The sequence below is a fragment of the Curcuma longa genome, chromosome 19 (genome assembly GCF_044706935.1).
Source record: "Curcuma longa cultivar G26 ecotype Majalengka, Jawa Barat chromosome 19, ITB_CL_G26_1.1, whole genome shotgun sequence".
NCBI classification, from domain to species: Eukaryota; Viridiplantae; Streptophyta; class Magnoliopsida; order Zingiberales; family Zingiberaceae; genus Curcuma; species Curcuma longa.
In genome coordinates this window covers 6,746,876-6,811,875 of record NC_133879.1, presented here as the reverse complement: position 1 = coordinate 6,811,875, position 65,000 = coordinate 6,746,876, and the positions used below count along the sequence as shown (strand labels likewise).

Below are 65,000 nucleotides of genomic sequence, written 5' to 3'. Positions count from 1 at the left end.
TGGCCCTGCCAGCAGTCGACTGCTCATAAATCAGACGCACACAGAAAAATCAGTCGAGCCAGAGGAAGACAGGAGTCGACTGGGCAGTCGACTGGAGTATTGGAGTCGACTGATGCCAGTCGACTGGTCTTGGATCAGTCGACTGATATTTGAACGTTGGAGAAAGCTGGCAAGCATTTAATGCGCTTTAATGCAAGATTTTGTTGCCGATTGAAGGCATCAGTCGACTGGCCCTGCCAGCAGTCGACTGATGTTGCAGAATTATAAAAGAAGCCTGCTCGAGATCTGATCAAGAATTCTGCCATTCTTTTGTCTCTTTGCGCTTCTTTTGAGAACTTGTTGTTCTCTGATTCTTTGCTTTCTTCCTCTCCTCCTAAACATTATTTCATATCATTTTTGAGGAGAACGAAAAGGTTGTAAAGGTTTCTCCGCCTTCGAGGTTTTCGAGAAGGAGACGATTCATAGTGCAGCGGGTGTGTGCGTGCGTGTGGATCCTTGGATTAGTCACCTCTGCGGAGGTGGATACCAAGTAAACGAACCGGGTTAGCGTTGATCTATTGTTTTCTCTATTATATTTTGCTTCCGCTAACACTCTTGCAGAGAAACAATCGAAGAAGATTCGAAAAATGCTATTCACCCCCCTCTAGCGAACCAACCGATCCTAACAAGTGGTATCAGAGCACGGTACGTTTCGGAGGATCTAACAATCAACCGAAGCAACATATGGCGTTCCAAGAGGGTTATAGCACCGCACGACCACCGTACTTCGACGGAAACGACTTCGCCTATTGGAAAGGTAGGATGGAGTATTATCTTATGAATGATATTGACAACTGGTTTAGCATTGTAGATGGGTTCGAGACACCCAAAGACGCAGAGGGAAAATCTCTCCCTACAAGAGACTGGTCAAAAGATGTGTGCAAGAAGGCACAGGCCAATGCTAAAGCAACAACGACCTTACAATGTGGATTATCAAAGGAACAACTAAGCAAGGTCGGACCTTTCAATTCGGCCAAAGAACTCTGGGAAAAACTCATCGAACTGAACGAAGGATCAAGCGAATCTAGAAGAGCCAAGAAGGATCTCTTGGTAAGCCAACTACAGTCCTTCTCGATGAGATCTACTGAAACTGTGAGCCAGATGCATGGAAGATTTAAAGAAATAGTCAATGGCCTCCATGTCATCGGTGAAAAGATCGAGAATCGCGATCTTGTGAGGTACGTTCTACAAGCCTTCCCGAGAACTACTTTATGGGCATCGATGGTAGATGCGTATAAAGTATCAAGGGATCTATCTATTGTTAAATTAGACGAATTATTTGAAATCGCTGAATAATATATCTCTAGCTGTGGAGCTGCTGGCAACACATATAACTGATGTATCACTAATAGATAATGCGGTGGAGGATTCTGCGTCTCTGAATTAGTGGTGTACTGAATACTGTCGATATAGCTGCATGGTCTCTCCACTGAAGTAGATATATATGTGGCTATTTCAGACATAGTAGACAAGTACTAAAAAAAATCTTGACATTCTTCTCATATATGGCACAGGATTTTCAAACCCTCCAGATTTATTGATCAATTTGTGTAGCTTCATAACTTCAAGTTTTAGCAATGTAGCTTCGGTTTAAGAAACCAGCTTCCAGGAATTTTCAGGAATCAGGAATTAGTTCAAAAAAAAAAACAAGTTTTTTACAGTTGTTGCAAGCTGTTATGCAGTTGAATTCATAGGCCCTTCTTCCCTTCCCAATTCTCTCCTTCAACTTAAATCTTTCTCATTCTCTATAAGATCTAGTCCCTTATAAGACATGCCAACTCCCTGATTTCAGCACTGAAATGAGGTAAAAAAAAAAAGTTTAGATTTTATATCCATCATAGTTATCTGCTCAGATCATGATCAGATGTTGAAGAGGTTGAAACATCAAATGGTAATGGGAAATCAAGCGCTCCACTTAGAATCTTACTTATCAGAAGTTCATAAAAGAAACCTGGCATACAACTTAAGAGAGCTAATACATCTAGTGCATATTCCTATTCTGCAAATTCCTTTACACTCCAAGATTCAGATCAAGTGTCCTGCATTCCCAGCATTTGTAGTCTTTTTTTTTCAGAGTTTGATTTCTTTCATTTTAAACAACCTCTTCCTCCAAAGCTTTTGAGTCAATTGAGAATAAGTTCTATGGAGAAAATGGAACATCAAATGACTAATAAAATAGCAAAGAGCTGCACTCGGAACACCCACTGATCAGAAAATGTAAGGAAAACTTGGCACACAGTTCCTGAGTTCTAGAAATCAGATTTGTAAACCAAAATTAGGAAACAACGTACACTCTTACATTTTCTGAACAATTTCCTCTCCCTTAGGTTTAGTATTATGCAATTCAAGAAATCTCAGATTTCCATTTATGAGAGAATTTAAAAGAAAGCAACACCAATTGACAATTAAAGAATAGGGACTTCTCTTGCAGCTGTCATCGGACAGGGATTGCAATAAACTTAACACATAAAATTTTGATTCGTATTACAGTTCCACTTCTTAACAGCAGCAAGTATCAGCTTTCAGCATTAACTGGGAAGCTTCAAGATGGAGTCAACTTTGTGTCATGATAATTTGTGTGTCATTCCAAACTACAGGGTATCCATCTTCTGAACAACTTGAGAATTCATTCCCCATTTTATTGATCAAATACTTGTAACCAAATCTGGTACACAGCAATCTAATATACTTCATCAAAACTAGGTTTCAAAATCGTAGAAATTAGGCAAAGAAATCAAATTCCAAAGAAATCCAAGCTAAAGAGATTCCTGCATTTCTGATTTGGCTCCATGCATTCTGTTTTTCTTATCAAGTTCTTGTAAATTTCAGAATTTACCAAAGCTTCAACCCATTTAGATGTGACAATTCATAACAATTCCAAACTAAACTCCAAATCTTATCTGGTTTGCAATCAGGTTGCTGCAGATTACAGCATCTTCCCATAATCTGCTTCATTTCCAACTAATCCTTACACTATTCTGTATCATCCTTCCTCCTGCATGGCATATCCCTCATGAACATTTACTTCCAGTAGTTATAGCACCAGAGGTTGAAGCAATCAAAATTTCATAGTATTAATAATATTCTGGTACTTGTAGATTTGCAGATATATCAGAGGATTAAAACAATCAGTTTCCTAGCAACCCTTTTACCATTCTGAACTACTTTCTGAGTTCAGATTTACAAGTTGAGGAACTTTGACAATGCAAAAACTAAAACATTATGTCCATAAACTCTGCCCAAGAAGTCCAGAAATGATCTAAGTCCTCAACCTTTGTTGCCTAAATTTCATTTTCAGCAGTTTCAGTTCAAAGACAGTTCAGGCCTAAAGAACAAGGATTCTAATATGGGATGTAGTGTCATTTAGTACTGTGATAATCAGAGCCTCTCTTTTCTGACCAGAACTCTGTGGCTTCAGATTTTTTTTTTAACTTCTCTGCCTCCATACAAGAACTATACTGGAATGTATCCGTAATGTTCTCTAACCACGATCGAGCCATCCACGGTTCAAATTCCCCGTGAAATAAGGTGAAACAATCTTTGGCTAACTTAGCCAAAACCATAATTCGACTTTTGTCTGTCGAAGCAGTTGTGGGTATACTCAGAGGAATCCTCGAGTCTGAGAATTCTGCTCTCCGGTATCGTCTTCAAAGTCTTCCACCCTGTGACAACCTGATCACAAAGGTGGTACACCGCTAACCCAACCATGCACAACATGTTCGGAAATCTCCGGCTCTACTGGAGTAACAGGTCGTCTAGATAATCGACCTTGTCCGGACCATATAATAAAATGATACCTGATATAACTAATATAAATTTTCTAACCAATACATAAATATACCAGAAATACTTACAGATTATTACCAGGAGATCTTTTGCCGTGTCAGCTCCATCTCACAACCAGGATCGAGTAAATCGAAATCCGATAAACTCGATACGATAACAAATTCAGAAAACTATGGATCGTAAAACTATCAGATAGACCAAAAATATGACAAACACTAAACGTACTAACCTACTCTGATACCAATTAAATTGGTATCAGATAGACTAAAACTATAATGCTTAGTCTAATATGAACCCTAAAACCTAATGTTATGATAAATCCTGATACGATGACAAATCCTAAGTAAACCAGAGTCAAAATGGAACCAAAGATCTGACAAATACAAATTCTAATTATGACTCAAAAATAACCTAAATTTACCAAATAAATTAGTCACGACCCGAGCGAATCAAACTGCTTTGAGACGGCCGTCCGAAAAATTTCGACAGCATCTCCCCTGTAACTATGACAATTCCCTGGATACATACACATATAAAAGGCCCACACGGCCAATCCATAACATGCTATGGATTTATACAAGTAAATAAAAGTAAATGTGACCCACACGGCCACTCAACACATCCTACTATATATGAAATGCATCCGTAACATTATTAACGAATAAAACTCGTCAATTCTTCGCAAAAGAGATAATAAGCAGCGGAAAGCACAGTATACTAAAGTCTCGAACAGAGAATAAACTCCGTAAACACATATACGATGAAAGCAATGCAATAAAGTCCAAAGTAACAATACGATGTATAAACTCGAACTATAAGAAAACAAAACCACTACACAGACACATATGCAATCACAAATCCACGAATACAAAACAATCATAATCTGCTGTGAGGTAGCATGACTGGCAGAATCTCCTCGGCATCAGCTGTAGTCTCCTACCTGATATCTGGGAAGACAGAAAAATCCCAGAGTCCAAAATGGTGAGTACAAATATACTCAGTGGATAATCAGAAAGAAATGCATGCTCAATAAGGTAAATCATAACAGAGCAGATATGAAAGAAGCATAACGGTAAGTAACAGGAGAACAATGTAAGGTATTGTAACTCCTACAGGTATCATATAAGCAATGCTATATCTCAGGTACACGTAGTAATCCATATGCATGATCATATTATGCAATGTGTCAACCAAGTATCAATACAAGTACACAATCACTTCATAATGTAATGCACACACATACGGTCCAATGCATGTATATAAATCTCATCATGCAAATATGTGCATGTAATGCATCAGTCTACACTGGCTCCAGCGCCTCATGTCTAATGAGTCGGAGGTGTACGACAATAGCGGGTCGGAGGTATGAATCCAGCACTACAATAAAGTAGCCTGGTAGCACCCTCAGTAGGTAGCCCCGTAGCCTGGTAGCACCCTCAGAGCTACGTACAATACCTATGGCCAGTGCTGTCCTCAATACTCGTCCAGAGAATCACTCTCGGCTGCAGTACAGGCCATACAGCCGGGCTACGTACAGGCCATATAGCCAGACTGAGTACCACCCCATCGCGGTGTCGAGATCAAGCCACTGACTCGGCTGCGTACAGGCCATACAGCCGGACTGCGTACAGGCCATACAGTCCCCATCACCATGATGGAAGGGTAATAACCACCTATATCACTATAGGCCAACTACCGGCAAGATACACCCACATCTTTGGGATTTACAATCAAGCTCATGCGTAATGATGACATGATCAAGTCAGAATAATCATCCTCTACCATGTTAATTAACACCGTGTTAATTAACATGTGTAGGTACTAATGAAAAGTCCTACTGATCACAGGTATCAACATGATGATAACATAACTGAAATAGAGACAGTAATCATAAACATGGATAACAATGATCTCAAGCATCAGAGGTATAAACAGAACTGATAATAAGGTCAAAGAAATACGATCAAGCATGTGATAAACATGAGTATCGAAAGCATCTAATCTATAACAAGTATAAGAGCATGATAAGTAACCTAATCACTAGAAATGAAAGGAAGCATGCACTGTAAATAGGAAGAGAACTGTATTGACTAAATACAGTAGACTATCCACCTGTAACCGCACGTCGAATAGAACCTCCAGAAAATACTCTCGTATCGTATCGAAGTTCTATAATCGCTCAGGGTCCTGCAAAAGAGTAATAACAACTCTAAATGCAATGATACATCAAAGAAATCCTAATCCAACCAAGGAAACTCTAAGGGTTACTTTAACCCTCTTTAACTAACCTTAACTCGGTTTAGACTAATCTAATCCTTAGGTCGATATTAACAAAGGTTTAACTAATCAATCAATTAGTTGTATTAATCGAATCGATCAATACAACTAACCTCATGTTTAATCAAACCTAAGCTAATCAATCAACCTTAGGTTAGACTAATCCAATCTTTAGGTTGATACTAACAGGGATTAACTAATTAATTAATTAATATCATTAATCAATTAATATAGTTAATTCCTATTTAATCAATCCTAAGTTAACCCACGTTAGATTTAATAGGCATAACCTAATCAAACTAATTGTGGTTAATTAGATCCGAGTTTAGGTTATCCATAACCTAATCTAAGGGATAAGCTCAACCTTAGTTAACCAATCAACTTAATTGTTTATCTGATCCCTTCTTAATCAGATCTAACAACAATCATTAATTCTAACCATAAACTTCAATTCATGGTAATCCCTAACTCAATAAGGTTTAACTAATCCAAAGATCAGTAGCCACCCAACCAAAGTTAGGTTAATCTAACAGTGGTTATTAGGATAGTAATTATTCGTGGCAATTTACCCATCAAGAACAGAGATTTTTAACCCATACTATACAAACTCATTATTAAACCAGATTAACCAGATGTAAGCAAAGGAGCTTACCTCAGATTTAAATCTCATCATGCAAATGTGTGTATGTAATGCATCAGTCTACACTGGCTCCCGCGCCTCATGTCTAATGAGTCGGAGGTGTACGACAATAGCGGGGCTATGAATCTACCACTACAATAAAGTAGCCTGGTAGCACCCTCAGTAGGTAGCCCCATCAAGAGCTACGTACAATACCTATGGCCAGTGTTGTCCTCAATACTCATCCAGAGAATCACTCTCGGCTGCGTACAGGTCATACAGTCAGGCTACGTACAGGTCATATAGCCAGACTGAGTACCACCCCATCACAGTGTCGAGATCAAGCGACTGACTCGGCTGCGTACAGGCCATGCAAACGGACTGCGTACAGACCATACAGTCCCATCACCGTGATGGAAGGGTAATAACCACCTATAACACTATAGGCCTACTACCGGCAAGATACACTCACATCTTTGGAATTTACAATCAAGCTCATGTGTAATGATGACATGATCAAGTCAGAATAATCATCCTCTACCATGTTAATTAACACCGTGTTAATTAACATGTGTAGGTACTAATGAAAAGTCCTACTGATCACCGGTATCAACATGATGATAACATAACTGAAATAGAGACAGTAATCATAAACATGGATAACAATGATCTCAATCATCAGAGGTATAAACAGAACTGATAATAAGGTCAAAGAAATATGATCAAGCATGTGATAAACATGAGTATCGAAAGCATCTAATCTATAACAAGTATAAGAGCATGATAAGTAACCTAATCACTAGAAATGAAAGGAAGTATGCACTGTAAATAGGAAGAGAACTGTATTGACTAAATACAGTAGACTATCCACCTGTAACCGCATGTTGAATAGAACCTCCAAAAAATACTCTCGTATCGTATCGAAGTTCTATAATTGCTCAGGGTCCTGCAAAAGAGTAATAACAACTCTAAATGCAATGATACATCAAAGAAATCCTGATCCAAACTAAGAAAACTCTAAGGGTTACTTTAACCCTCTTTAACTAACCTTAACTCAAGTTAGACTAATCTAATCCTTAGGTCGATATTAACAAAGACTTAACTAATCAATCAATTAGTTGTATTAATCGAATCGATCAATACAACTAACCTCATGTTTAATCAAACCTAAACTAATCAATCAACTTTAGGTTAGACTAATCCAATCTTTAGGTTGATACTAACAGGGATTAACTAATTAATTAATTAATATCATTAATCAATTAATATAGTTAATTCCTATTTAATCAACCCTAAGTTAACCCACGTTAGATTTAATAGGCATAACCTAATCAAACTAATTGTGGTTAATTAGATCCAAGTTTAGGTTATCCATAACCTAATCTAAGGGATAAGCTCAACCTTAGTTAACCAATCAACTTAATTGTTTATCTGATCCCTTCTTAATCAGATCTAACAACAATCATTAATTCTAACCATAAATTTCAATTCATGATAATCCCTAACCTTACCAAAGTTAGGTTAATCTAACAGTGGTTATTAGGATAGTAATTATTCATGGCAATTTACCCATCAAGAACAGAGATTTTTAACCCATACTATACAAACTCATTATTAAACCAGATTAACCAGATGTAAGCAAAGGAGCTTAGCTCAGATTTGAAACCTTAATTAGCTCTAATCCACGCTCGGTTGAACTCCCACGATCATTTCAGACAGAGAACTCCCACCGATCTGATCAACTTTTATTATGAATAAAGATTAAATCCAGATCTAAGACACCTACCTCAAATTTATGCCCTAGAACTCCTTGCTCTTCTTCTTGCTTGCTGCCGAATAAAAACCACAATCTGATTCCTTCAATAACACGATCGAATCCAAGATTCAATCAATCAGACTTCAAACCAAACGGTTGATCGGCTCCCATAAGCCCGTTCAGCTTAAGATTCCGCAGCAACTCTCCGAGATTCAAAATCTGATCGAAATCTAAGCTCGCCGATCGTCGTTTGCTAGCGTCGCCCGTCCACCAGCCACTTGCCGGTGTGACCCAAGCTACCCGAAATCGCCGGAGACCCTCCAAACTCTCGGACAGCCGAATCTCTCGCCTCTTGACATCGCCCTCCGCTTGCGATCGGGACAAAGACGAAGAACCGAGGAGGTGAAGATGAAGCAGAGGAGAAAAAATTCGTTCCGTTGAGAAGCTACAGTTGCCGCACCTTTAAGCTTCTTAAGGGGTTAGGTTTCAAGGGTTTTGAACCGGACCAAATAACTCTTTAAACCCATTAACCTATTAATAGTTTTAATTGGGCTATTCTTGGGCTCAATTAATTGGCCTATAATGAGGTTAATTAATCCTTTAATTAGGCTAAGGAATTAATTTTTATTAGGTTATAAATTAACCTCCAAATCCCTTGTTAACCTCTAAAACTAGGGATATTTACCAATAAATCGCTAGAAGTTCCGGTATTTTACAGGTCAGTTGTTGGAATTTGTGCAATATGTCCTGTTTGACCCCTCAGTTCACTACCAGAGGAGTGACTGGGGAGTAGAGTGCGGACAGTGACAGATATTTTGATTGCATTGATTGATGCATATTACATGCATTTGTTGGTAGGATTATTACATAGTTTACTTTATTCATATGATTGTGACTGTTGCACTTGGTTGCTATGATTGTTGCACTGCGTGACATTACATACATGATTACATGCTATGATTCCTATACCTGTTGCACAGTATGGTTCTTCCTTTGTTATATCAATTCATATACCATATTCTATTACCTTAATACATGATACTTTATTGATACCTGCTACCATGTACATGTTATTCACTTCTTCTATACATGTTTATTTTGGCTTGTACTCTTTTATTATTCCTGTGGTTTACCTTTACATACACTTCATTTCTGTACCCACTGAGTATCTAATGCTCACTACCCAGACCCTGGGGTTGCTTTGTTTTCTCCCCAGGTAGCAGATATGTTTATTTGGAGCTTGGAGATTCAGTCGGCTGGTTCCATCTCACTTCAGGAGGTTTATATAGTGGTTTGTATGGTTTATAGTTGTTTTCGGTTATGGTTTTGTATTCCATGGACATGTAGTTGTGATTGGGACTGTAGTTGTGGTTTGGATTGGTATTTGTGATTTTTCGTGGATTTGTTATGTTTTTGTGGCGAGGTTTTGCTATTTTGAGTATATGCATGTACCTGTTTTATTGTGTGGCCGTGTAGGCCTTATCTTGCATTGGTTTGTGTATATGTGATGTTCATTGGATGTGTAGTCCTAATTTTAGCCGCTTGTGACTGTGTATCATTGTATGTATTTAGGGAAAGTCATTGTTATAGGAGAGATGCTACTGAAATTTTTCGGACGACCTCTCGGGACGTAACATAGAACCGGTTCATTAAGTGTTGTTGGATCTTGATAAGAATGAATTTAATTTAATACATATTGATTCGAATTAGGTTGGTTAGGTTAGATTAAATACGATCATAACAAATGGAATTATGAATTTCCATTAGATTGATTTCAGTTAAAATACTAAGTTGTGTTTAACCTTGTAATTAGGTTAAATTAGATGGATGGGATTAATCTAATTGTTGGATTAGAATTTACGTTATGGTAAATTTAATACGATGGTATATTTAGTGTTGCATTGTTATTATTGCAGGACCTTGACTTGATTGGTCCTATTATTCTCGGAGCTTATTTTCTAGGGTTCTGTTATCTATGCTTGCCTGATCAGGTGGGTACCCTGTCAATACAAGCTTAGTTTTCTAGTGCATGACTTGTTATTATTGTTCTATCTATTCTATTGCTATTCTTACTGCTTGAGATAGTTGTCTAGTCGATATTTTTGTTGATCATTGCTTGATACCTGTTGTTTGAGCTTATTATGATCTATTATTGTCATGTTGATGCTCTAATAATCTATATCCTTTATCTTGATGATACTTGTAAGATTCATTGCCTGATACCTGTCTTATGACCTTCGATGGATCTATCTACTGTAGAACAGTTTAACTGTATATTATTAACCATGTTGACTCCTCTTTATATCTGTTGAACATGCTAATTAACTGTAGTTATTACATGTTGGGATGATCATCATACATTCATACCTAGTTGTAGATGTTGTGGACAGCATTGTTGGTTGTTCTTGTTGGCTCTTGCCCGGCACCGTGTTCTGGTAAGATATAGGGGTGAGAGCATATGTTGTACTATTATTGGGTACAACCAAGACTGGCTATATTGCCCTCCTGCTACACTGCCTGCTCCCTACCAGATTAGTGGTGGTTTGTTGTTGGAGCCTTGTAGTATATCCTGTCGTGCACCCCACTTCACTGTCCTTGGGAAGTGACTGGGGATGACAAGTGCAGACGGTGACTTGTATTTGGTTGTGATGTTTGCTGCGTATTTACATGCATTCGTTGGTAGGATTATTACATAGTTTACTTTACTCATATGTTTACGACTGTTGCACTTGTTGTTATGATTGTTGCACTTGTATGACATTACATATATGATTACATGTACCTGTTACTTATACCTGTTGAACAGTATCATTCTTTCTTTGTTGTCTCAGTTGATATACCATGTTCGATTACCATAATTCATGCTATCTGTTGATTAGTGTTTACCTCTTCTGTACTTATTCATTCTAGATATTACATTCTTGTTATTTCTGCTGGTTTATCTTACATGCACTTATATTCTGTACCCACTGAGTATCTAATACTTACTACCCAGACCCTGGGGTTATTTTATTTTCTCCCCTAGTAGTAGATAGGTTATTTGGAGCTTGAAGATTCAGTCGACTGGTTCTATCTCACTTCAGGGGTTTATGTAGTGGTTGGTATGGTTTGTAGTTATATTTGAATATGGATTTTGTATTTCGTGGGCATGGACTGTAGTTATGTTGGATTTGCATTTGTGGTTTGTTTTGTCGGATGTTGATTCGGATTTTCGATGTTTCTATTTCATATGTGTTTCTATTGTTGCATATATGTTATTTCATGCATATAATAGTTGTTGTGTGGCCGTGTAGGCCTTATCTTACATTTTGTAGGTGTATCTGTGATGTTTATTGGACGTGTAGTCCTATTTCTGGCCGCATGTGGTTGTGTATCTTTGTATGTATTTAGGGAAGGTCATTGTTACAGGGAAGATGCTGTTGAAATTTTTCGGACGGCCTCCCGGGACGTGACAGATATAGTTTTGATATTTTTAAATATAAATATATTAATTATTTTTTAAAAAATCTATACAATGGGATAATTTTATTAAGTTTTAATTAAACTTATTTAAATTATTTCAATCATACTAGTTGGGAGTTGATTGAAATTATTAATTTAATTAACTTAAGTTCAATGTTCTTTTGTATGATTGCATCCTCGCATATGCTCGACGTCGGAGGTGTCGCGTAAGCCCAACGATGCCTCCGGAGGGGCCGCATGAGCTCGATGAAGCCTTTAGAGGGGTAGCAAAAGCTAGGCGACGCCTCCAAAGGTATCGCGCGAGGCGACGCATCAAGAAGCGTCGCGCTGCGACGGGGAACTATCAGGACAAGCCGTGAGAGCTCGGTAGGGCCTCGAGGGTGTGCCGCCGCCAGAAGCTTGACTGTGCTGGTTTTGGTCCATGGGTGGAATGCAATTATTCGTCCGTGTCAGACGAAACAACTTGAGATTTCATTCCTTCCGTCTAATTATCTTGAATAGTTTCCATCTTACATAAAATAGGATCTCTTATCTTGTACATTGAAACCCTTTTCATTTAGTGCCTTGTAGATCTTAGAAGCTTCTTTGTTTATTTTAGAATTTCATAGTTTATGATTCAATCGATGAAAGTATTATGATAGAAGATGCCTTTGAGATTACAACACTATTACGAAACCATAAGCTACAAATCGTTAAAAGTGTCAACCATTATTGAACCAAACATTGGGAAGAGTTATCTAAAGTTGGAATTCATTAGCATCCATTTAAGTAATAAATTAAATCATAGGGAAGATAATTCTAAATGTTTTGGATTGACAATTTCCATTGCAACAAAGGGAAATTTTTGTAGCACAACATTCTAAGCATGAATAATATCATAGCAAAATAACATGTCCTTATGTCCATAGATCAAATTTTAATTTTACACAATCCATCTCCTAATCCTAATAGTGTAGAATGGTTTTATTTCAACCCTTAGCTTAGGATCCCGCATTGGCAGGAGTCCATAGTGCATCAGACTTTTTTTTTAAATTACCTTTTGTAAGTTTACTTTTAAAACACACGTGCACAAACACATACATGCATGAACGCTTATATTTTGAAATTGTATACACAAATTCAACATTTATGTAAAATATTATGGAATTACTTGAGATATTACAAGCCATGGGTCCCTATTTATACATGAGTATAGGGACTTATTCTAGATAAAAATTATTCTATAAAGAAATAATAATATTTATCCTAAATATTCTAACACTCCCCCTCAAGCTGGAGAATATAAATCATATGTTCCCAGCTTGTTACATATGTAGTCAATCCGAGAACCTCTTAGTGACTTGGTGAATATATCTGCTAGTTGATCCTGTAAGTTAACAAAATTTGTAGATATTTCACCAGATATGACTTTTTCTCTGACAAAGTGACAGTCAACTTTAATATGCTTTGTCCTCTCATGAAAAACTGGATTCGAGGCGATATGCATGGTCGCTTGATTATCACATATAAGTGACATTTGTGTAACCTCTCCAAATCTTAGCTCTTGAAGCAACTGTTTGAGCCATATAAGCTCCTGACTGGCTAAGGCCATAGCTCGATATTCTGCCTCCGCACTGGATCTTGCCACAACATTTTGCTTTTTGCTTTTCCAAGAAATAAGGTTATCTCCGACAAATATACAAAAACCAGAAGTAGATTTCCTATCAATGGGAGATCCTGCCCAATCTGCATCAGAATACCCTACGACTCGAGTATGTCCTTTGTCTTCATACAAAAGACCCTTCCCTGGAGCACCTTTGATATATCGAATAATGCGAGTCACAGCATCCCAATGTTTCTTGCATGGAGAGTTGAGAAACTGACTTACTACACTTACTGCAAATGAGATATCCGGACGAGTAACAGTAAGATAGTTTAGTCTCCCTACTAATCGCCTGTATCGTTCAGGATCTGGAAGAGGCTCCCCCTGATTTGGCATAAGTTTGATATTAGGATCCATGGGGGTGTCAACTGTCTTTGAGTTTAACATGCATGTTTCTTCTAGAATATCCATTTCATACTTCCTTTGGGATATGATAATCCCATTTTTGGACTGTGCTACTTCTATCCCTAAAAAATATTTGAGTTTGCCAAGATCTTTTGTCTGGAAGTGTTTAAAAAGATGTTGTTTCACCTGTGAAATCCCGAGATGATCACTACCTGTGATAACAATATCATCGACATAAACTACTAAGTAGATGCAACCAGTAGATGAGTGTCGATAAAAAACAGAATGGTCAGCCTCACTTCGAGTCATGCCAAATTGTTGAATTACAGTACTAAATCTACCGAACCATGCTCTGGGAGACTGTTTGAGGCTATATAAAGATTTTCGCAGTCGACATACAAGACCAGAAGACTCCCCCTGAGCAACAAAACATGGAGGTTGCTCCATATAGACTTCTTCGAGCAGGTCACCATGTAAGAAAGCATTTTTGATGTCCAACTGATAAAGAGGCCAATGTCGAATCGCAGCAATGGACAGGAATAGGCGCACAGAAGACATCTTGGCAACAGGAGAAAAAGTGTCCCCATAATCCAATCCGAAGATCTGAGTATAACCTTTAGCAACGAGGCGAGCCTTAAGCCGATCAACCTTTCCGTCTGGACCAACTTTCACCGTATACACCCATCGACAACCGACAACTGACTTCCCTGATGGTAGAGGAACGAGATCCCAAGTCCCACTGCTCTGCAAGGCACACATTTCATCGAGCATAGCCTGTTTCCATCCTGGATGGGCAAAGGCATCACCTGCAGTCTTCGGAAGAGAAACAGACGACAAGGAGGAAAGACAAGCAAAATAGGAAGGAGAAACACGATGATAACTCAAAGAAACATAATGAGGAGAAGGATTACGAGTGGAACGCATACCTTTCCGAAGTGCAATGGGAACATCAGTCTCAGGAGATGGGACCAGAGGACGAGGTGAAAGACTTGGCTCCAAAGATGTGTCCATGGCAGTATCAGTGGTGTTCGGCGGCAAAGCAGGACGAGGACGACGCTGATAAACCTGCAATGGAGGAGATGTCCTTGGAGGCGACAGAGACTCCTCCGGAGGATAAAAGATAGCCATTGGTGCAGACGTAGAAGGAGAAAACTCAGACGGAGATCCGTTAGGCCCAAAAAATGGAACCGAATCAAAGAATGTGACATCAGCAGAGATGAAGTACCGACGGAGAGTAGGAGAATAACACTTGTACCCTTTCTGAGACCGTGGGTACCCAAGAAAGACACACTTATGAGACCGGGGAGAGAGTTTGTCAATGCCAGGATCGAGAGCATGAGTAAAGCATATAGAACCAAAGACCTTAGGTGGTAAAGGGTGAAGAGACTGATGAGGATAAAGAATATGATGAGGTATTTGACCTTGTAGAGTGGAGGAAGGCATGCGATTGATGAGATAACACGCAGTAAGTACAGCGTCACCCCAAAACTGAAGAGGAACATGAGAATGGAGAAGAAGAGTCCGGGTGGTTTCAAGAAGATGGCGATTCTTGCGTTCAGCAACTCCATTTTGTTGAGGGGTATGAGGACAAGATGTCCGATGCAATACACCATGAGATGCCAAAAAAGTCTGAAATGAAGTAGATAGATACTCACGTGCATTATCACTCTGTAAAGTTCGAAGAGAAATACCAAATTGAGTTTTGATTTCATAGAAGAAAGATTTAAAAATAGAAAACAACTCCGAACGATCCTTCATCAGATATAACCAAGTGCAACGAGAAAAATCATCTATAAAGGTAACAAAGTATCGTGACCCCAATGTAGAAGAAACACGACTCGGACCCCAAACATCGGAATGAACCAAAGAAAAAGGTGACGTAGCCCGACTCACAGTGCGAGGAGAAAAAGAACTACGAATATGCTTTCCTAATTGACATGATTCACAAGATAAAGAATCTAAGTGAGAAAGACCAGGATGTAATTGTTTCAACTTATCAAGACCTGGATGTCCCAACTGAGCATGAATAAGAAGGGGAGATGCTGCCGCCGAACCAACAAGAGAGGATTGTTGAAGTCGATATAGGCCATGAGACTCATATCCGAAGTCAATCATCTTCCCCGTACTCCGGTCCTGCAAGGAAACAGAAGATTTTGTAAACGAGATGACACAATCAAGAGACTGAGTAATCTGACTAATTGATAATAAATTAAAGGGAGCACCGGGAACATAAAGAACATTATGAATAGAGATAGATGGAGAGGGATGAACAGTACCGACACCCTGAGACTGAATTTGAGAACCATTTGCCATGGTGACAAAAGGTAAATAACCAGAAGTAGAGAGAGAGAAAACAGTAATTTATTACCAGTGATATGATCAGTGGCCCCGGAATCAAGAACCCAAGAACTCGAAGAGTGAGATATGCCAGCAAAGGAATTACCAGTGAGTGTAACGGCAACAGGGGAATCAGAAGTTTTTCGATCCTCATACCATTTCAGAAAGTCATCATATGAAGGTGGTGGGGTCAGATCTGGTGGTTCTTTGCCACCCTTACGAGGTAACATGATCAATCTTCTTTCCAAAGCAGGTGCTGCTGTTGTTGGTGAGCACCCTTACAGCTGCCGACAGCTGTAACTTGAATCTGGGCAGCAAGGATGCTGCTGTTTGCTGTTTTACTGTTTGAGATACAAGGTTTTGCTGTTTTGCTTTGGACGGGAAGCCGGAAACAGATCAAAACAGTCAGATCACGCGGAGGCAAGCTGGTGGCACTGAGTTGCCGCTTCCTCAAACGGAGAAGATGGCTGTGGGTTCCCTGAACCACACCGGGAAACGTAGGGAAGGCCCTTCAAGAGAAGGCGGCTAAGAAGGCCGCACAAGCAGCAGCAGGAAGCGCTGACTCGAAGCTGCTTGAGTTCGACGGAAACACGGCGAGCTAGGGCTTCGGATTTCCTCAGGCGGCCACCGACGTTGCCTTCTCGTCCGGAGGAAGCTGAATCCCACGGCAGGAGGAGGAGCAGCTATCGGCGTGCGATCGGAGGGTTCCAGGTGAGGAGCAGCTATCGGCGTGCGATTGGCCGCTGCAGCGAAGGATTTGAGGAGAGCAGGGGCGGCGGCAGAAAACCGAGACGCTGTGTGAAAGGAGCTCGCGGAGGAGGGGACGTCTGCCGCGATGTTGGAAACGATGTTGCTGCCTTCGGCGTTTTCCAGCGGCGCGCGATTGGGAGACGATTAGAGACGCCGCAATGTTGGGACTGCCTTCGGCGTCGGCGTCGGCGTCTTCCAGCGGCGCGCGATTGGGAGTTCACCGTGAGGAGAAAATCACGCCGAGGACTGAATGCGCAGAGGAAGAGGAAGAAAATTCGCCGCGATGGGAAAAATCGCGATTAAAGAGTTAGGTCGGCGCCGAACCCTAATACCTTCGCTCTGATACCATGTAAAATATTATGGAATTACTTGAGATATTACAAGCCATGGGTCCCTATTTATACATGAGTATATGGACTTATTCTAGATAAAAATTATTCTATAAAGAAATAATAATATTTATCCTAAATATTCTAACAATTTATAGTATATACCAAGTTCATAAAATATTAGTATATTATTAATTATATTATTGTGCCCTTCTATTATATTAAAGAGTTGAACACTCACAAGTAGACACGTTCACTCTTATAATTTACGAGTTTATATGAGAGTTGAGCTTTACACTTCTATCCTACCAAGTTTATATGGTTGCTTCCTTTCAAAGTTGATACCGCTTGCATTACTGCAAGCTCGAAGGGAAGGGATAGAATGTAATTTGCTAATGCTTTCCTATCAATAAATTTGTTTTTTTTACAACTATGGCTGTCAAAATTGCATGGCTTATAGTACAAATGATTCACTAGAATTGAATTTACAAAAATATAATTGATGATAGAACAATGTACCTTGGGTTTATAACTCTTGGCTCTTCTCATTCTTTTTTTGCTTCAAATTGGATTCAAATTGCATAAAGAGGAATTTTGTTCATGGTTAGTTGGAAATGCTTGATAAAGCAAATTATCTTACCTTTTATCTTTATAGAACCTATGAAAACTTCATAGACTTGCCCTTAGTTTGGTCTTGTTGTTTCATCGGGACCATTTAGTATTTGTATGACAATCAAAACCCTCCAATTTTAGTGATTAGAATCTTGGATGATTATGTTGAAGTACATTGCACCTCTTATCCCGAGGGATAGCATAATTCTCCAAGGATACCACCATACTTCTATTGATTTGTTTTTAGTTGACTAAGCATGATTTATAGCATACAAGTATCACTTTTATTTCAAGTGCTATCCTTATCAACATTGAAGTTTCCATCTTTTAGTCCTTTAAAGTTCAAAAGACGAATAGGATTTATTTAGCTTATCATATATAGCTTATTTACTTCCACAGATATAATTGTACAACTTGAGGCTGAGTTGCTGACTGTAAGAATGTTTTGGTGCTTATTCATTTACTACTTGTCTTCCTTTTTACCATCTTTTTTATGCTTGTGATTTGAAAATTTTCACTAGAACTAATATTCTCTTTATGTATTAATAGATATAATGAATCCTGATGGTTCATTTGTTGTTCTTGTTTTAATGCACTATTTCGGAGAGTTCACCCGGTAAGGTCAAGGTCAGGTTGTGTGTAACAAAAGTTAAGGAAATCAAGATTGGTCCCTTTCTGCTCCCCTTCTTTCGAGTTTTTAGGGGAGTGACTTAGCGAATGAATGAATGAGAATTCATGTTTGATAAAGAATCAATTTCATTTCTATTTATAAATTTTATAATATGTTTTAGTATATATGTTTCTAATATATATATAATTATTTTTAAGCCAAATGAATCTTTCATTTTATAAAGATTTAACAAGTGAATAATTTTTAAAACCATTTTTTCATGATACAACACGATATTAAAACTATATCATTTTAGTAGCTGAAACTATAAGCTCAAGACGGTAAAACTTTTTCTAACATAAATTCAAGTATTTAATTGTGAGACAATGATATCTTGATGGTAATTTCATAAGATTGATTCATGTTCACAATAAAAGGACCCATCACATGCAAATTGTCAAAAAAAAAAAAACCAACCTAGCATCATCTCCTCGTGCCAAACACCGTACTCATATAAGTCACCATTAGAGCTGAATTTGGGTCTACTTAGGCCAATTCTTTTAGTTGAAGAAAACAGAGTTAACATTCAGCCCAAATTTAGTTATATTCAATATAACTCAGGCAAAGTAAGTTTGGTTCTACTCAATTAATGACTTTTCAAAAGGCTAAATTCAATTAGTTCATTGAACACTTTTAATTAGTAACTATATCATATTTTTTTCTTATATAAGTGGTATTATTCAAGCATTAGGACATGTATTAAAAAAAGCTTTGGTAATTTAACGTGTATGAAGATATTTCAATGATATATTATTAGAAAAAAGGCCATATACATTATATTTTTTTTCTATATTTCACTTAATATTCAAAATAAATTTGTTTGTTCTTATATATTAAGGGCGGCTCTTCTTTGCAATGCTTGTCCAAGTGGGAAAACATGAGTCATCTTGACAATCATTTTGAAAAATTAATAGAATTCTCTTAAAACTATTACTTATCTATGTTTGCTTTGTGTGTGGGAGAAGTAGATATGCTAGAGGTGAGTGAATGAGCCACTAATTAACATTTGGGTCGTATTTGAATTATAGAGATTGAGCAATTATTCCTGTGTTTATGCATTTAGTTCACGTACAAATAAGCTTTGCCATCTTGTATTTTCATTTAGTCACAACTACTTGAAGGGAGCCTTAACACCATGGTTTAAGAACTCAACCCGTATTGAAGATTCAATTTCCGACTAGAACGACACAATTTCGGTATCATATTGTGCCGATATAGTTTTAGTATTTTTAATATATAAAATATATCAATTAAAAATAAAAAATTAATCTAAATAATTAAAAATACAAAAGAAATAATTTTTAAAAAAGAAAAAAATGGGATTGCGATGTCTTTATTTGCATTCTAAATTAATCATTCTAAATTAAGCAATAAGTAACATGATGATATGACATTTATTTGCATAAAGTAAAGTAGATACATGTATATGATAAGTATGCATGAGCTAAACAAATTAAGTTATTTTTTAATTTTTAATAATGTATCAAATATTTGATTTGATACATTTTGGGTTGACCAGCAAATGTGTCAACCTACTTTGAATTTTATTTCAACACATAATATTTTAAGTTAGTTTCATAATTATAAATATTTTATCATAATTAGGTTAATGACTTTTAATTTCTTTTGGTTTGAATTATTAAGTTGTGAATTTAATTTTGGTTTGAATTAAGTTATGTTTGAATTGTTAATTTTTTTTTTTTTTTTGCAAATTTATTTTTATTTATTAATTTATTTTTGAATTATTAGTTTATTTATGTTATATAATTAAATGAAACTTGATGATAATTTAAATTTGAGTTTTTAAGATTTAAATTTGACAAGTGAAAATTTATGAAATTATTTTCTTGAATTTTAGGATTTAATTTTGAATTTTTTAGATTTAATTTTAAATTTTAGAATTATTTATTATTTTATAATTAAAGAGTATACGATGATAATTAATTTTATTATTTAATTTCAGATTTTATGTTTAAATTTGTATTAGTATTTTTAAACTTTGAAAATTTATTGTAAGAATTTTTTAGATTTAATTTTGAATTTTTCATGATTAAATTATTAATTTTAACATTTTTTGATGGGTTTTAAAATTTTCATTATTAGGATAATCTAGATTATTTAATTTTGAGTTATTTATTAAATATGAATTATTTAATTTATCTTAATAATTATCAAATATATCTTGTTTGATTGAAATATTATTAATTTTTAAATTTATTAAATTAATTAAATTTGAATTATTCAATGTCATTGTCGTGATTGAATAAGTGATAGAATTTATCTAATTTCTTATTTATTTGAATTAAATCTAGATTAATTAAATTAAATTATTAATAATTAAATTTATTAAATTTAAATTAGTTTAATTATTATTTAATTTAAATTTATTCAAATTGGATGGATTTTTATTTTTGATAATATCTACTTTTGAATTTTTTAGATTAATTAATTTATTTTTATTAATTAAAAATGTAAATTTTTTGACCTTTTCAAATTAATTAATTTTGAATTTTTTGAATTATTTGAATTTGTCAAGTTTGAATTGATGAAATTATTTAAATTTGAGTTATCTAATTTTGATTTAGTCAAAGTAGGTAATTTTGAATTTATCAAATTATTTAAATTTAAAACTTTTAAATTATTTAAAATTTAAATTTTTTGAACTAGTCAAATTAATTTTTTTATTAATTAAATTTACTAAATCTTCTAAATTTTTAGAAAAATTAACTCTAACATATAAAATCATAGGGGTATTTTCGTAATTAAACATACTTATCGGAATTACATCTTCTGATTCTGATTTATTTTTTGCCGTTATCGTCTCCGAGTACCGATTTTTATAATGTCCACGTTTCTAACACTTGAAGCATGTGATGTACTCTTTGTTCTCCGGGCTCTTGGCATCGGTTGGTCCTTTGTTGCCGGTGATGCCATCCGAGTTTTACGAGTAGGACATTTATTTTTATCGTATCCTCTCTCCTTACACTTAAAACAAATAATGTAAAATTTAAAATGAGCATTACAATTATTATCTTTCTCCCCCTCCATCTTTATCGTTTGCTCTCGTGGCGATTAGTCCAATTAAGAGCAGATCTGCTTTGATACCAATTGTAGGATAGGTGCGTGTGCTTGAGGGGTGGTGAATAATGCTCGTCTTTTTCGTTTGTTTGTTCATTATTAAAACAAAAACTTAACAGCGAATATTAGAAAAATAAGCAGGTGACTCGTGGATTTACTTGGTTCATAATCCCTTATGATTAGTATGTCCACGATCTATGCACGAGAAGATGCCCATCCACTAATGGTTTCCTTTTCGGACGTTTATCCGAAGCCAGAGAAACCTGCCTTACAATTCAATAATAATAATGAAATACAAGTGTAAAATGTAAGACTTAAAAAGAAATGACTAAACAATTGTGTAGAGGCCGATTCGGAAGTTTTGAGCGCAACACACTTCTCCTGGAACTTTCCCGATCGCACGAGTCTGACTTCGTTCACGTTCAACAACACCATAGGATGAAGAATGAGGCGTAAAATAGATGTCCTTGGTGTTGGTCGTATAGGCCATATAAAGACCTTTCCGGGCATGTGGATCTAATAGGATCCGATTGGATCCGATCACCTTGGTTTTTATCGGGGCTGATTATTCTTGATTCGGGCGCCTGGACCATCCAAGGGCGCACGAACTGTCCGAGCGCTTGGAGTAAAATTTGGGCGCTTGGATCCAGTCAACTCGAGTTTGACCTGAGTTGACTTTGGATTTGGTTTAGCTGATTCTGTTTGCTCTTATTATGACCTCTATCTTGCTTCTATCTCCTGGCCCCTACAAGATCAGTATACCAACAAACAAACAATATAAGTCTACCAGTAGTTTGTTTGACCTACTAGGCTTATTAGTCTTACCCCTGTAGGTATGATCTACTAGTTTATTCATGCCTAACTTCTAGCTAGGACTAGTCATTTTTATTGGTAGACTTCCCACTTGCCAAACATTTTGATTGGATTTTCTCTTGCCTAACCTCTGATTACAACTAGTCATTTCCATAGGTAGACTTCTCACTTGCCAAATATCCTGTTTGGACTTTTCCTCGCCTAACTTAGAGTTAGGTTTTTTCGTGTCCAATCCTCTAGATCAGGACTTCCTTGCTCATTCTTCCAAACCATATCTTGCTTAATCTTCCAGATCAAGACTTCCCTGCCTAGTCTCTAGCTAGGACTTTCCCTGCCTAGCCTCCAATTAGGATTTTTATTATTGATAATATCTAAGTTTCAATTTTTTAAATTAATTCATTCATTTTTATTAATTAAAATTTTAAAATTTTTTAACGTTTTCAAATTTGTTAATTTTAAGTTTTCTGAATTATTTGAATTACTCAAGTTTGAATTGGTTAAATTATTTAAATTTGAATTATTTATATTTAAATTAGTTAAATAATTTTGAATTTACCAAATTATTTTAATTTAAATTATCTAAATTCAAAAATTTTAAACTATTTAAATTTGAATTTTTTGAATTAGTCAATTTAATATTTTTATTAATTAAAAATTTTAAATTCTTTAAATTTTTTAAAAAATTAACTTTAGCATGCAAAATCTTGGAAGTATTTTTGTAATTAAACGTACTTACCGGAATTACATCTCCTAATTTCATTTTCTTCTATACCGTTTTCCTCTTCGAGCATCGATTTTTGTAGTGTCCGTATTTTTGACACTTGAAGCACGTGATGTGTTCTTTGTCCTCTGGGCTCCTGGCTTTGGTTGCTCTTTTGTCACCAATGGTGTCATCCGAGTCTTACGAGTAGGACACTGAATTTTATAGTGTCCTATCTCCCTGCACTTAAAACAAATAATGTAAAATTTAAGACGAACATTACAATTATTACCTTTCTTCTCCTCCATCTTTGTCATCTTTTGTAGGGTCTAAAGAATGTCTGCATCTCCACAATGGCATGATATTGTCCACTTTGGGCCTAAACCCTCATGACTTTGCTCTTGGGCTCTCCCCAAAAGGCCTCATGCCAATAGAGATACTTTCTATCCTTTTAAACCCATGATCTTTCCCATGTGTTTTAGATGTGGGACTATGTTTGCACCCTTGCAACCCAACAATCCCCCCTCAAACAAATGACCACTGGAAGCTCCCCTACCATTTCTCATGGTCCGGCTACCATGTCCTCATGGTCCGACTGCCATGTCCCTCATGGTCCGGCTGTCATGTCCCTCATGGTCCGAGCCTCCCCTACTTCCTTTGTTTTCCCCGAGGGTCCCCACATGGTTAGATCTGGATCATGGCTCATCCGGCGGTTAGTCCGGTGAAGAGCGGCCTCACTCTGATACCAACTGTAGGGTCTAAAGAATGTCCACATCTCCACAATGGCATGATATTATCCACTTTGGGCCTAAGCCCTCATGGTTTTGTTCTTGGGCTCTCCCCAAAAGGCCTCATGCCAATGGAGATACTTTCCATCCTTTTAAACCCATGATCTTTCCCATGTGTTTTAGATGTGGGACTATATTTGCACCCTTGCAACCCAACATCTTTCTCCTGTGGCAATTAGTTCAATCAAGAGCAGACCTGCTCTCATACCAATTATAGGACTGGTGCGTTCGTTAGAAGGGGTGAATAATGCTCGTCTTTTTCGTTCGTTCATTATTAACATAGAAACTAGTAGCGGATATTAGAAAAACAAGTAGGGAACTCGCGGATTTACTTTGTTCATAACTCCCTAGGGTTAGTACGTTCAAAGCCTATGCATCGGAAGACGTCCGTTCATTAAGGGTCTCCTTTCCAGACGTCTTACAACCTAATAATAATAATGAAATACTAGTGCAAAATGTAAGATTTAAAAAGAAATGACCAAACAATCGTGTAGAGGCCGATCTAGATGTCCTGAGTGCAGTGCTTTTCTTGGAACTTCTTTAGTCGCATGAGCTTGGCTCTGTTCGCGTTCAACAGCACCACAGGATGAAGAATGAGACGTAGAATTGATGTCCTTGGTATTGGTCGTGTAGGCCATATAAAGATCTTTCCGAACGCCCGGATCCCTTTTCGGGGTGCCTGGATCTAATTCTATCTGATCCGATCTCCTCGATTTTTTATCAGGATCGATTCTTCTTGATCCTGACGTCTAGACGATCCAGGGGTGCTTGGATTGTCTGGGCTCCTGGAGTAACATTCGGGCTCCAGGATCCAGTCAACTTGGGTTTGACCTGAGCTGAACATGGGCTTGGTTCAACTACTTCTATTTGGTCTTCTTATGCTTCCTCCATCTTGCTTCCAGCTCTTGGTTCCTACAAGATCAACATACACACAAACAAACAATTTAAGCCTAACAGTAGTCTGTCTGACCTACTAAACTTACCTAAATCTTACTCTATAGGTCTAACTGTTGGTGTAGGGAGCACCAAATAATTGAACCTTAATTTTGATAATGACAAGAGGTTTAAGTTAAGTGTGTGGTGATTTCTAACGTATTAATATAAGTGTGCAGGGAGCACAGGAAAGTTTTATTTGAGGCTAGGCACAGACAAGTCCTAATGAAATCTAGACAATGGAAGCCCTGGCTGGAAGATAGACAACTGAAGTCTTGATTTGGAGAACTAGGCAGGAGTTTTTGCAGATCAAGTGCACCAGGTGAAAGTCCAGACAGGTTATGTGGAACAGATGCATGGCAGTGGAAGTCCAGGCAGGTTAGGTGGAGCAGGTGTCTAGCGGGAAGTCTAGGCAGGTCAGGCAGATGTGTAGTAGCAAATTCTGGAGGTCGAGGATCGAGGCTAAGCGATAAGATAGTCTCTTCATTTCTTCCTGTACTTTACTTTCATGCAAATTTGATAATCTACTAGCTCTTCGAGTAATCGTAGATGTATGTTTTCATGTGAATTGAGGGGAAAAACAACATCATCAACAAGGAAGAAATATGAATAAGAAATAATCTTGTGTCTAAGAAGAACATGTCTCTCAATTCCATCCATGCTCTCTAAAAATGTTAAAATGCATAAATTCCATAGGATGTTTTATGCTATCTTGTAGCTCTTTAATTTTTCTATGTGAGTTTTAATTTTCATCTTGATTTTGTGATTTAGATTTTTGTTCATTTTAAATTATTTATTTATTGATCTCTTTGATTCTCATCTAGCCTTACTGTCCTTTATGTTCAACTAGGCCAATATTTAATCAACACAACAACATAAAGATGAAGAAAAATATAAAAGTCAAACAATTTGATTATTGGGCAAGAAGTATGAGACAAATCTCATGACATCTTTGGTTTTTGATCCAATTATTTAGGTAATATTGTGAATAAATATATGTTTCCATCTCCTTGTAAATCATAGTTTGAAATATTCCATTGTCATCGAAATGGGCGGTATTTCTATTCTTACTCGGGTTTGACACTGATATCCTATTGGCATCATGGTGATGAGGGTGTCATGACCTCGCTGTGACATCGTGACTGCGAGGTCGTTGAGACCTAGCGACTGGGTGTCATTAGGTCTAAGAGGGTGTCGCGACCTCGCTAGGGTATGGAGGGTCATGACTTTATTAACAATAATTTTTTACTCTTTAAATAGATATTTTTTTATCGTAGATTAATTATCAGTTATTGTATAACTATTAATTATATAATAGTTATAAATATAATGTATTAATAGTTGTTAAATATTAAAAGTATTTTAAAAATTTTAATAATGAATAAAATATTTTAAAAAATAATTAAATTTTTTAATATAATCCTGCAAAAGAGATTTAACACTAGAAATTTGTAAAATACCGAAAACTAGGGGCTTATTTGTAAATAAAGTTAACCTTGATTTTATGGGTTAAGGAAAGATTAAGAGGGAGTTTAATTAAAATTAACTCTAAGGTTGATTTGATTTGATTTGATTAATCAAACCCTAATTCATCTAATAGTCTTAAAGGGTTATAGGATGATGGATTAGTGTAATGGGTTATTTGTTATAGAGTTATTGGGTTGTGGATCTTGACCCATTAAGAAGCTTTGAGAAGGCTACAGTAACCCTCAATCGCGATTCTGCTTCCTACATCTCCGCCGACGCCTCCCATCGCTCGACTCTGCTTCCTCCATCTCCACCGAAGTCGTGAGAAGGGCGCTCAACGTCAGAGCTGGGAACTGAGGGAGTCGGCGATCGAAGCTGGCATCGATCGGGCGGCGGCGATTTGGGCAAACGCAAGCTGACGGTGGAGCCAAAGAGAAGAAGATTGGTAAGTGGAATTTCTTTGGATCTTGTGGTTGGTTTTGAGTTGGATCTCGGTAGATGGTGGTAAATTTTGTTAGGTTTGATGATCAATTTCTTCTCCTCAGATTGTGGTCATGCTTTCGGTGTTGGCTAAGAACGAAGAAGAAGAAGCCGATAGGTAAGTCTAGTTTGAGCTAGGTCTTGGTTGTTCAGTTTCTTGAGTTGGAATTGGTTAGATTGTTTGAAATCTCCTTAGATCTGTATTGTTTCTTCTCACAACTCAGTGAGGTGAGCTAATTTGGTTGAAGCTATCGGTGGGTTGCAGTAGCAAGCAAGGAGGAAGAAGAAATGAGTTGAACCGAATCTAGGGCAAAGCATTGGTTTTGATCTGAGGTAAACTTCCTTAGTTAGATTGTTGTGTAGTTAATTGGATGGATGATCTTGGCTATGTTAGGAGTTACTGTTGGATTGTTGTTGTTGTGTTGTGGAAATCAAATTGAAGCCGATCTGTTGAAGGTTTGGGTAGGATGGAATAAGATGAATAAATTCATTAAGTGTAGTTGGATCTTGATAAGGAGGGATTTAATTTAATACATGTTGATTCGGATTAGGTTGTTAGGTTAGGTTACATATGATTGTAACAAATGGAATTATGAATTTCTGTTAATTTAATTGTAAGTAAACCGTGAAGTTGATCATTAACCAATGGTTAGGTTTAATTGGATGAGTGAGATTAAACTATAGAATTTGATACTGTAGTTTGCTATAGAATCGTGGTAATCAGTGTTGTGTTGTCGTTTATTTCAGGACCCTGATTGGATTGGTTCTATTACACTTGGAGTGTATTTCTCAAGGTTCTATTGTCGACGATTATCAGATCAGGTGGGTATCCTATACTTGGTCAATACAAGATTTCTTTTCCAGTGCATGAGTTGCTGTTATTATTCTGTTTATCCTGCTGTTATCCATGATGTTTGAGTTAGTATCTAGTTGATACTTTTGAAAATCATTGCTTGATACCTGCCGTTGATCTTATAGTGATCTAGTGATACCATGTTGATACTCATGTTATCTGTATCATTTATTCTGTTAATATTCGTATGATTCGTTGCTTAATACATATTGTATGATCTCTATCTGATCTATCCGTGGTTAGAATAGTTTTAACTATGGAATCATTGACATATGTTAACCTATGTTGATTCCTATTGAGCATGCTAATTAATTTTAGCTATTACATATTGGGATGATCATCATACATCCATATACTAGTTGTAGGGTTGATGACAGCATTGTTGGCTGTTCTTGTTGTTGACTCTTGCTTGACACCAAGTTGAGGTGGCTCATGGGTGAGAGGTTGCACTATAGTTGAGTGCAACCAGGCTGGTTATATTGCCCTCCTGCTACACTGCCACTCCCCACTTATTTTTAGTGGTCAGTTGTTGGAGTTTACGCAGTATGTCCTATTTGGCGCCTCAGTTCACTATCCTGAGGAAGTGATTAGGGATGGCGAGTGCAGACAGTGATTTGCATTTGATTGAAATGGTTGATGCATATTACATGCATTTGTTGGTAGGTTATTACATAGTTTACTTTATTCATATGGTTGTGGTTGTTGCACTTGTTTGCTATGATTGTTGCACTGCTTGACATTACATACATGATTATATGTTATGATTCCTATACCTGTTGCACAGTATGGTTCTTCCTTTATTGTATCAATTGATATACCATGTTCTAATACCTTGATAAATGATACCCTATTGATATCCACTACCTGTACATGTTTATCTGGTTTGTATATCCTTGCTATTTCTTCTGATTATCTTTACATGTACTACTTTCTGTACCCACTGAGTATCTAATACTCACTACCCAGACACTGGAGTTACTTTGTTTTCTTCCCAAGTAGCAGATAGGTTACTTGGAGCTTGGAGTTTTGGCTGCTTCTGTCTCACATCAAGAGGTTACTTTGGTTGGTATGGTTAGTAGTTGTATTCCATTTTAGATTTGTACTTGTGGACATGGACTGTAGTGTATTGGGACTTGTGTTTGCTGTCGAGTGGCTATTCAAATTTTTGATGTTTTCGCTACGTATGTGTTTCTATTGTTGTGCATAGTTGTTATTTCGTGCATGTGATTGTAGTTGTGTGGCCGTGTAGGCCTTATATTTCATTTGTTGTGGTATGTGTGATGTATTATTGGACATGTAGTCCATATTACGGCTGCATGTGGCTTGTATATCTGTATGTATTCAGGGAAAGGTCATTGTTATAGGGGAGATGCTATCAAAATTTTTCGGACGACCTCCCGGGATGTGACAATTTAGTGGTATTAGAGCTGAGGTTAGTTTTGGGGATTTTTCATTGCATTAGTGGTTTATCTGATACCAATTTAGTGGTATCAGAGCAAGGTTAGTTCATTTCGGAATTGTCGTTATCGTTGCATTTGTGTCCATTTTTCGGTGTCCATCAGATTTGTTGGTGTTTCGGGAGTTACCATCACATTTGTAGGTTTATCTGATACTAATTGTTTGGTATCAGAGCATATTAGGCTAAGTATTTAGTTTTTGGTCTAGTGTTCGAGTTTGTCATCGTGTCGGCGGGTGTCAAATTTGTTTACTAGATCTAAGTTATGAGATGGACAGACAGCGGTACGAATTCTCCAAGCAGTTGTAAGTAAATTTCTAGTACATTTATTTCTATTCTAGAAATTTATAGTAGTTGTATATTACCAGGTGTTATTATGACCCATAAAAATTGAGGACGAGGTCGACCGTCGAGACGACCTATTGATCTAGTAAAGTCAGAGATTTTCGAGCATGTTGTTGATAGTTCATAGATACCATTACCTGATTCGGTACTCGCTACAGTTAGCAAGACTAGGGCTAAGAGCTGGATTCTAGCACTGGCGAAATCCGTAAAGGATCGGATGACTCTATTCCATGAGGGACCTGACCCATGGCTCGCACGTTCTTGGTTGAAGAACGTGACTGATACTTTCACGTATATCACTTGCACTGAGGCAGAGCAAGTTGAGTTAGCTGTATTCCATCTTCATGATCAGGCTGTCACATGGTGAAAGACTAAGCGGACAGTACTCGGAGATTAGAGCTTATTGTGGTCATCTTTCAAAGAGGCTTTCGAGAGGGAGTACTTTTTGAGGCATTCTGTGTGACTTAGCGTCAGGAATTTCTAAAGCTTAAGCAGGGTGATTGTTCAGTTACTAAGTACCATACGAAGTTCTCGAAACTTTCGGAGTTCTTCCCATAGATGGTAGCTTAGGACCGTGTCTGATGCACCAGTTTATTCAGGGACTGGCATACATTCGGCTGAAGATATCTAGCTGCACAGTCACCACATATAGAGAGGCACTAGACTGAGCTCTGGTTATTAAGACGACACAGAGGCAGGTGACTCAGGAGAGGGACGTAGAAAAGTCAAAGGGCAGAGTTCACAGAGTTCAAGTCAGAAGAGACTAGCTTAGGGGTCTGGTACCCAGGATTCTTCCAGATGATAGAAAGGGAAACGATCTGTTGGATCTTCGAGTGGTTCTCAAAGGAAATTGCAGAGAGGAAGTATTATCGTTGTGGATCTGATAGTCGAGTTTTAGATTGCCCATCCGATTATGCTGTTTGCTATTATTGCAAACAACCTGGTCACATGATTGGTGACTGCCCTCAGAGAGCTCAGTTGGAGCGCACGAATACTTCTGCTTCTGGAGGACGATCCACAAAACCGGGACAGCCGAGGGTACCAACGAGATACAGAGCAGCTCAATAGCAAAGATCTCTACCTACAACTGGACGGATGTATCAGATTCAGGGAAGAGATTATATAGTACTACCAGCAGATTCCCAGCTAGAGATTCGTTACGCAGTGTTCCGATGCAACAGTGGCCACCAGTAGTACCGACTTCTTACGGTGTATCTCCTTATTATGTTCAACCGCCGACATTTGTGCCTGCTATCTCTCAACCAACTGCACAGCCATCCAGCATAGAGGTTGGTCGTGCATATGCCATCACGCAAGAGGAGGCGTAGCGGGCCGATGGATCGATCATCCGTGGTATGGTTAAGGTTTATGATATATTTTCTGATATTTTGATAGATACGGGTAGTTCGCATTCCTTTATATCTCGATTATTTCTGAGGAAAATTGGATAAATACCTATGATTAAATAATGTAGTCTGGCAGTCTCTTTACCTTCGGGTGAAATGCTGATTACAAACCAGGAAATTAGGGGATGTCCGTTGGATTTCGACGGTCATACTCTTATAGTGGACCTTCAGGTGCTGGATTTGATGGAGTTTGACATCATTCTGGGGATGGACTGGTTAGCTACCTATTATGCTACCGTGGATTGCCGAGCCAGAGTGGTTACCTTCCGACCTCCGGATCAACCCACTTGAGAATATGCGAGTACTTAGAGTGATGTCGTATCCATTATTTCTGCCATACAAGTGCAAAAGATGTTAAACGGTGGATGTCGATGGTATCTATTATTTCTGAAGCAAGCAGAGGAAGTTAGGATTTCTAGTCTTTCTGATGTACGTATCATCCGCGACTATCAGGATGTTTTTTCGGACGAGCTTCCTAGCTTGCCACCTTAGAGGCAGGTCCAGTTCACTATTGAGGTGATTCCAAGCATTGCACCAATGTCTAAGGCTCCGTATCGGATTGTAACACCCGCCCTTACGTGGGCCTAGACGGACGCTACAGTTTATCTTTCATTCATACATATTAATACCACATACGAAAAATCTCAAAACTTTGCAACGGAAAACATTATAACATAACAGAGATTTCATATGCGATAAATAAAACATAGTTTGCATGTAATGTCTAGATAATAAGTTTAATTAGAAAACAATTTAACATGATAGTTTTCAACAAAACAACAATCAGCATGCACATATAAAATTTTGTATGGCCAGGACTCTGCCAAGTCACCACCACACACATCAGTTTCAGCCCACTCCTGCTGCCTCCCCTTGCAAATGCCTGTTAATTGGATCTGCAACATACGAAAGAAATCTATAAGTACAAGACTTAGTAAGTTCCTTTCCTACTCACAAAAATCCGAACATATAAGCATAAAAGCACATTAACTTTTACAAGAAGCATTTAAACATTCATTCACCTTAGCATTCATATCATATGCATTCAAATTGATGAAATATGTTTTTTTTCAAAATATATTATCATACTAGATAAACATAATCATATTCGTTGTTTGGGGTCCCCGGCTTGTACCCATTCATTCATCATTTTGCGTGCATCCCTAATCGATCCAGGTTAGCAAATCCCGAACCCCCTAGGGAACTAGGTCTTCAACCGTCCTTCGACCTAGGTCTTCACCTGTACTTCGACCTAGGGGCGTATTGGAGCCCATCCCTTGGACCACCTTCACTTACGTACTTCAGGGTCCAGTACAAGCCATGCATTAAAGTAAAACAGTTTTCTTTTTCTTTTTTTCATTTTGAATGTTCCCTATTATTTCATCATTCATATAACATGATGAACATTCAAATATTTACTATCATAACATGATACATTAGCATGAGATAACACTTAACATCATATATGACATCCTCGGAAACCCTTATTCAACCAACCTAAATTCTCATAGGGTTGGTCAAATCTTATGATTTCCATTATCCTGTCATATGAATTTATTCCACTTAAACCTAGACATGTTTAGTTACGAAAAACCCTGAACTTCTTATTTAGCCGAAATTTATCTTCATGGAAACCATAAGTTTCTTTCAACACATGAAGCTAATTTACTCTATGGCATTATCATATATCATTTGTGAACAAAACTTGTTTAGAGCATAACTTAGAACCCTTTAATTACACATGGCTGAAACTTATCGTAAAAAGAACATGGCTAGTTTTAACCATATAACCTCTAACCATCATACAAGTTCATAAAACCATTAACTAAGCCATAGCTAAGTATTAAAAATCATAACCTAAGTTTCAAACCCTAACTTGGCCGAAACTTAAAGTAACCAACAAGAGTTAGGTTTTTACCATAAGAACTCTAAATCATGTTAAGGAAACCTTATTTAACCTCTAAATCTTTTAGACAAGTTTAAAAAAACATTTAATCTTTTCTTTTCCTTGATTTGGCTGAATGCTCTAAATCAGGAAAATCCTTAAATTTTCAACTACATGCATCCTTAAACTTTGAAAGAAAACATGTTATAGGATTTGCAACATAACTTGATTAAAAACTTAACTTAAAAGCCCTAAAACAAGTTATGACCAAAATCTTCAAACATGATTCTTTTGGTTAGATCAATTCATATAGAATCCTAGATCATGTTAAAATCTCCAATATCCTAAGATGTCCTTAGATAGAATTTAGCACATCATCTAGACTTCTAACATGCCTTGAGCCAAACCCTAAAAATGGGTGTCTTCATGATCTTGCAACCAAATACATAAGCATTAGAAAATTTCATGGAATCCACAATATAGCAAATTTCATAAAAACACTACATAGCAAATTTCATGAAATAGACAACATAACTAATATGTTATGAAATTTTGGCCACATATTCTCATATTTTCGTTGAAGGAAAATGAAAGAAGGAAGTGGAGTTTAAACCTTGCATGTGTAACTCCTTGCATTTAATGAAGATGATGTCATCTCGCATTTAAATTCATTTCCCTTATGTCTCTAACAAGAAACAATCATTAGCTCTTATGGTTAACTCATGCAATTACTAAAGCTTGCTATACATTAGGTCCAAGGTTCAATCCTTGGCACCTCCATATTTTTTTAGCAAAGCCTCCATGAAATTAACCCCTCAAGAAGCAATACTTTAGGCCTATTTAATTCTTAAAACCTAAATTAGTATTTTATACTAATTCTTTTTTTTTTACCATAATTCATCTATCATTTATACATAAATGTCCAGATATTCTTGAAGGAAAAATTGTGGGTATTACAATCCTCCATACCTTCTAAAAAGTTCGTCCTCGAACTTAGAATAATTCTGGATATCTTCGTTTCATATCTTCTTCACGTTCCCATGTGACTTCCTCAGACTGTTGATTTCGCCACAAAACTTTGACTAACGGTACTTCTTTGTTCCTTAGTCTCTTGACATCTCGATCCAGGATCCGTAAGGGTCTACTTTCATAACTTAGATCCTCCTGGATTTGAACTGCCTGTGGCTCAATCACCTTGTCTGCATTGGAAATACACTTCTTTAACATCGATACATGAAACACATTGTGAATAGCGGTCATTTCCTGAGGTAGCTCGAGTTCATAAGCCACTTTGCCGACTCTATTCAAGATCTTGTATGGTCCCACGTATCGCGGACTCAGTTTTCCTTTCTTCCCGAACCTCATAATTCCCTTCATAGGAGCTACTCGGAGAAAAACAAAATCCCCGACATTAAATTCCAATGGCCTCCGCCGTTGATCGGCATAATTCTTCTGCCGGCTCTGAGCAGTCTCTATCCGTTGGCGGATACTCTGTATGGCTTGGGTGGTGTCATTGATGAAATCCGTTTGGAGTCCCATTTCTTTCTTCTCACCACCTTCATACCAACAGATCGGAGATCTACATCTCCTCCCATACAAAGCTTCATATGGTGTCATTCCAATAGTAGCTTGGTAGCTATTATTATAAGCGAATTCCGCTAAGCACAAATATCGACACCAACTTCCTTTGAAATCCAAGGCACAAGCCCTTAACATATCTTCCAATACTTGGTTCACCCTTTCTGTTTGTCCATCTGTTTGAGGGTGAAAGGCAGTACTGAATTTTAGCTTCGTGCCGAGGGCCTTATGGACACATTCCCAAAATTGTGAAGTAAATCGACCATCCCTATCTGAGATAATGGTCTTGGGAATACCATGCAATCTGATGATCTCCTTAACATATAATTGAGCCAGTTGCTCAATAGAATACGTCATCTTGATTGCTAGAAAATGTGCTGACTTCGTCAGTCTATCAACTATAACCCATATTGCATCATATCCGTTTGTAGTCCTGGGAAGACCTGAAATGAAATCCATAGAGATATCTTCCCATTTCCACTCCGGAATTTGAATTGGTTGCAGAACTCCTCCAGGCCTCTGGTGCTCTGCTTTAACTTGCTGGCAGGTCAGGCAGGTACTGACATGCTTAGCTACATCCCTCTTCATACCGAACCACCAAAATCTTCCTTTCAGATCTTGATACATTTTGGTGGATCCTGGATGCATAGCGTAGGGAGTTCCATGAGCTTCTTCTAGAATTTTCTTACGCAGTTCCGGATCGTTAGGGATACACAACCGATCCCTAAGATATAATACCCCGTTATCGGCGATCCGAAAACCTTCGCCTTTTCCTTCTTGTATCTCTTGCTTGATCTTCTGGAGACCTGGATCACTATTCTGTTTGTCTAATATATCATCAAACAGTGCTGGTACTATTGCCATGGTTGAAAGTTGTCCAGAGATAACCTCGATCCCATAGCTAATAATTTCCTTCTCCAGCGGCCGTGATAATACCGATAAGGACATCAAAGTGGCACTAGACTTCCTACTGAGTGCATCTGCCACTTTGTTGGCCTTACCCGGATGATAGAAAATTTCACAGTCATAGTCCTTCACCAGCTCCAGCCATCTGCGTTGTCTCATATTGAGATCCTTTTGCGTGAAGAAATATCGCAGACTCTGGTGATCTGTGTAAATTTTACACTGCGCTCCATATAGATAATGCCTCCATACCTTCAGAGCGAAGACCACCGCTGCTAGTTCCAGATCATGAGTGGGATAATTCTTTTCATGCTCCTTAAGTTGCCTAGAGGCATAGGCAATAACTTTACCACTCTGCATAAGTACAGCCCCGAGTCCCAATCGGGAGGCATCGCTGTACATATCGAAGCTCTTATTATTTTCCGGAAGAGTAAGGATTGGAGCATTTGTCAGTCTTCTTTTCAACTCCAAGAAACTCTTCTCACAATCTTCAGTCCATATATATTTCTTGTTCTTCTTGGTAAGAGTTGTCATAGGTGCTGCGATTCTGGAGAAGTCTTCTACGAACTTACGGTAATAACCCGCTAATCCGAGAAAACTCCTGACTTCGCTAGCATTCTTTGGCCTGCTCCAGTTACTCACAGCTTCTATCTTCCTCGGGTCCACCATAACTCCATCCTTGGAAATAATATGACCCAGAAAAGATACTTGCTCCAACCAGAATTCACATTTGGAAAATTTAGCATATAATTGCTTTTCCCGAAGAATCTGCAACACCGTCTTCAGGTGTTTGGCATGCTCTTCTTGATTCCTCGAATAGACAAGGATATCGTCGATGAAGACGATTACAAATTTGTCGAGAAATGCCGAAAATACCCGATTCATCAGGTCCATGAACATAGCAGGAGCATTGGTTACTCCGAACGGCATTACTACGAACTCAAAGTGTCCATATCTTGTTCGGAACGCTGTCTTCGGAATATCCTCTGGTTTCACCTTCACTTGATGATAGCCAGACCTGAGATCAATCTTCGAAAAGACCGTGGCTCCCTTCAATTGATCGAACAGATCATCTATCCTTGGAAGAGGATATCTGTTCTTGATCGTCACATTATTTAGTGCCCGATAATCTATGCACAGACGCATAGTTCCATCCTTTTTCTTGACAAATAGTACTGGAGCTCCCCATGGGGAATGACTAGGGCGAATAAAACCCTTGTCAAGTAATCCTGTAATTGTACTATTCCCTATGTGACAACATAATCCTGCATGTCAAGTACTCACATACTATCAGATCGCAGTAAGAATTTTCCTTCTGCAATCTTGATTAATACGGTACACAACATACGGATGAATGACATCACTTCTACCAGATCGCAGTATCTCTTTCTGCAATCTTGATTAATACTAACTTAGTCGATATGACAACCTATGCCTATCCCTAAGGGTGTCAATAAATAAAATATTTGTCAATACCCCTTCACCTTTATTGACCAAAACATTTTATTCATGACAACAGAACTTTTACTTCATATGTAAACTTGGTTCACGCATACTACAGTGACTTTACTTTACTTAGTAGCTAGACATGTAGTCACCGCTCCTACAACAAAGGACATCACAGCAGTGGTAAGTACAAGACCTATCTTCATGGTCTTCACAAGATCCTCCTTCTCCTTAGAGGGACTAGGAACCATGGGAGGATAGTTCTCTGGTGCCTCTTCAGGGTCCACTACTGTATCCTCTAGATCCTCGTCTGAATCTTCTCCTTCCAGATCCAGATCTAGCTCCATGGGATCCTCATCGAAACCCCACTCCATATCTATAATGTCGTTGGGGTTGATTCTTGGATCCAGATCGATGTCCTCTATCTCATCAAGGTCCACCTCCGGGTCCATCTCCATCATCACCAGCTCCTCTAGACCCATCTCAAACATCTCCATCATCCCCGGATCGTCCTCCGGAACATCCTCAATCATCACGGGATCATCCTCAAAGACTCCATCGAACTCAGGGTCCTCTTCGAACTCTGGCTCCCCTTCAGACTCAAAATACTCCAGAATCTCTGGATCCTCTTCGCTGTCCTCAGGATCATCAGACTCAGATTCTCCCAGATCTTCCGGAAACTCCTGACGCAGCAGTTGTTTGCACAACTCTGCGTATGTGAGGCGATAGTCATGCTGGCCCCACATCTGGTGTGCTACCGCTCTAGCGCGCTCGGGCAAAGCACGCATCAGTGCCCCAATACGGTGGTCGTCAATCACAGGAAATCCTTCCTGCTCGAGTTTCCAGAAAACTCGATCTAGTTTGCCCATAACGCCCTGCACTCCCAGAGTTGGGCTATACTCCACTGCCTCCAACTCAGCCAGCAGCCTCTCTGCCATACTGTACATATAAGAATTACCAGTAGCTCATGTAAGATCATGCTTCTATCATATATGTTCTATTCAAACATAACATTATCATTTAAACATTAAGCAAGGTAAGCATAGAATTCTTACTTACTTGGAAGCGGCAGGATGCAGGCTTGATGTGTGTGTAGTGAGATGACTTTAGCTCTGATACCAATCTGTAACGCCCGCCCTTACGTGGCCTAGACGGACGCTACAGTTTAACTTTCATTCATACATATCAATATCACATACGAAAAATCTCAAAACTTTGCAGCGAAAAACACTATAACATAACAGAGATTTCGTATATGATAAATAAAACATAGTTTGCATGTATGTCTAGATGATAAGTTTTAACCAGAAAACAATTAATCATGATAGTTTTTCAACAAAACACAACCAGCATGCATATATAAAATTTTGCATGGCCAGGACTTTGTCAAGTCACCACCACACACATCAGTTCAGCCCTTCCTGCTGCTTCCCCTTGCTCAGTGCCTGTTAATTGGATCTGCAACATAAGAAAGAATCTATAAGCACAAGGCTTAGTAAGTTCCTTTCCTACTCACAAAAATCCGAACGCCACAAGCATAACATCTCTAACATATAACATAGAAGCACATTAACATTTACATGTAAGCATGTAAACATTCATTCACCTTAACATTCATATCATATCATATGCAAATATGATGAAAATGTTTTTTTTCAAAATATATTATCATATTAGATAAACATAATCATATTCATTATTGGGGTCCCCGGCTTGTACCCATTCATTCATCATTTTGCGCGCATTCCTAATAAGATACGGGTAGCAAATCCCGAACCCCCTAGGGAACTAGGTCTTCACCCGTCCTTCAACCTAGGTCTTCACCCGTACTTCGACCTAAGGGCGTATTGCCCATCCCTTGGACCACCTTTCTTACGTACTTCTGGGTCCGGTACAAGCCATGCATTAAAGTAAAACAACTTTCTTTTTCTTTTCTTCCATTTTGAATGTTCCTTATCATTTCATCATTCATATAACATGATGAACATTCAAATATTTACTATCATAACATGATACATTAGCATGAGATAACACTTAACATCAATAAAACCATTAACTAAGCCATAGCTAGGTATTAAAATCATAACCTAAGTTTCAAACCCTAACTTGGCCGAAACTTAAAGTAACCAACAAGAGTTAAGTTTTTACCATAATAACTCTAAATCATGTTAAGGAAACCTTATTTAACCTATAAATCTTTTAGACAAGTTTAAAAAAAAACATTTAATCTTTTCTTTTCCTTGATTTGGCCGAATGCTCTAAATCAGGAAAATCCTTAAATTTTCAACTACATGCATCCTTGAACTTTGAAAGAAAACATGTTATAGGATTTGCAACATAACTTGATTAAAAACTTAACTTAAAAGCCCTAAAACAAGTTATGACCAAAATCTTCAAACATGATTCTTTTGGTTAGATCAATTCATATAGAATCCTAGATCATGTTAAAATCTCCAATATCCTAAGATGTCCTTAGATAGAATTTAGCACATCATCTAGACTTCTAACATGCCTTGAGCCAAACCCTAAAAATGGGTGTCTTCATGATCTTGCAACCAAATACATAAGCATTAGAAAATTTCATGGAATCCACAATATAGCAAATTTCATAAAAACACTACATAGCAAATTTCATGAAATAGACAACATAACTAATATGTTGCATGTGAGAAGAACTTACTTTTTGGGTTCTTAGAGTCTTAGATTTTACCCTAACAAAAAGGAGATGAGAACCCCTTTTTACTTGTTTCCGCCTTGGTATTTCTCCTTGTTTCCCCCAAAGCCTCCCTAGCCTTTGCCTTAACTTCCTTACCTAGAGAACTTGGTGAGGGAAGAACCCTTAGGACCTCTTGGCCAAAAGAGAAAAGAGAGATAGAAGGGAGAGGAAAAAGAAAAACCTTGAGAACACTTACTTTCTCTTTACCTTCCCTTAATCTTCCAAGTTTCCTTCCTAGATTCACCCCCTTAGAAACCTTGTGGATGAAAAAGACTTCAAGAGTGCTCGGCCAAAAATGAAAACAAAGGAGAGGTAGAAAGTTTCGGTAACCAAATGAAGAGAGAAAACAAAATGAGAAGAAAAGAGAATAAGTTTGTAACTCCCTCCCTTAATTCCCATTGAGTAACTCCCTTTTTCTCTTAACTCTTCTCATGTAACCCCCCCCCCCCCCCCCCCCCCCCCCCCTCCATGCATCCTTCGGGCAAGATAAAATGAAAGAAGAAAACTCAATTTCGGTGAGGAAAAGGAGTTTCTATTACCTCTTTTGTAACTCCATTCCTTAAGTAACTCCATCACTTAACTCTTCTTAAGTAATTTTTTTTCCTCTTAATTCTTCTCATGTAATTCCCTCCATGCAACCCTCGGCCAAATGCAAGAATAACAAGAAAATAAACAATATTTGGTGAGGGAAAAGATCATGGAGAAGCAGTTTCCATTGCTTCTTTGTAACTCCCTCCTTTAAGCTTAAGTAACTCCCCTCTTTACTCTTTATAACCCCATGTATTAACAACATAAAATACCTTCATGATGAAGCTAACTCCACCACCTAATTCATGAAGTTTCGGCCATGCATCCTATTATTTTCGTTGAGGCAGAGGAATAAAGAGAAGGGAGTTTAACTCTTGCATTTGTAACTCCTTTCATTAAATGAGGAGTGATGTCATGTCCCATTTAAATCTATCACCCCTTATGCCTCTAATAATAAAAACATATTAGAACTTGTGGTTATCTCATCCACTTTCTAAAGCTTGCTATTTCTTAGGTCCAAGGTTCAATCCTCGGCACCTCCATATTTTTTTCTTTTTTCCTAGCAAAGCCTCCATGAAATTAACCCCTCAAGAAGCAATACTTTATGCCTATTTAATTCTTAAAACCTAAATTAGTATTTTATACTAATTCTTTTTACCATAATTAATCTATCATTTATAAATAAATATCCAGATATTCTTGAAGGAAAAATTGCGGGTATTACACGGATGGCTCTGAAGGAGTTGGAGGAACTGAAGATCCAGCTATAGGAGTTATTGGATCGGGATTTTGTTTATCCCAGTGTATCACCGTGGGGAGCTCCAGTCTTGTTTGTGAAGAAGGATGAATCCATGAGGTTATGCATCGATTACCGCCAGTTGAATACGATAACAGCGAAAAATAAATATCCGTTGCCTCGTATTGACGATTTATTTGATCAGCTAAAGGGTTCATGTGTGTACTCTAAGATTAATCTGTTATCTAGTTATCAGCTCAGAGTACGAGATGATAATGTTCAGACCACAGCCTTTCGCACTCGGTACGGACATTATGAGTTTTTGGTGATGTCATTCGGTCTCACCAATGCTCCGGCCATATTTATAGATCTAATGAACTGGGTTTTCTTGGAGTATCTAGACTGGTTCGTGATTATCTTTATTGAGATATTTTGATATATTCTCGATCAGAGGCAGAACATGAGCTGCATCTCCGCATCGTATTGGAGACATTACGTTGAGAGCATCTGTATGCCAAGTTTAGCAAGTGTGTGTTCTGGTTATCTTCTGTAGGATTTCTCGGATACATTGTATCGAGTAGAGGTATTTCTGTAGATCCTCAGAAGATAGAGGTAGTTATCGATTGGGAACAGCCCAAGTCTGTTCAGGAAGTCCTTCAGTTTTCTAGGTTTAGCGGGCTATTATCAGAGATTTGTGGAGGATTTTTTTAGTATTATTACATCGCTGACTCGTCTGACCAAGAAAGGGGGCGAAATTCCTTTGGTCAGAGGCTTGTGAGTCGAGCTTTCAGGAGCTGAAGCAGCGATTAGTCAATGCTCAATTCTGGTGATTCCTTCTGGTGATGACGGCTTCATATTGTACACTGATGCGTCATTCCAGGGATTGGGGGCAGTATTGATGTAGCGTGATCGGGTGGTTGCCTGTGCTTCTCGTCAGCTGAAGGATCACGAGAAGAACTACCCGGTACACGATTTAGAGCTTGTCGCTATTATCTTCGCTCTAAAGATTTGGCAACACTACCTCTACGGAGTCACGTTCGAGATTCTTACAGACCATAAAGTCTGAAATACCTGTTCACACAGAAGGAGTTGAACCTCAGACAGAGACGCTGGATGGAGTATCTGAAGGATTATGATTTTACCATTAACTACCACTTAGGTAAAGCTAATGTGGTTGCTGATGCGCTTAGCCGAAAGTCTCGTGAGATTTTGGCTAGTCAGTTGGTAGTCATTACTGATCTGGCATGGCAGTTTTCTGACTTGGGATTGGTGGAGCACAGTCGGACTCAACGGGGTGTTCTAGTTTCGATGGTTGCTCAGTTAGCATTAGTGGAGAGAATTAAGTCAGCACAGGCTAGCGATCAGCATATCCAGTTAATCTATAGCAGAATGGATTCTGGACAGCAGTCAAAGTTTTCTCGTGATATTGATGGGGTACTCCGATTTCGAGGACAACTCTGTGTTCCCGAGTAGCATCTAGTGAAGGAGTTATTATAAGAGGCACATCACTCTAGCTTTATGATACATCCGGGTGGTACTCGTATGTATCGAGATCTGAAGCGCTCCTATTGGAGGAACGGTATGAAGAGGGATGTTGCGAATTTTATTGCAAGGTGTTTAGTTTGTCAGCAAGTGAAGACTGAACACTAGAGACTAGCAGCAGGATTACTTCAGGAGATCCCACTTCCACTCAGGAACCGGGAAGGGTCATGATGCGATTTGGGTAATCGTTGATCGGTTAATCAAATCTGTGCATTTTCTTCTAATGCGTATGACTGATTCGCTGGATCGTCTGGCAGATCTGTACTGCAGAGAGATCGTCAAATTACATGGAGTTCCTACTAGCATTATTTCAGACAGAGATCCACATTTTACATTGTGATTTTGGCAGAGTCTGCAGCAGACATTGGGTACAGAGCTTCATTTCAACACAGCATTTTATTTACAGACAGATGGTCAGTCAGAGCACACCATTTAGACTCTTGAGGACCTGTTGCGAGCATGTGTTTTGGATTTCGGAGGTAGTTGGGAGGATCATTTACACTTAGTGGAGTTCTCGTATAATAATAATTATCATTCTACTCCAGATGACTCCGTTTGAGGCATTATATGGTAGACCGTGCCGATCTCCGATATTGTGGGAGGAGGTCGGCGAGCGCAGATGTTGGGTCCGCAGAGTATTCAGCGGGATGTTGAGCTTGTGCGAGTTATCAGATGTCGTATGTCAGAGGCTCAGGATAGACAGAAGAGTTATGTGTATCGGAGACGTTGGCTGTTGGAGTTTTCGGATGAAGATCATGTATTCCTACATATTTCACCCACGAAAGGGGTGAAAAGATTTGGGTTGAGAGGAAGTTGGCTCCGCGATATATCGGACCGTTTGAGATTTTGGAGTGGATTGCCGAGGTTGCATATCGCTTGGCATTACCTCCGACACTTGCGGGTGTCCATAGCGTATTCCATATATCCATGTTGCGGAAATACGTACCTCATCCTTCACATGTTTTGAGGGAAGTACCTGTTAAAGTCGGATTCTTGATCGGAAGGAACAACAGTTGCGGAACAAAACCATTCGACTTGTTAAAGTCGGATGACAGCATCACATGGATGAGGAGGCTACATGGGAGCTGGAGGATACTATCTGAGCTCGATACCCTCATCTGTTTTTTGGAGGTATAATTTAATTATTATGGTATTTCTGTATCGTAGTATGAAGATAATAAATTTAGAGACCAAATTTTTGTTAATAGGGGAGAATGTAAAATATCAGAAACTAGGGACTTATTCATAAATAAAGTTAACCTTGATTTTATGGGTTAAGAAAAGATTAAGAGGGAGTTTAATTTAAAAAAATGATAAATCCCAGTCAGTCTCATGGACAAACCCTAATTCATCTAATAGTCTTAAAGGGTTATAGGATGATGGATTAGGGTATGGGTTATTGGTTATAGGGTTATTGGGCTATGGATCTTGACCCGTTAAGAAGCTTTGAGAAGGCTACAGTAACCCTCAATCACGATTCTGCTTCCTACATCTCCGACGATGCCTCCCATCGTGCGACTCTGCTTCCTCCATCTCCACCGAAGCTGTGAGAAGGGTGCTGGCCAATGCTGAAGCTGGGAGCTGACGGAGTTGGCGATCGGAGCTGCCATCGATCGGGCGGCGACGATTTGGGCAAACATGAGCAGACGGTGGAGCCAAAGAGAAGAAGATTGGTAAGTGGAATTTCTTTGGATCTTGTGGTCAGTTTTGAGTTGGATCTCGGTAGATGGTGGTAAATTTTGTTAGGTTTGATGATCAATTTCTTCTCCTCAGATTGTGGTCGTGCTTTCAGTGTTGGCTAAGAACGGAGAAGAAGAAGCCGATAGGTAAGTCTAGTTTGAGCTAAGTCTTGGTTGTTCGGTTTATTGAGTTGGAATTGGTTGTTTGAAATCTCCTTAGACCTAGATTGTTTCTTTCCACAGCTCAGTGACGTGAGCTGATTTGGTTGAAGCTATCAGTGGGTTGCGGCAGCAAGCAAGGAGGAACAAGAAATGAGTTGTACTAATGATGGAGATCTAGGGCAAAGCATTGGTTTTGATCTGAGGTAAACTTCCTTAGTTAGATCTATATTGATTAGCTATGGATTTGTGTAGTTAATTGGATGGATGATCTCGGCTATGTTAGGAGTTACTGTTGGATTGTTGTTGTTGTGTTGTGGAAATCAAATTGAAGCTGATCTGTTGAAGGTTTGGGTAGGATGAAATAAGATGAATAAATTCATTAAGTGTTATTGGATCTTGATAAGGAGGGATTTAATTTAATACATGTTGATTCAGATTAGGTTGGTTAGGTTAGGTTAGATATGATTGTAACAAATGGAATTATGAATTTCCATTAGTTTAATTGCAAGTAAAATGTGAAGTTGATCATTAACCATGGGTTAGGTTTAATTGGATGAGTGAGATTAAATTATAGAATTTGATACTGTAGTTTGCTACAGAATCGTGGTAATCAGTGTTGTGTTGTTGTTTATTTCAGGACCCTGATTGGATTGGTCCTATTACACTTGGAGTGTATTTCTCGGGGTTCTATCGCCGACGATCGTCAGATTAGGTGGGTACCCTGTACTTGATCAATACATGATTTCTTTTCCAGTGCATGAGTTGTTGTTATTATTCTATTTATTTTGCTGATATCCATGATGTTTGAGTTAGTATCTAGTTGATACTTTTGAAAATCATTACTTGATACCTGCCATTGACCTTATAATGATCTAGTGATACCATGTTAATACTCTTGTTATCTGTATCATTCATTCTGTTGATATTCGTATGATTCGTTGCTTGATACATGTTGTATAATCTCTATCTGATTTATCCTTGGTTAGAATAGTTTTAACTATGGTATCATTAACATATGTTGACCTCTTTTGATTCCTGTTGAACATGCTAATTAATTTTAGCTATTACATGTTGGGATGATCATCATACATCCATTTACTAGTTGTAGGGTTAATGACAGCATTGTTGGTTGTTCTTGTTGTTGGCTCTTGCCTGACACTGGGTTGAGGTGGCTCATGGGTGAGAGGTTGCACTATAGTTGGGTCCAATCAGGACTGACTATATTGCCCTCCTGCTACATTGCCACTTCCCACTTATTTTTAGTTGTTAGTTGTTGGAGTTTATGCAGTATGTGCTGTTTGGCGCCTCAGTTCACTATCCTGAGGAAGTGACTGGGGGTGGCGAGTGCAGACAGTGACTTACATTTGATTGAATTGGTTGATGCATATTACGTGCATTTGTTGGTAGGTTATTACATAGCTTACTTTATTGATATGGTTGTGGCTGTTGCACTTGTTTGCTATGATTGTTGCACTGCGTGATATTACATACATGATTGCATGCTATGATTCCTATACCTATTTCATAGTATGGTTCTTCCTTTATTGTATCAGTTGATATACCATGTTCTAGTACCTTGATACATGATACCCTATTGATATCCACTACCTATTGATGATTACTTAATTCATCTGTACATGTTTATCTGGTTTGTATATCCTTGCTATTTCTTCTGAATATCTTTACATGCACTACTTTTTGTACCCACTGAGTATCTAATGTTCACTACCCAGACCCTAGGGTTACTTTGTTTTCTTCCCAGATAGCAGATAGATTACTTGGAACTTGGAGTTTCGGTTGGCTGCTTCTGTCTCACATCAGGAGGTTGTCTTTGGTTGATATGGTTATTAGTTATATTCCATTTGGATTTGTAGTTGTGGACATGGACTGTAGTGTAGTGGGACTTGTATTTGTTGTCGAGTGGTTATTCGAATTTTCGATGTTTTCACTACGTATGTGTTTCTATTGTTGCATATTTGTTATTTCGTGCATGTGATTGTAGTTGTGTGGCCATGTAGGCCTTAGATTTCATTTGTTGTGGTATGTGTGATGTATTGTTGGACATGTAGTTCATATTACGGCCGCATGCAGCTTGTATATCTATATGTATTCAGGGAAAGGTCATTGTTACAGGGGAGATGCTGTCAAAATTTTTCGGACGGCCTCCCGGGACGTGACAAAATTAGGGTTAAGTTTGTTAGTGTTGAAATAAACTTATACAAAAGTAGAATCATTAACTGTTGAAAATAAAAAAACTCAGTTTCCATATCATTATTTTCTTGTAAAATGATTACTCTATTGTTTGAACATTATGATACAATATGCCCCCTCCCCAAGCATTTAAAACATTTAATATCTCTATTTACCAAAGATTGGATAGGTTCTTTATCTCTGACCAAAGTAGAACTTGCATCTTTTTCCTAGAAAACTCAATCTTACACTCAGAAGAAACTTTTTATCATCTCTTTTGCTCCAACTAGATTTCCAAGTGGATGAATTAGAACTCTTCCCATGCTTGGTCGGACCCTTCCTTTTGAGTTGCCTTTCAACTTTCATGGACAAATGAACCATATCCTCGAGCTCAACATAATGTTGCAACTCCACCACATTGTAATTTTTTGATTCAAGCCTTGTAAAAATTGTGTCATGGTTACTTCTTGATCTATCACGTCCCGAGAGACGACCACCCGAAAAAATTTGACAGCATCTCTCCTATAACAATTCAACTTTTCTGAACACATGAGGCCCACACGGCCAATCAACAGTACATTACATAAATTTTAACCACTAACTATATGAAATGTGGCCTACACGGTCACTCACCAATCCAACACATACATATCCACTTAATAATGTGTATAAATCGAAAAAAATTACAACAAAACAACGTTAAACTCTACAAGTCTACAAAACCAGAAATAACGCAGCGGAATCATCACAAAATCCAAATCCATACAACTCGAATATAAGTGCAAACTACAGACACTCAAATAAATCTGAAACCAACAACCCAATACAATCCCACAAAAATATATGACATAACTTAATATAATAGTCCTGCTATGAGATGACGGGGCAGACTGGCAGACCTCCAAGCTTCAAACAACATCCTTATCTGCTACCTAGGGAGAAGAAAAGGAAAACTCCAAGGTCTGGGTGGTGAGTATACAATACTCAGTGGATACTAGAATAGAAGTGCACAGCATATGTATATAATGAAACAATAGGATCGCATATAGTACAATGAACAAGGTCAACTAACAGGTAGCATACAATACGAACACAATCTTATAATAATAAGTGCAACAACCACAATCATGTAACAACAAGTGCAACAACCACAATCATTACAACAAGTGCAACAACTATTAATGTAGTACATAACCACCAACAAATGCATGTGCATATGATATGCATGGTCACTATCTACACTCGCCACCCCCAGACACCCACCTAGTGTAGTGAACTAGGACGCACGATAGGAAAACTACATACGCTCCAACAACAAGCCATTACTAATCAAGTGGGGAGCCGGCAAGATATCACAAGAGAGCTATCTAGCTAGTCCTGGTTGTACCAAACTTAATGTAATAATTGCTCTCACTCTTGTGCCACTATCATATAGTGTCAAGTAAGGCTAACAATAACAACAATGATCGACACACCTACTTCTATCATGTATATGTCATGATGCTCAATTCAACATGTTAGGCCTATATCTAATCAGCATAATCAGCATCAACTAGATCAAGTCATCACTCACAGGTCAACAGTAATGCAACTGTATGGGAGCAAGCAAAAGATCATATCAAGATCAATCAACGAAGATAGCAAGGATAACAACAAGGTAAATAACAATGGAAATTAATCATGCACTACAAATAGAATCTTGTGTTGACCACGCACAGGAGTACCCACCTGGTATGACGAATACCAATACAAGAACCCCCAGAAAATACTTCTTGTATGTAATAGGATCAACAATCAAGGTCCTGCAATTATAATAATAACATCCACTAAATACTAGAATATATTTTAAATTCTACAACAAATCAAACCCTAATCGAAACCGAATCAAATCCATCAATAGGTCCAACAAACTTGATCAAACAGATCCAGATCCAACTCATGTTAACAAGTTAATTTCACTCCAATTGATCACCAAAATCAATTAACTTCAACCTAACCCACAACAACTCAATTCATACTTAACCACGACCATTAGATTAACCAAATATCAGTTAATCCACATGCAACCAGTAACTAACCAAATCCAACGATCACAAATAATTCAACAGCATGCCAAAATATCATAGACTTCTTAACACTTAACTCCTCAACGGATCAGTCCAGATTTGTTGCCAAACAAGGACTAACTGAAGTCAAGAATGCTTACATCAGATCGAACCCAAATATTTAGATCAACCATCCATAGAAGAAATTACAGCCAAACAAATCCATCAAACCCCATCGAGAATAGGACAACACCAAAATCCAACTGGAATCCATAGCGCATCAGGAATTCCACAGCAAGCAAGAACAACAAGATCGAACCAAGAATAGGGATCTCACCTCAGGTTTGAAGCCTTAGGAACCCTACCTCAGCTTCGATTCTTCCACGATCAAGACCACCGTCCACTCCACCAATTCCCATAGCAAACAAAAACCTAACTCATTCAATAGATTCAACCATCCCAACATCAAGAACTCATCTTAATCGAAACCCACAAAAAATTTAGCATAAACAATTCAAGAATCCATGAACAGATAGAAACCTCACAAAAATCACAATCCTACAAGAATCGGCTTCAAAGATTCAACAACAAGCAACAGCAAGACCAGATCAAGATCTCCACATCCATAAACAATCCACTCCCAAAAATTCTGTACAACACCTAACCAGATGAAGAAAAGACACTTACCTCACCTTATCGGGCCGAACATGCATAGTAAAACTTCTCGAGTAGCCTCCTCCTCTCGCATCTAGTTCTCAGCCTTGATCACAGAGGGAACAAGGCAAGTCGTGACCTCCCGAAGCGTCGGCCAGCACCGGCCAAGAATCAAGGTGACCCATTCGGGGCGAGACCGATGAAGGAACCCCCAAGCTCTAAATTTTCCTCCAAACTCTCCTTCCACCTATGAATCGACGCGACCCAATGAAATTGTTGGAATCAAACAGAAACGCGTCACCAAATCGATCGGAAGGGAAGAAGAGGAAAAGGAAGAGTAGTGCCTGTCTTACCATATCTTGATAGTAAAGGAACCAAGCAAGGGCTGTCAGCGTCGATCGAGGGCGGATCCAGCAAGGAGAAGGCAGCGTCTGGGAGAGGAGAGCGACGAGTGCCGACGAGGTTTGCTTCATCTTCTCATGTGCGGCGCCCGAACACGAGTAGAGGGAAGTGGCATAGGACGAAGATCTAATCACAATTCCTTTAATAGTGAGGAGCTACAGTACTTTTAAATGGGGCTAGGGTTTGGGGCAAATTACATCACGCGGCGGCTAGGCTGAATCAACCTCTTAACCCTAAATATTGTAGCAAACTGGCACTGTAGCAAAATCAAATTTTTTTGGTTCGCTTGGTTTACCAACCAAATGAATTCTAATTTAACCTAAATCAGTTTTGTTCAATTCGTCTTAACAAGACGAAGCTTTTCATTGCATCCGTTCTGACAAAATCTTTTCCATGACGAACCAAAACAAGTTGGTTCAAAACTGATTTACTAATCAAACGACCTCTAATTTGAACGAAATCAGTTTTATTCATTTTGCCTTCGCAAGATGAGTTCTAATTTTCATGTATCTTAAATGATCCTCCTCCTCATTGGCCCAAATCATAGCAATCTACATCTCTTTGTGGTATTCTTCCACACTCTTAGACCCTTGAGTTAGATCTTCATCCACTCATACTCCTAAATTATAAGAAAGCTACCTTCATCTCAAAATAAAGGTTGCTCTCTCACAATCTTCGTTGTCAGAAGGTCCTCTCCTTGACTCTTACTTGTGCATGGTATTGAGTCATTCTCGACCGACCTGGATTTCATTCCTGCCTAGTTTTCGATCATTTTCAACCTATCAGGACATTTTACTTATTTATATCCAATCGTTCTTGACCTACGGGATTTCTTACCTACCTCATACCTTATCGTCCTCAACCTACATGGATTTCATATTTTTGTTAAATGTGTGGTCCACTTACCCATTTGGACTTCATCACTTCAAGCCAAATGTTCGGTCCTCTTTGACACATTTGGATTGTTCATCTGTGCTAACTCCCATTGTACTTCCATATTACTCTGGTTGTTAAGTTTTTCTATACCTACATACTTGACACATATTATATTATGAAACAATTAACTTAAATCCTAGGTAATACATCAAAATAGTGATTCAATTACTTGGTACTTGCTTGCACTAACAATACTTCGTAGTGTGGAAGTGTAATTTCAACAAGACATTCACGCAAGGCAATATTGAAGATTACTTTGCATTCAAGGATGGATGGTGAACTTTGTGGATAAGGGAAACCCATATGAGAAGAAAGTGGTTGGATGAACAAATCAAATGACATAAGGCCAAACAAAGTGTAAAAGCTTTACTAATTAATATTTTATTTAATGAAATATTATGTCTAGTAGGTGATTATGAGAATGCCAAGAATTATGGGAGAAGGTAGTGACAGAACATTTCATGAAAATCCATTATTAGCATAAGAGAATGAGTCCAAGGAGAAGAGCTCATCACTTAGAGGATAAGGAGAGCACAACATCTGATGTGGAGGTTGAGGAATTATTCAAACTAAAGTTCAAAATTCAAATTCGAGATCAAAGTTGATATTCAAGATTAAAAAAATATAAGGTTCAATATCAATGTTCAAATATGAGACCCAAAGTTTGAAGGTCAAGCTATGAATTCAAGTTCTAGCAACATGATTCAAATGTGTGGATGGAGATCAAAATTTAAGATTCGAGTTGGTGATTGTTAATTAAAGTTTAAGATTCAACAATGATGAAATTTAGCTTTTGTATTAACTTCAAAGCTTGTTACAAAATGGAGGAGATCCCATGAAAAATTTGTTGTAAGAAAGACTAGAAAACATGAAGCATTTTCTTCATTATCTTGAAAAAAAACCATACAAGGTGGTTTTATAGTGTTACATGAGAGCATCTTGCATTAAATGCATTATCTTGAACGTTGTGGACATGCATTATCTGTCATACATGCTCCATTGTTCATGTTTTTGAATGTTGGAGCATTTAATGCATTAAATGCATTTAATGCACTTAATCTTTTTGAATGTTAAATGCATTTAATGCACTTCATCATGATGAATAGAAGGATCCTCTTTGTTGGTTTATCTTCTTGCATGATAAACTAGATTTGACTTAATCTTTAATTATTTGACGTCTTGAATTTTAACACTCCCCCTCAAGTTAGGTGCATATATGTCAATGGCACCTAACTTGTCAAGGATGTCCTTCATATGTTGAGCAGTGGTGACTTTAGTAAAGATTTCAGCTGATTGATCTTGTCCATTGATAGGATGAGATGTGATGATCTTTTTTTTTCAATTTTTTCTCTGATGAAGTGACAATATGCTTGGTCCTTTCATGGAATATTGGATTTATTGCAATATGAATGGCTGACTGATTGTCACAATATAAGTTGATTAGGGAATTAATTGGAAAACTCAATTCTTTAACTAAGGCCTTCAACCATATGAGCTCACTTGTGGCTGCTGCCATTGCTCTGTATTCTACCTCAGCACTGAATCTTGACACAACAAATTATTTTTTGCTTTTCCAAGTACCAAATTTCCACCTACGAACATACAATATCCAGTTGTTGATCTTCTATCTTGATGATATCCTGCCCAATCTGCATCGCAATATCCTATAATTTCTGTATTTTGGTTATTTCTCATCCAGATTCCTTTTCCTAGTGTCCCTTTCACATAGTGGAGGATTCTTTCTGCTGCTTTCCAATGACTTTTCTTTGGTGCGTGCATGTTTTGGCAGAGTTGTTTTACTACAAATGAAATATCTAGACGAGTAATGGTTAGGTAAATCAATTTACCTACTAACCTTTGGTATTGTTGAATGTCCTCCCAAGGATTGTCATTATCATTTTCTTGCTTAGATGTGAAGTAGGGGCTATCTACTGGTTTTGCTCCAAGTTTTCCAGTTTCTTGTAAGAGGTCAAGTGATGGAGTCAAACCAAGTGAACAAGTTGCCCAACAAGCTAATATGGATCATGCTCAACCCACTCTTGATGTTGTTGATGATCCATTATGCATCAATGGAGGCCCAATTACAAGGGCTAAGGCTAAGAAGATGAAGGAAGCACTTAATGTGCTAATTGAAGATGTGAAGGCCAAAGTTACAATTGAAGAAAGTTTGACCAAGAGCAAGTCATTTGGCTTAGTTAACTTAATTCAAGCCTTGGATGGACTTAAATAGCCATTTAGTCTCATGTTTATGTAGTAGAGATATGTAGGCTCAATTTCTAGTTTTATTTAGGTTGTAATGATACCATAAGTTTAAAATGGCTAAGTAGTCTACATAGACCTTTACTAAATGAGCTTTCTTTTGGCCTTTTAGGGTTTTTATGCCACCCTATAGCTATAAATAAAGGGGATGACGACCACACATGGATCTTTTGGTATATTTTCAATCTAAAGCATGATGAGGCTCTCACTTGTTGGTTCTTCATTGAACTATAACTTATCAAGGCATTCCCTTGTAGCATTCAAAGACTTATCAACCTCCATCTCAAGATTGTGGCGTCTTCCATCTTCCTCTATACCAAGGTTCGACTTTCTTAAGTATCGGGTTGAGGTTCTATTCATCTTTCTTATCGATTTAGACTTTCCTTCTTTCTTCCTTCAATTCGTTGTTGGTTCTTGAGATTTTTCTCTTTGGGTTCACATCATCAAGTGTATACTTTCGTTTGGATAGAACTAGCCCATTAGGAGAGTAGGCTAGTTCTGTACCTAGGAAGTACTTTAGTTTTCCTAAATCCTTGATCTCAAATTTAGAATTGAGAAATGATTTAACTTGATTTATTAGATTTATATCGTTTCCTAGAATAATGAGGTCATCTACATAAATAAGAATGATGACAGTTTTATCATTTTCTATGTTAACAAATAATGAAGAATCACTACTGCATTTGATCTTATAGCTTAAAAGAGCTGAGCTGAGTTTAGCATACCATGCCCTTGGAGATTGTTTGAGGCCATATATGGCCTTGTTCAGTTTGCATACCTTCTCTTCATATCTATTTTGAATTCCTTGTGGAATTTTCGTATAGACTTCTTCTAGTTCTCTCTGCAGAAAAGCATTGGCAACATCCATTTGATAAAGTGGCCAATCCATATTTATTGCAAGGGCAAGTAAGACTCGGATGGTGTTCATCTTGGCTACGGGTGCAAATGTCTCCTTATAATCAATTCCATAGGTTTAAGTGTATCCTTTAGCTACCAATCTAGCTTTGTGTCATTCAACGGTACCATCACTTTTGTGTTTGATCTTGTATACCGATTTGCACTCTATAGGTTTCTTCCCTTTAGGCAAATTAGTGATCTCCTAGGTGTCATTCTTTTCTAAGGCATTGATTTCTTCTTCCATTGCCTTTTACCAAGATTGTTGTTCTTTTGCTTCCTTATATGTTCTAGGTTCCCTTGTTTTATCTATGCCACTCAAGAATGCTTGGTGACTTGATGAGATATTATTAGTGGTATAATAATCAGAGATAGGATGACATAACATGCTACAGTGATAGTATGTTCTATGATTAATCCATTCAGATGGAGGATACCTTATTCTTGTTGACCTCCTTAGTGGTGCAGAAGAGGAGGGTAGATGTTCAGTGCTCTTGATCCACTATTGTTGGTTAATTGAGATGGAAGTTCATTTTCTCCCTCTTGTTCTAGACTCTTCTCAGTTTCTTCAGTATTGGGATTGGTTCCTTCTTGTGAGCTTTCTAGAGATTCTAAGTTGCTACTTTGAGACAGATCTTGTCTTTCTTCAAGAAATAGAGGACTAGTATCAATTGGGTTTCTTCCCTTTGTTTTTGAAAAGAAAAACTCGTTTTCCACAAATATCACATCCTTTGATGTGTACATCTTGTAGTAGCAGGATCAAAGCATTTATATCCTTTTTCTGATGTAGCATAGCTAAGAAAAATACATTTCCTTCCTTTATCATCCAATTTAGTTCTAAGCTGTAATGGGATGAAAGCATACCATGTGCACCCAAACATTCTTAAATGAGAGATATTAGGCCTTTTATTGTATAAGAGTTCTATTGGAGACTTTCCTCCTAAGTTTTTTGTTGGCATTAGATTTATGAGATGAGCTGCTAATGGCTTCACACCAGAATATTTTGGGAACATTAGAATGATTTAGGAGAGTTCTTGCTGTTTCTAGTAGATGTCTATTTTTCCTTTCGGCTACCCCATTTTGTTGAGGGGTATAGGGGCATGAGGTTTGATGAATAATTCCCCTTTCTTTTAAGTATTCTCTTATTTTATTGCTTGTGTATTCTCCACCATTATCGGATCTAAGGATTGATCAATGAATGTAACAAAGTATTTATAACCTTGTTTAGACAAAATTAGAGAAGTCCATACATTAGAGTGAACTAGATCAAAGGGCGAAAATACAAGGTTTGCAAATATTATCTAAACTAGCTGTAGGGAAGTAATATTATAGGACATAACTACTAGGGTGACCTAGTTGAGCATGCCAAAGTTGGGAGTCCTCCTGGCTTGCTTTAAAGACCTGATAGCCATGGTCCAAAACATAAAGGTTATTCCTTCTATATCCTTTGCCAATCAAAAGATTTGTCTTGATGTCCTACAATGATACTTTGTTAGAGTCAAAAATAACCTTACAATCATATTCCTTAGTTATTTTACTAATAGACATTAGATTGGAAGTAAAATTTGAAACATAGAGGACATCCGTTGGATTTCCTAATAAATCAATTTCTCCTATTTGATTTACTGTTATGTTTTGACCATTAGCTACCTTAACTATTTTACATTCTTCCAAGTTTTTGAACTTTATGATTTTATTCCTATCATTTACCATATGATAATCACATCCTGAATCAATAATCCAATGTTTAGTATCTAGAGTGGAGTTTAAGCATATACATGTTGTAGAGGTTTGGTGATGCTCTTCCGTAGAAGTTTGTGTTTTTAATGTTTGCATGGGTTCCTTCTTTCGAAATGCCTTTGGTCTTAAATGAGGATGAAGGAACCAACACTTGTCCTTTGTATGCCCTTTCTTCTTGCAATTGGTATATACTTCTTCTTTTGGATGAACTTCGTTAATCTTGAACCCATGAACTTTCATTTTTTTGTTTGAAGTTTCTTCAATATTCAAGATTGACTTGGTTCTTTGGATGATTTGCAATACGTCATGATAGGTAGGGAGATTTTGCATTCACAGAATTTCCTGTCTCATAGTTGAGAATGAGTCTCCGAGAGTCATAAGAAGACTAAAAACCTTGTCTTCATTTTGTCGCTTTATTATTTCTGTCGGATCGGTGGTTGGTGGCCGTAGAACCTCAAGTTCGCTCCATAAGTTACCAAATTCTTCAGAGTTGTGGAAGAGTCTTGTTTTCTTTTCTCATGTTTGTTATTTGTCTTCTTAATTCGAAGACTCTTCCGATGTTGTTGGTTTGCCCATATAGTGCCGAGAGATGATCCCATAAAGCTTTAGCATTTGGAGAACAAGCAATCATACTCTTGTGAGCTTCATCTAGAGAAAGAAGAAGATGAACAAATACTTGATTATCTTTCTTCCACCATTCTTTGAAGGTAGGATTAGATTCGATAGGAGGATCCTGAAGAATATGATCTTCAAGGTTATAGGAACTTAGGATCCTCTTAATGAATCCGGACCATTGAATATAGTTGAAGGAACTAAGAAGAAGAGAAGAGAAGAGTTGAGGAGGGAGTGAGCTTAGTTGCGGAAGAGGTAGACTATGCTGCTCTGATACCATGATGAAATTTAACTTCAAAGCTTGTTACAAAATGGAGGAGAACTCATGAAAATCTTGTTGTAAGAAAGAGGAGAAAACATGAAGCATTTTCTTGATTATCTTGAAAGTAACCATACAAGGTGGTTTTATAGTGTTACATGAGAGCATCTTGCATTAAATGCATTTAATGCATTATCTTGAACATTGTGGACATGCATTATCTTACATACATGCTCCAATGTTCATGTTTTTGCATTAAATGCACTTAATCTTTTTGAATGTTAAATCCATTTAATGCACTTTATCATGATGAATAGAAGGATCCTCTTTGTTGCTGTATCTTCTTGCATGATAAACTAGATTTGACTTAATCTTTAATTATTTGACGTCTTGAACTTTAACAAACAACATGATCCACTTCGGAGGCGGAAGATGAACAATAAAGATTCAACCACAAGATTGAAATTTAAGATTGATTATTGAAACTTATGATTCATAAACAAGAATTAAGATCAAATTTGGGATCAAAATTCAAATTCAAAAGTTCAAAAGTTAATAACAAGATGTAAATTAGTAATTGAAGGTAAACATGACATGAGATTCATTGGCAATATTTGCCATGCCACAACATGATTTGATTGCAAGATCAATGATTCAAGATCAAAATTAAAGATTGTAAAATATGACCAAAGATTCGATTACAAGATTCGATAATGAAGAAAAAGATTCAACGATTACATTGAACTTTGAGAATGAAGAACAAGAATTCTAAGTTCAAGAATAAGATTAAGATTCTATACAAATTAATAAAATTTGAGATTTAAGAACAATAGTTAGTAGTAAGATTCGAATTTGAGATTGAAGATTTCTTGAGATTTATTTGTAAGATTCAAAAACAAGTTTAAGATTCAATTAAGGATTTAGGGTCAAGTATGAAGGTCAAAATCAAAGATTGAAGTAGAAAATTTAAGATTCGACAATAGGATGTGAAATTTGAGATTGGAGATCGGAATTTAAGAGTTGGTTGCAAGATTTTTAAAATTCAAATTTAAGGTACAAGAACAAGAGTCAAAATTTAATAGCAAGATTCGAATTTGAGTTCAAAGTTCTAATTTCAAAATTCAAATTCTTGGCAAGGTTTAAATTAGAGATTAAAGATTGAAGTTCAAGATTCAAAAACACATGGTTTGATAACAATATTCAAATTTGAGACCAAAGTTTGATGTTCGAAATTCAAGTTTGAGATTCAAGATTCAAGAACAAAAAAATTAGAGGATTGAGATCTAGCAACAAGATTGAAATGAGAGGCTAATAATCAAGATTCAAGATCTAAAGTTTGAGATTAAATATTGAAATTGAATAGTAAGATCCAATGGGAAGGTTGAAGACCAAAAAGAAATATTCAACAATAAAAATTAAATTTGGGACTCATGATATTCTAACAAGATTCATGATTCATCAATAAGGATCAAGTTTAAGACTGAATATTGAAATTAAATAATTAAGAAAGGGATTCAATTTTCAAGCAAGATTTCGTGACAACATTCAGTTTTGAGATTAAAGATCAAGATCAAAATTCCAGACAAAATACCAAATTTCAAGATTCTAAAACAATATTCTATAGTAAGATTCAAATTTAAGATTGAAGATTTCTTGAGATTCAGTTGCAAGATTTAAATTTGTGAGGTGATTCAAAATTCTGGATTTAAAAACAAGTTTTAAGTTCCATAAGCTAAATTTGAATTTGAGTATAAAGGTGATAATCAAAGGTGACAAAATTTTTTAACTTTGACAACAAGATACGAATTTGTGATTGAAGATTGGAACTCCATATTAAACCATATTTAAGATTCATCAATAAGATTCAAATTCAGATTTGTGATTGAAGATTGGAACTCCATATTCAACCATATTTAAGATTCATCAATAAGATTCAAATTCAAATTTTAGATTAAAATTCAAGATACAAGAATAAGATCAAGATTCAATAGCAAAAATTCAAATTTAAGTTCAAAGATAGAATTCACTATTCAAAAATAAGCTTTGAATTAGAGATCGAAGATAAAACTTCGATATTCAAAAACACAAGGTCCACCATAAATATTCAACTTTGAATTTCAAAGTTTAGTGTTGAGATTGAAGTTCAAAGTTCAAGATTTGAATGATTCAAATTTGTGATAGGAGATTCAAAATTTTGGATTTAAAAACAAGTTTTAGGTTTCATAAGCTAGATTTTAGTTTGAATATAAAGGTCATAAACAAAGGTGACAAAATTTTTTAACTTTGACAACAAAATACAAATTTGTTATTGAAGATTGGAACTCAATATTCAACCATATTTAAGATTCATCAATAAGATTCAAATTTAAATTTTATATTAAAATTCAAGATATACCTAGTCTATAGTCTATTAAAGTTTGGTTGTCAAAATTATTTTCCATGAAAGACATGCGAGAAACAACCTATATTCTTGAGATTAAGATCTATAGAGATAGATCAAAAAAATTGTTTGATTTTTCATAGTCTTTAGTCTACATACATCGATAAAGTGCTAAAATAATTAGCATGGAAGAATCCAAGAAGATTTCACTTTCATGAGACATGGTATTCACCTTTCGAAGTCTGTGTCGGTGCACACAAGATGAGAGGATTCACATGAAGATCCCATATGTGTCAGTTCTATCAATCATGTATGCTATGTTATGTACGAGGCCTAATGTATGATACACTCTGAGTGTCACGAGCAGATACCAATCGTTCCGGACACGGATCATTGGGTGGCTGTCAAGGCAATCCTTAAGTACTTAATAAGAACTAAGAATTTGTTCTTGGTATATGTAGGGGTGATATGATTATATGTGGATATATTGATGTCAGTTTCTAGACGGACAAGGATAATTTCAACTCCCAGTCTAGATATGTATTCACCCTAAATGGAGGTGCAATAAGTTAAAAAAGTTTCAAGTAAGAAATCATTGTTGTTTCTGTTTATTTGAGTGGTGTTTTAAGGCAATGCTGCCCAAGCCAAAACCCAACCTCTTGTTGTTGCCGCCCACTCCTTATTGGAGTTCTTGTTGCCGTCGACCATTGAGAACCTTCCAAAGCTCACCACCAACCATTGATCTTCCTAATATTAGTATCCTCCCAAGGGCTACTCATCCCTAAGCCAAATGAAGCTACAACCGATGGTGGAAATAAGGAACACGAGAAGAAGCAACGGTTGCTTCTCCACCGATAGGTCTTCCTTTCATTTTGACAATTGTTTTAGGGCAATTTTGTTGTTAGAACAATCATGCCATTTAGGTTTGCTGCCCTTTCTTGGTAGCAAACTATACGACCTTCGAACGGTGGTGTGATTGCCTCCGTTCAATCTGATTCATATCATCTAGTTGCTTAGAGCTGCTAAATACAAAATTAAACTGTAGGTCCTCTCTCATATAGTTTGTCTCCTCCTTTGACTATTATCGAAGCGAAGACACGACACATGACTTAGGGAAGTCATCTAGAGGAGATCTCATCATGGATACGAGTAGAGATAACCTTGTTTAAGGTTGCTAGTTGATGTCGTTTCCGTTTTGTGTCATCCAAAAAGTATAAATTTATTTTATGTCTTATCTATGATTATGTTTTCATATGTGTGTATCCTTGTGTGGTTGTTATGAGTAGTTAGTAATAAACTATTTATTACACTTCCACTGCATATTTAGAGAAACATAAAATTTAAAATTACGCATACCCGAAGCCTAATTAATAGATTCTACCACTAAGGTGGAATATATTGCTACTTCTGAAACAGCAAAGGAAGCAATTGGATCAAGAAGTTCATCACTGAACTTAATATGGTTCTGAGCATTGTTGAATCAATAACAATTTACTACGATAATAATGGGGTCATTGGTCAAGCTAAGAAACCTAAGTTTCATCAGTGATGTAAACATTTGCTCTACCGTTATCATTTGATCAGGAAGATCATTAGTAGGAATGAAATATAAATTGAGAAAATTTCCACTGAAAGGAATCTAGTAGATCTTTTGACGAAACCTCTACCTCAAAGTAAGTTTAAAACCTCAAATATGTAGGATATCAGAAACATTATTTCAGTTCAATAATTCAAAAATTGAAGAACTTCATCTCCATTGCTTTAGTTATGAGAAATTTAGTGTCTGATGGGGAGGGTAGCTAATATGTTGGTGAGTTATAAATTGGAAGTAAAACTCTGCATTGACACAGATCCGAATAATGATAAAAATTGCACAATCCTGGATTAATAGAATTTCTAAAGCTCTCATGAAACAAGTGTGTCCTATGTGATCTTTATGCCAATTTATGTTTGCAAAGAACTAAAATGTTGCATATGCTTATTTTGGTGAGGTTAACATGATGAATTGTCTTTGGCCACGCTTTATCATTCTTTCATTTACTTCATCAATGAGAGATACTCTTCTATACACATCATTTGGTTGACTCATTGAGGTTATCATTTCAACACTCTCAATGTCCATTCATTGTTTCTTCTTTTCTTATTTGCTCTTTTGCTTGCTCCACTTATTTCCTTTACAACTCCGAATAAATTCTTTTGATTCATGTATGTTATATTTTCATAGTGATGGAGAATTATAAAATAAGGAACCTTATGGTAGTAAAATGTTATGAGTAAACTCCATTTCCATATATGATTGTGAGAGTTAGAGTGAAAACATTTATCTGGTGAGGTATCTTTCTTAGTTATTTTAATGGATTGAAATCACCATGCTTATTGATTATTCTAGGGATTGAATTCATGAATGTTTGATCACCATGGTCTTAGTTAATTACCTTCTACTGTCTTCGAAGTATTGCTAGGAAATTCTATGGGAGATGTGTTTTGGTTTGTTTTTGAGTTTTCTATGCTTGCCAGAGACATGCAAGAATAAGTGTGGGTAATTTGATAAACATCATTTTGTCACAATATTTAGTCTTCTATATTCATGTTTTTAATCATCTCATGTGTTTAGATTTGCATTTATATTATATTTTATGAGTTTGGATTCATTGTGGATTTTGATGTGATTTATCTAATATTTGTGTATATTCAAATATTTGAATGTGATCTTTGTAGACGATCAAGGGATCATGGACTCAAGTTAGATCAAACCAATTTGAGCTTAAGGCTAAGATTAAATGAAGAAACCCAATATAGAGTGATCTGGATTGTTCATGATGTGAACCCATGAGAGAAAAATCTCAAAAACCGACAACGAATTGAAGAAAAAAAGAAGGAAAGTCTAAATCAGTAAGAAGGATGAATAGAACCTTGACCTAAGACTTAGAAAAATCGAACCTTGGTATAGTAAGAGGGAAGACACCACAACCTTGGGATGAAGGTTGATAAGTGTTAAAGTTCAAGGCGTCAAATAATTAAAGATTAAGTCAAATCTAATTTATCATGCAAGAAGACAAAGCAACAAGGAGGATCCTTCAATTCATCATGATAAAGTGCATTAAATGCTCCTTCTATATCCAAAAAGATTAAGTGAATTAAATGCATTTAATACATTTAATGCATTAAATGCTCCAACATTCAAAACATTCAAGAGGCTCTAATGTTCAAGAGGCTCCAACGTTAATGTATCCACAACATTCCAGAGGCTCTCATGTAACACTATAAAACCACCTTGTATGGTTACTTTCAAGATAATGAAGAAAAGGCTTCATATTTTCTCCTCTTTCTTGCAACAAGTTTTCCATGGGTTCTCCATTTTATAACAAGCTTTGAAGCAGAGTCTACCTCTTCTACAGTAGAGGTAGAGTCTACCTCTTCCGCAACTAAGCTCGCTCCCTCCTCAACTCTTATCTTCTTCTTAGTTCCTCCAACTATATTCAATGGTCCGGATTCATTAAGAGGATCCTAAGTTCATATAACCTTGAAGATCATATTCTTTAGGATCCTCCTATCGAATCTAATCCTATCTTCAAAGAATGGCAGAAGAAAGATAATCAAGTATTAGTTCATCTTCTTCTTTCTCTAAATGAGTTCACAAGTGTATGGTTGCTTGTTCTCGAAATGTTAAAGCTTTATGGGATCATCTCTCAGCAGACATGAGAAGACAAGATCCGACCACCGACATGAGAAGACAAATAGTAGACATGAGAAAAGAGAACAAGACTCTTCTACAACTCTTTGGAGAATTTGGTAACTTATGGAGCTCGGCTTGAGGTTTTATGACCACCAACCACCGATCCGACAGAAATAATAAAGTGACAAAATGAAGATAAGGTTTTTAGTCTTCTTATGATTGTCGGAGACTCATTCTATGAGATAAGAAATTCTACGAATGCAAAATCTCCCTACATATAATGACGTATTGCAAATCATCCAAAGAACCAAGTCAAGCTTGAATATTGAACAAACTTCAAACAAAAAAATGGAAGTTCATGGGTTCAAGATTAACGAAGTTCTTTCAAAAGAAGTATGTCCCAATTGCAAGAAGAAAGGGCATACAAAGGACAAGTGTTGGTTTCTTCATCCTCATTTAAGACAAAAGGCATTTCGAAAGAAGGAACCCGTGCAAACATTAAAAGCACAAACTTCTGTGGAGGAGCATCACCAAACCTCTACAATAGGTATATGCTTAAACTCCACTCTAGATACTAAACATTGGATTATTGATTCAGGATGTGATTATCATATGGTAAAGATAGGAATAAAATCATAAAGTTCAGAAACTTGGAAGGATGTAAAACAGTTAAGGTAACTAATGGTCAAAAGATAATAGTAAATCAAATAGGAGAAATTGATTTATTAGGAAAGCCAATGGATGCCCTCTATGTTCTAAATTTTACTTCCAATCTAATGCCTATTAGTAAAATAACTAAGGAATATGATTGTAAGGTTTTTTTGACTCTAACAAAGTATCTGATAAGTACCTTGGAACGGATCGAGCTCAAGGAAAAGGAGGATCAATGCACAATGGAGGCAACAACTAAATGGATCATATTCCTTCAACTTGAAAGTGAAATTGGGCCAACATAAAGACAAAGCTTGAAGGCCCAAATATACATGATCTAAGATGCATTCAAGGGCTACAAGTGCCCAATTTTAGTTGATATTTTTGGGGGAATTTTTTGAAATAATTTTTGATATCTTTTGGTGGGTTTTTAATGCTTTTTGGGAGTTCCTAAGCTAGTATTAGGGAATTGTAGGAAATAAACGTCATGCATGCATGCATGCATGATAATAGTGCATAATTAATGCCTAGTGGGTCTTAGTGGATATTAAAAGCTTAGTGGGATGTGTGGTAGAGGCATGTTGAGTTTGAATGAAATCATAGTTTTCTCTATTGTGAGAGCTTCCTTTGGTTCTTAAGCAAAGAACTAATCTTGATCTTATCAAGACAACTTGTGGTGATCAAAACCCCCATGACTTATCACTCACCTTCTCATCTTTCTTGAGTGTGGCGTCAATATCCTTCCCTACATTTGAATATCAAGGTGATCCGTTCCAAGGTATTTATCATCGATAGTCTTTACGTCCTCTTTCATGTCTTCTTCCCCCTCCTTCTTTCTCTTGGAGAACCATAGAATAGGTCACTTTCTTGATGAGATTCTTCATGATTAGAATTGCCCCCATGGTTAGAAACTCTTCCTCCTTCAAGTCGGTCCATCCTTTCATGTAAGCCTTCAAGTTGTCTTTGAAGCATCCTCTCAAAGTGTTGAATAAGTGCCTCCATTTGAAGCCTATTAGGATCTTGCCTAAGGGAATTTTCCCCACTCATGCTTGAAACAAAAAGGATGACAAGGAAAATTACAAAAGAAATGTTACAAAAGAAATGTTACAAAAGAAATGTTAGAAAGACCTCACCACTCACCTCACGTGGTTGCACTCAAATTTATCCACTCAGCTTCCTTTATATGCTCTTAAGAAAAGAAACCTTATCAATGATTTTTCTCAAGACAACAAGTAGACGATCAATTGAGCAAGAAACCAACAAGAAAATATGAGTATAACAAGAGAAATAAATGGATAGAACAAGAAATTCAACAACGATCAAGAGCAATGAGAGGAATATTGGATCCTTGTACTTCACAAATCTTTTTTTTTGTTTTTGATTTTGCTCAGATTTTTTTCCCTTTTTTTCGAATTTCCCCTTTTTTTTTAAATTTTTCTACTTTTTTTTAGTTTAGGACCCAAATAGAGAAGCGATAAATTGAGAAGCGATAAATAGAGAGGAAGAATGAAAACACCAATGGAATACTAAGGATGAGAGATCAACAAAGATGAACAAGAACAAAACGCAAACCTGAAAATCAAGGAGCCAAGGCTCTGATACCAAATGATAAGCACCTTGGAATGGATCGCCTTGATATTCAGATGTAGGGAAGGATATTGATGCCACACTCAAGAAAGATGAGAAGGTGCATGGGGGTTTTGATCGCCATAAGTTGCCTTGATAAGATCAAGATTAGTTCTTTGCCTAAGAACCAAAGGAAGCTCTCACAATAGAGAAAACTCTGATTTCATTCAAACTCAACATGCCTTAGCCATACAAGAGTTCTCCTATATATAGACTTAGTGGAGGTTGAAACATTAACCTCTACCATACTTCCCACTAAGCTTTTAATATTCACTAAGACCCACTATGCACTAATTATGCACCATTATCATGCATGCATGCATGACATTTATTTCCCACAATTCCCTAATACTAGCTTAGGAACTCCCAAAAAGCATTAAAAACCCATCAAAAGACATCAAAAGTCACTTCAAAAAATTCCCTCAAAAATACCTTCGAAAATTGGACACTTGTAGCCTTTGAATGCATCTTGGATCATGTAGATTTGGGCCTTCAAGTTTTGTCTTCATGTTGGCTCAATTTCACTTTCAAGTTGAAGGAATGTGATCCATTTAGTTG

General features: G+C 37.2%; 1 long non-coding RNA gene across 2 annotated transcripts; it reads left to right on the top strand.

Moving 5' to 3' along the window:
* The first annotated feature begins 26,681 nt into the window (after nt 1–26,681).
* LOC141812413 (uncharacterized) lies at nt 26,682–46,183 on the top strand. 2 transcript variants are annotated; one of them, XR_012600290.1, is made up of 6 exons: nt 26,682–26,848; nt 26,949–27,001; nt 27,108–27,216; nt 27,631–27,705; nt 44,756–44,830; nt 45,881–46,183. It is a non-coding gene; the product is annotated as an uncharacterized LOC141812413 (long non-coding RNA). The 2 variants fall into 2 exon arrangements; XR_012600291.1 differs by lacking the exon at nt 44,756–44,830.
* Nucleotides 46,184–65,000: the final 18,817 nt, after the last annotated feature.